The sequence below is a fragment of the Sceloporus occidentalis genome, unplaced genomic scaffold, assembly GCF_023333645.1.
Source record: "Sceloporus occidentalis isolate IW3139 unplaced genomic scaffold, rSceOcc1.0.p SCAF_179, whole genome shotgun sequence".
Lineage (NCBI taxonomy): Eukaryota > Metazoa > Chordata > Lepidosauria > Squamata > Phrynosomatidae > Sceloporus > Sceloporus occidentalis.
Window position 1 is genome coordinate 51,547 of NW_028317159.1, and position 72,089 is coordinate 123,635.

General features: G+C 39.9%; 1 protein-coding gene across 1 annotated transcript; it reads right to left on the minus strand.

Moving 5' to 3' along the window:
- Positions 1-32,168: 32,168 nt before the first annotated feature.
- LOC149278805 (alpha-1,6-mannosylglycoprotein 6-beta-N-acetylglucosaminyltransferase B-like) lies at positions 32,169-50,458 on the minus strand. Its single transcript, XM_089501690.1, has 17 exons — positions 50,391-50,458; positions 47,933-48,045; positions 46,292-46,443; positions 45,754-45,853; positions 45,159-45,232; positions 44,418-44,585; positions 43,483-43,647; positions 42,562-42,731; positions 42,277-42,408; positions 41,831-41,964; positions 41,156-41,286; positions 40,081-40,236; positions 38,557-38,703; positions 35,470-35,586; positions 34,300-34,374; positions 32,509-32,771; positions 32,169-32,367 (listed from the first exon to the last, which is right to left on the minus strand). The coding sequence occupies exons 1-17, from the start codon at positions 50,456-50,458 to the stop codon at positions 32,169-32,171; spliced, it is 2,364 nt and encodes a 787-aa protein (XP_089357816.1).
- Positions 50,459-72,089: the final 21,631 nt, after the last annotated feature.

Below are 72,089 nucleotides of genomic sequence, written 5' to 3' on the forward strand. Positions count from 1 at the left end.
AAGGAAATAATTCTACCACTGTACAAGTCACTAGTCAGACCACACATGGAATACTGTGTACAGTACTGGGCACCAGTGTACAAAAAAGATATAGTGGAGCTGGAGAGGGTTCAAAGACGGGCAACCAGAGTAATAAGGGGAATGGGAGGACTACAGTACCCAGAAAGATTATCAGAATTAGGGTTATTTAGTTTGGAAAAAAGACGGCTTAGGGGGGACTTAATAACTATGTATAATTATATAAGGGGACAGTACAGAGATCACTCCCAGGACCTATTTATACCCAGGACTGTATCTATAACAAGGGGACATCCTCTACGGCTGGAGGAAAGAAGGTTTCTACACCAGCACAGACGGGGGTTCTTTACAGTAAGAGCGGTTGGATTATGGAACTCTCTGCCAGAGGAAGTGGTAATGGTAAACTCAATAAAAGAGTTCAAAAGGAGCCTGGACGTGTTTCTTGAAAGCAATAATATTACAAGTTATGGATATTAGATTAATAGGGACAGAACGTTGATCCAGGGATTTATTCTGATTGCCATATTTGGAGTCGGGAAGGAATTTTCCCCCTGGTTGGGGCATTTGGCATCTGCTTCATAAGGGTTTTTTGCCTTACTCTGGATCAACACAGTAGGGACTCAATATGTATATAGGTTGAACTTGATGGACATTGGTCTTTTTTCAACCTTATGAACTATGTTACTATGTTACTGAAACCACTAGATGTCACTCATACTCTAGAAATGTTGTCGGACAATTAAGTTGGACAGATATACTTGAGATCTTAAGAAACAAACATAATCAATAAAATACTGTGTATTTAAACACATTGGGGTTTAATTACCAAATGGATAGTTGTGGTTTCAACTCATTGACTTCACTATACATTATGAAGATCTAACCTCAGTGAGCTTTGCTGTGCTTACACTGTATATACTGCAAAGTGAAATTAAAAGAACAAATCATGAATGACTCACATCAATAACTGTACATCACTAGGTGCCATGTGTATGTAGCCTCAGATTCTGAGACTCTATGATGATATGGACTGATACTTTATCTTTAAATAGAACATCTGTTGCCGCCACACTGGATGGTTGCACTGGATAGACATTATGGACTATATACATTGTGTGTGTTTTTGTGTTTATATACATGTCCCCCCTTCAGTGAACCCCAGATTCTGCGAGTAATGCGGATGCTCCTGCTGTGTACATGAATTTTTTTTAGAAATTTTAGAAAAAAAAAGGGACAGAGAGACAACACTGGAGTTTTCAAAACACATTTGTTATGGAGTCAGAATATATCAGCAAGAAACGCTTATTGCTCAGATGAATATATGCTGGCTTCGACCAATATAAAGGGTCATACCTCATGCAGAGATGCGGGAGACACAAGTAGCATTGCTTTCAGTTTGACATATATCAACTTCCTCAATTATACGGTGGACCTAAATGATGCTTCTATGCACCTGGCTGCCTAACGACGCTATATAATTTGCATATAACGGTTGCTTGCTCTCAGCCCCCACCTTGTATAAACTTACACAACTTTCTGCCTCTTTCCCCATAGTTTCAGAATTAACCAATTAATGAGATTTACGTAATCTTTCCGCACTATATAACCTATAACCTAAACATAATAAAACAGAGTGATTTTGGACCTGACCCAGTGTGTGTCGTGTGTCTTATTTCTGTCTCCGTGCACGTACATTTATATTCAAATAATTCGGAGCAGTTCAACAATTGAAGAAAAGCTTTATTGAGAAAGCATCCAAAACACATTGTCCAGAAACCATTTCTGTATTATACGTGAGTTGCATAAATCTAGTGGTACATCAGAACCCTAGCATTCTCTCTTGTCTTAATGTGCTTAATAGCCTATCTGGGGCAGATAATAGTATATTGTCTGTGTATGAAATAAATCTTGTCTGTTATCCACACAGCAAGGCTCTCTTTATATAGCATTGTAGTCATAATTTGCCTATCTTAGCTGTGAATTTTTTATAATGTGGATCCATCAAATGTGCAATCTTCAACAAAACATTACATCTTATTTTATTTGACATTCCATTACAGATGTTCAAAGACTGTAGTGGGTTACTTTCAATAGAGGTGGACGAAAGTTGAAAAAAATGCATCTGCAGGAGTTGCCATGGAAACCTCATGTTCTCACCCACTTCCACAGTAATTCCCAGGGGAGTGAAAACATGAAAAAGTGGGTGGAAACTAACAGATTCTGCCCACTGACGTCCTGATCGGTCATGTGACTTAAATGTCTGGAAGGACAGCCACGACCAAGCATGACTTTGAATATAGACAAATACAAACACATCGGCTATTTTTTCTAAGGCGCATATACATGCTGCTGGTCTGCGCATATGAAGTGCTGCCCCTGTCCTATGTGGATTGTATGAACTCACAGAAAGAATGCTAAAGGGGCATACAAAGACATTTTGGACAATGCAATGCTTCCAACTTTATGGGAACAGATTTGATAAAGGCCCTTTTCTATTCCAGCATGACTTTGCCAAAGTGCACAAAGCAAGGTACATAAAGACATGGTTGGATGAGTTTGGTGTGGAAGAACTTGAGTGGTCGGCACAGAGCCCTGACCTTAACCCCATTACTGGGATGAACTAGAATGGAGATTGTGAGCGAGACCTTCTCGTCTAACATCAGTGCCTGATACACACCTTGCTAGTACCAGGTTGGACCCCCTTTTGCCTTCAGAACTGCCTTCGTTCTTTGTGGCATACTTTCTACAAGATGCTGGAAACATTCCTCTGAGATTTTAGTCCATATGGACAGGATGACATCACCCAGTTCCTGCAGATTTGTCAGCTTCACATCCATGATGCGAATCTCCAGTTCCACCACATTCCAAAGGTGCTCTATTGGATTGAGATCTGGTGGCTGTGGAGGCCATTGGAGTTCAGTGAACTCATTGTCATGTTCAAGAGACCAGTTTGAGATGATGTGAGCTTTGTGACATGGTGTATTAGCTATCAGAAGATGGGTACACTGGGGTCATAAAGGGATGGACATGGTCAGCAACAATACTCAGGTAGGCTGTCACGTTTCAACGATGCTTAATTGGTACTAAGGGGCCCAACGTGTGCCAACAAAATGTCCCCCACAAAATTTTACCACCACCACCAGCCTTGACCGATGGATCCATGCTTTCATGTTGTTTGCGCCAAATTCTGACCCTGCCATCTAAATGACGTAGCTGGAATCAAGACTCATCAGACCAGGCAAAGTCTTCCTTTGTCCAATTTTGGTGATCCTGTGTGAATTGTAGCCTCATTATTTTGTTCTTAGCTGCCAGGAGTGGCACCTAGTGTGGTCTATTGATCCTGTAGCCCATCTGCTTCGTTTAGAGATAGTATTCTGCATACCTTGGTTGTAACGAGTTGTTATTTGAGTCAATGTTGCCTTTATGTCATCTCAAACCAGTCTGCCCATTCTCTTCTGACCTCTGACATCAACAAGGCCTTCACGTTCACACAACTGCCGCTCACTGAATATTTTCTCTTTTTCGGACCATTCTCATTAGAGATGGTTGTGCGTGGAAATCCCAGTAGATCAGTAGTTTCTGAAATACTCAGAACAGCACGTCTGGCACGAACAACCATGCCAAGTCCAAAGTCACGTAAATCCCCTTTCTTCCCCATTCTGATGCTCGGTTTGAACTTCAACAGTTATTACTGTGACTTTCTTCTCCTCTATGCGCAATATTACTGTGACTTTCTTCTCCTCTATGCGCAATATTACTGTGACTTTCTTCTCCTCTATGTGCAACCACTATCTCCTGTGACCTCCAAGTTATTTACCAAGCCAAGAAGAGGAAACCTTGGCGAGTGGGCTGCTGCTATTTATAGGACTATTTATTTTATTGCTGTTTTTATTGCTCTTAGCGCTTTTACCTTCCTATTTTTTGCTACGTCTACATGCCTAAATGCATTGAGTTGATGCCATGTGATTGGGTAATTAGCTATTTGTGTAAACAAGCAATGGAACAGGTGTACCTAATAAAGTGGCCATTGAATGTGTGCATTTATATATATATATATATATATATTATATACGCTATATGATTGAAAGTATGTGGACTCCCCTCCTAATTATTGAGTTTAGGTGTTTCAGCCATACCTATTCCGTCTTCTCCACAGAACAACCAAAAGTAGAATGGGTCATACTGAAGAGCTCAGTGAGTGCTGAAGGGCATAGCGCATAAAAATTGCCTGTTCTCTGTAACATCTCTCACTATGATAAATTGAATGTACAAATAAATAAAATTAAGGTACTTGATTCAATTCCCCAACACTGTCTTCTCTTCACTAGGCTATGTTGGAGCATCAAGATTAGAGGTTAGGCCATTCTGCGGGACATCTTTTTTTACTGATTTGTTAGAAATTATTCCCTTTTTGGATTTTGTGGATCATGGGTGAAGAGGAATAATCAATTGTGAATTTATTGAAATGCCTTCTATTTTTCTGCTCTTGTAGTCTAATTAACCATTTTTAATCAATAGTACAGCCCTTGTGAAGGGATTAGAATGGCAGTCTGGAACTGATGCGGTTGTGCTATTAAAGGTTTCATTTTCTTTCCATCTCATCCACATACATATCTCTCCCTGACAGCTTCTTTCAATTAAGGGAATGAAGTTCTCTGTCTCCCTCCCGCTGAGCGCGTTGAGGGATTCTCAGTTGTGTTTAGCAGTTATTTGTGCAGGATTCAGACTGTGCTTTTTCAGCATGTTCTGCCCGGGGCTGCAAACAGTTTAAAGGAAGCAGACCTTTCTCAGAGATGGATGACTGTGAATGCAATAAAGTGCGCATTGCAGGTAGCCACCCAGAAGTGGTTGGATTTGGGCTGAACAACTCACCATCCTAAACCATAAATAAGCAAACCGACCACAGCAATGTAATGTTTGTAACAGTTCCTGAAAAATATCTTACTGTATTGTCCTAAATATAGCTTGTATACATTTGTAGACTAAGCCAGCAACTGTGGATGGATAGAGAAATAATAACCTGAGTTAACAAAAACTTTACCAGGGAGAAAGTTCTTGACCAACAACTATAGGGAAAAAGTAGTCCGGTAGCCTTCAGACAGGAAGCAGGACCATAGGCTAATATTCAAGTGATCTAGCCAAACAATATAGTCTAAGGTAAACTTGGTTGAAACACAAATACAAGAACAACAAGAGCATAAAGCCAATGAAAACACAAGAAAACTAAGATAATGCAATACGATTCAAGCTCACTCAGAGTAACAGCAAAATTGGATACCTCTTATTTATGTTTCAACCAAGTTTACCTTAGACTAGATTTTTGGCTAGATCACTTGCTGCAGGACTACATCTCCCATAATGCTCTTTCAGCTAAGGGGCTGGCTGAGGAGGATGGGAGATGCAGTCCTGCAGCAGCTGGAGGGCCGCAGGTTGGACGCCCCTCCTATATACACTGAGCCAGATATTGATGGTGGTACAGCATAACTCCATTTTCCAGTCCACTCACCAACAAAACAATCTCAGCTTGGATTTGCAAATATACTCTATTTCTCACTCTAGATCTCACTGTACTAGTTAATTGCATTATGTTTTAAAACAATTTAAAAAGAAAAGGACTAACTAATGAGTGAGTTTTTTAATAGATGAAAATAATGTCTTGACTCCAATAAGCGAATATCCTACAATTACAGGATTAAAACATATTTTCACGGTTTAAATTGTAGTTCTCATAAACTGTTATATGCAATAAAAAAAAATATATTTTTCCCAAAAAGAGATGCATTTATTTTAAATGTTGAAGTAGACAAAATTAACCTTTATTCATCTTTTTATTAAAATAAAATATAAATATATGTACCACCTCTTGTTCTAGTCTCTGTTAATAAGGAATTATAAATCCAGTTTCAGTGGAGACAGATAAGTGGAATTTTTTAAATTAGCCTGCCATTAATTAACTGTTAAATTAGCCAGGAGAATATTGTAGAATTCTTTAATGAAAAATATTAAAGATTGGAGAGTTGAGTGAAAAATGGATAATCACATTGATCATTGATAATTGATAATCATAGGAGAGTGCTCGGTCTATGTCTTTACATAAACTTTTAAAGACAAACTTATTCTCTACAATTTACCTCCATGGGTTAAACTTTCCAGGATTAACCTTCATGGGTTAAATGTTAAGGATATTAGGTGTTACTTATAAGTTATAGTGTTGTCCAAAAATGTCAATTCAGTATACCAAGACATTGTAAAAATCAGTCAGCAAATGTTTGGCTCACTGCTGATGTGAGCTGTCCAGAGACTAGGTGCTGAAATCTTACCCTACGGTAATACATAGAAACCGTGAAAAAGATAGGCAACCGATGATAAAAAAAAAAAGCTCTACTCAGTAATGGGCTGATTTATTCAATTGTCTATTTCAGTTTTCTAGATCTTTTCACATTTAAGTATATATTAGATGACTTCTATAAATGAATTGCTTTCTTAAATTAACTCATTTGGCCATAGAGACAACTCAAACATTAGTAGAAGTAGATGGATACAACTCAGAAGCTGCTGAGCAAGTTAATTAACAAGTCAATAGTCTAGACTCGAGGGGATTAACTAATAAAAAAAAACAAACAAATAAGCTAATTCTTTTAGAATCCTTATTTCAAAGTCATTCAAAAATGCAGAGGAATCAACAGTGGGGAAAAAACGAGTTTGGTTTTTCGCTGGCTTTCCTAGTGGACATTATGGAGTACAGCTGCATGCAAAGCAGAGCAGAAGGGCCCCGCTTCTAATGTATAATTCATGGATTTTTGTTTTAGCATATTCCTGATCAGGCTTCATGTGTAGTAAACAGATACAAGGGAGAAATCCCACCTGGCTACAGCTCTTCCAAAGTATAACCTCTGATGTGCCAGAGGGTTCTGTACTGTTGGCTGGTGGCTGGGAAACAGTTTATGAACTAGAAAGGTTACTTGGTGATACTTATTTAGGTGAGTTTAGGGTGATTGTAAGTTCTGTATACCATTAATCTTACTGTCATCTTATATTTCAAGCCAAATATAATGACGATAGAACATATATCTCTATTATTCTGGTTATAAGGAAGTAGATAGGGATGCCTGATTAGGAATGATCATTTAAAAGGTGGTAACAAACCAGAGAAAATTGCTAGTCCACATGAGAGTTGAAACTTAAACGCCTCACAAAAAGGAGGCTGCTGCAAGACACCAGTGATAGTCGAAATACTGCTGAGTACGGATAAGTTGAGTCTTCGTTTGACAGCAAGTGTGACTTGTAAGAGCATGCATGGTACAACCTGGTAGCAACAATTTTCTGAAAAGTTCACTTAAGTACCGTATTTTCCGGCGTATAAGACGACTGGGCGTGTAAGACGACTGGGCGTATAAGATGACCCCCAACTTTTCCAGTTAAAATAGAGAGTTTGGGTTATACTAGCCGTATAAGACTACCCCTCTACCCAGTATACAACATCCAGCCAATCACGGCAAGCGATGTACCTTACTGGTGATTGGCTGGTTGTTGTATACAAAGCCTGCTTGGATTGGGTGGGTCAGCTCTCCCTAACATATGCCTGTCCACACACACATGTATAGACATACACTGCCCTCACACACCCCTTCCTTTACACACATATACACATACACACCAGCTTACAAACACACATATACACATACACTGCCCTTACACACACCTGTCCATACACATACACTGCCCTTACACAGACATATACATACATACATACATACATACACTGCCCTTACACACACACACACACACACACACACACATATATATATATATATCTACACATACTAACATACGCCTATCTATACATACACATTTATACACTGCCCTCACCACACACCCCTGCCTTTACACACACACACATATATATATGTATATATATTTACGGTATATATATACACACACACCAGCTTACAAACACACAAATATCTACACTGCTCTTACACACACCTGACCATACACATACACCGACCATCTCACACCAACATATAGACACATACACTGCACTCACACCCCTTTCTCCCCATCTCTTACCTTTCTCATCTTCTGTCTTCCATCCAGTTGTGGGAGTGTGAGGTCTGTCATTTCAGACCTCTGCTTTACTGCTCCCTCACCTCTACATGACGTCATACCCCCGCTCGGCATCAATAGCAGGCACAAACTGATTAGCTCCCTAATGCTGGGCTAGTTAGAGGGAGGTCGTGATCTCCCCAACCAGCCCTGCTCATCGGGCACCCGCTGATCAGGGCTAGTTGGGGAGATCACGATCTTGCAGCTACCTCGGCGCGGCCCTGAAGACCGGCCCAGGGGAGGCGGCTTCTCCGCTAGCCCCTCCCCTAGAGATTCCGGTCCGGCTCTGTAAGTAGTAAGTACACCCGGCGTATAAGACGACCCCCGACTTTTGATTACCTTTTCACGGGTTAAAAAGTCGTCTTATGCGCCGGAAAATACGGTAATACCAAAGCACATTAAATGAACTGTAACTCCTCGCAATTGATTTACTTAGTTGCCCAAACTATGAAATGTCAAGTTACAGGACAGGAGGGAACTCAGCAGACGACGAGTGAATAGGTCCCAGAGTCTCTAGAGGTGAATTGCTGAACCATCTGGCAGCTCTTTTTCATTTTTATGTGTGTTTCCCCAAGTGCACAGCTCTGCACCTGCATTCATCACGTGCATTTCAAATTGGAATGTATTTAATCAGCGGGAGATGCTAGTTTAAAATCTTTTAATGTGTTTTTTTTGCATTCAGGGGCAGACCTTGGATAGTAGATTCATTAATGCAATGCAGCCCTTTAAAGACATTTACAAATGTTGCGCCAAATGGGTGTGTGTGTGTAATATATATATATATATATATATATATATATATATATATATATATAATTTATGTGTTTTTTTATTTAATGTAATTACTACTAGCACATATACTAATGTATGTACTTTAAACATGCCTCTTGTCTAATGGTATTAATCAAACAATTAAATTAATTGTTGATGTCACTAGATAAACAAATAGTGGGCCCCACAATTTTTATTGATTCTTTTTTCAAGACCCATGTACATATTTTTTCAGCTCATTTCTATTTTCAGTCATTGTTTTAAAGGAATTTTTATTTTCCGTAAAACATAACAAACCAAAAAAACCCTGGGTGCCCGGGTTCGGCGTGTTGCAGATAGGGTGGATAGATGAATGGGAGGGGCTGGTGAGGATCCAGCTGTCTTGGTGCACATTGGCACCAATGACATAGGAAGAGAGAGTAAGGAGAGTCTTTAGGGAGTAAGATTGAAAAAAAGACCTCCAAGGTAGTGTTCTCTGAGATACTACCTGTGCCATGCCCTACACCAGAAAGACAGCGGGAGATTAGGCAGCTAAATGAAGGGCTTTGGGTTTTTAGAGCACTGGGCTGATTTTGCTTTGGTGTACGATCTCTATAGTCGCAATGGATTGCACCTGAATGCAAGTCCAATGTGCTTGGGGAGAGAATGGCTAGAGGGTTGGAGGAGATTTTAAACTAGGAATGGGGAGCGAATAAATACCGGGCTAGACCGTATAGAAAGGGAAGGTGTTTTAGTTAGTAACCAGGTGGATGGATCTGGGGCTTGGCTTGTACAGATAATTGGGAGAAGCATATATTTCCCCCCCCAAAACAAGGACAGAAAGCGCTTGCAGCATGTGTGTTAAATGACAAGCTGAAGGTCATGTCTACAAATGCTCGCAGTTTAGGGAATAAGATCTATGAACTTGTAACAGTAGTGGCAACTGAGAATGTTGATGTAGTGTTACTGAGACATGGCATAATGAGAAAAATGACTGGGACATATATAGAAAAGACAGAAAGGGCAATAAAGGGGAGGGGTGGCCCTATATCTGAAAAATAACATAAAATCTAACCTAACACAAGTTGGTGAGGAGAACATAGAGTCGGTTTGGGTTACATTACAATTTGGTAAAAGTAAAGTAACTCATGTAGATGTCATTATAGACCCCCTGGGTAAATAGAAGAGTAGAATTGAGGAAGTAGCTAAAAGGACAGTGAAGGGGGAAGTTTTAATCATGGGTGACTTTAATCTTCCTGATGTGAACTGGAAAACCAAAGTAGCTGGTTGTGCCCGTAGTGCAGATCTTCTAAACTCCCTACTAGGATTATCTTTAAAACAAGTAATTGAGGAGCCAACTTGTAAGGAGGCCATATTAGATTTAGTGTTCACAAATGGAGATTTAACAGATATTTCTGTAGGTGGAATTTTGGGATCTAGTGATCATCAGTCTATGGTTTATTATATGAACAGTGAGTCACAGCACACACACAAACAAAAGTTTTAGATTTTAGAAAAGATGACTTAATAATAAAAATCATATACATTTTATTTATTGTATTATATTTATTGGAAATGTAATTGTAACCTTATAACATATCCTTGGAGTAAACACCTGGTGTACCAATTGCTGTATTATTATCTTGTGGGCATCTTGGAACAGATGGTACTCATCAGCCTTTCCCCCTCTTTTTCTTTTCTTTTTAACTGCTATACCCACTCCTGGCAAAGGTCTTCACACATTTCCTTATTACCTTATTGCCCACGCCAAATGGAAATGGTCCTATATAATATCATGTCTAAGAAAGCACAAAAATTCAGACCTAGATCGATTATCTGGTTATTAGCCATGTCGTTGTGTATGTTTTAATGTCTCAAACATATTAATCAGTTCTACTTGCAAACTTTAGTCTACAAATAACAACCACATTGCATTTATTTTAATTAGATTATACATTAACATCTGCCACATCTGCTGGGAGGCAGAACTGCTGTCAAACTTTAACAGTAATTTCTGACTTTCTGACCTAACTCCGTATAAGATTCTGCTTCTCTGCACTAGATTAATTTCCAAATAAAGTTGGCAGTTTCTAACATACTCATTTCACAACCAACCCATGCCTGAGAACAGCTGGTATGCCAGAGGTTTTCTGATTTTGCAATGGCCTCTAAGTCCATAGAACTGATGGAACCAGACTTCAAATACCCATCGGTTCCCTTCCTTATCCTAAACATCCACTGTTGTTCCCTTGGTAGACAATAAGTTAAGAATTTTAAAGTTCCCATCATATACCTTGGAACTTCTTGACTCCGGCTTGCGGGATGCGGCCAGGACTGCCCTCTGACCTCAGTGGGTCTAACTGATGTTGGTGGGCGGTCCCGCTGATGTCAGTGGGCGGTCCTGCTGATGTCGTGGGTGGTCCTGCTGACGTCGGTGGGAGTTCCCGGAGGATTCGGATCTTGACCTGGAGAACCGGAGAAGTGGTGCTTCACCTGGAGATCTCCGGGTCAAGCCCAGAAAGTTCCCAGGTATGCCCATCGTATTCTTGCGTGCAGACAGCATGCTACAGTAATACAGTTTCAACAGTATATTGTTCATGGCTCTCTATGGAGCAAGTGAAACACATTGATTGAATAGAAAAATGGATTTTAACAGCAAATAATAAAGCAACCTTTATCGGTCCTTGGTCTTGTGCTAGATTCAGGATAGCTTTTCGCCTCTCCCAGGCATATTTAAACTCTACCACTTTTGAAGGGAAGCTGTTCCACTTATCTACAATCCTCTCACTCAAGTTAAAAATATGGTTTTATTTTAGTTAGGATTTAATACATTTAAAATCTTTTTCACCATTATACGCACCATCTATTGCTCACGCTGACAATGTACTTTTTTTCAAATATGTTTTGCACCTTTTGCGAGTATCAGGTTGTGATTTCAATTAATAATGAAAAGGATGAGGTATAAAATATTTATTGTGCACAATTTAGAAAAGGTCTAATACCCATTAAAACATATTAAATGGTCTGGCTTTGCAGGGCTAATTTTCCATTAAAAAAGATACCAAAGAGTGTTCCATCACTCATTGTGTAGGCTTACATTTCCTGCTTAAAACAAAGAAAGAATTCAGCACATGCCCAGCAAATACCATTCGGAAAACACCTGAGGCATAAATATTGGGGACACTATATGGCTCTATATTGCTTTGCCGGGCCACTTAAAGTACACAAATTTTGACAAGTCCTATCTAATTTTTCATGGCTTTATTGTGTGCCAAAGAGTTGAATCAGTGGGACAGTGGGCAATTTAAAGCCTTCTCTGGACACCATTAATGAGGCGCCTGTGTGGCAGGAGGGGCTGCTCAACCCTAACGTTTGTTCAGAACCTACAAATATGCACAACACAAAAAATATACAAACTGGGTGAGCGCACAACCTAAAAAGCATAAAAGGCATACACATTCAGATGCTTGGGTTGCTGCTAGATTAATAATGACCAATAAATACACAAAACACAGCAAGAATTCAGCACATACTCGGTGAATACCAACAAACACCTATCTAGGGCATAAATATTGAAAACTTATATAGGCATGTCTTTTATGCTTTTTAGGTTGTGTGCTTTGTATATATTTTAAGTTTCCTGTCTGGTTGCTGATGTCCATATGCACAGTCAAATGTTTTTTCTGTCCCTTCATTTGCTCTTTTCATTCAAAATAGAATGTGTATTGGGCAAAACTAGTTATGAATGGCATGTAATGTGTGTCTTTGAAGTATTATATTAATAGGCCATTTGGTGAGTTTGCTCCCAGGCCTGAAGGTCCTTTAAAGCAGTTTATCCATTACCTATAAGATGTAACTATATCAAATTTGTATTAAAATTAAAATTCACATTAAAATATGACAGAAAAGGAACATGTTTCTTATATTTTAATGGAACTGGGCTACCGGTGTTGCTTCCAGTTTAGAAATATCACTATAATCCTAGGCTACCTCAGAAGACACTGCTTGGTAGCACAAGAAGCATAGTTCAGGGTCATATCCAGGGGTAGGCAGCAACAGGCTTTGTGCCAGACACTTCTTTAATTACCCCATACTTTCTAATGACTTCCACAAGTCATATGACATAGATATCTATCTTTAAATGAACACCTTGGCTACGTTTGGTAAAAATGTCACACTTTGGTGTACTCCCAGGTGTTACTCTTGTATATAAATGATATATAAAATTATAACGTGCCAGCACAACCTAAGTACATTTTGATGAGCTAAGAATGTAAGTAGGAACTTATGCCCGAAAAAATAATAATATTCCAACGAAATTATTCCGCTGCTAAGGTGATAAGATCACTTTTTACACATTAGGATAAATAACTTTCAAAAATGTCAATATCAACTGCCTTCTATACAGTACCATCCCCAGCGGATCTTAAAAACAACATCCCATTTACATCTATTACGAAGCTTGTCCTTGTCTGGTAACCCAGTTAAAGTTTATGTCCATTGATGTCTGATTATATTTGGAAGCTTGCTCCTGTTTGTCAGCGCCATCCTTAATGCATTGTAAATAAATTGGGATCAAAAGCTTTTTAGGTCTGTTTATTTCCATTGTGTTTTCTTTCTCTCACTGGCTTGGATATCCTCCAGGCATGTATTTCATCTTGTGCTAAGGTAGGATTAGGAGCTTATGAAGTATATTTATTTGTTTTCATATTTTGCTTGGACACCCTCCAGGCGGGGCATACAATGCCTAAGATCTGTATGGAAAGACCCGTTCGGAGCCACCATCAAAACAAGTATTTTCAAAAACCACTTTCATAGCATCATATAGTCACAGACACACGGTTACATCTCATGCTCACAAACAGTAACACCTTACAGTAACACATGCTAACACCATACACTAATACACACACACTTTAACACTATATGGGTATGCTGACATACACACTCAATCTAATTCAATACTGAAACATAACTCCATACACACTAGCACCACACTCTTCTACACACACTATATAAAATTACACATTCTAACACTATAGACACATACACACTGAATCTACAATCCAGTAGATATACTGACTCTGGCGCTATACATTTACACACACACACTGACTCTAGCACTGTGCATATACACACTGATACTACAGTATACACAAACAAACTCACAGACGTACTCCAACACTATACATTTACACACATACACACTGAGTCTGACACTAAAGAAAACACACACACACTGACTCCAGCACTATACATATACACACAAACACACTGATTCTGACACTATAGTATACACGCACATACACGACACCCTTCTCACCTCTTCTGCCATCCGGCACTCTATGCTTTCCTTTGGGAGTGCAGTGAGGCGAGTGCCCTGTGCATTATGTGACCCCGCTTGGAACTTCACGGCACCTGTTACAGCACCCCCCCAAAGGAAAGCATAGGGTGTTGGATTCATGATGGCAGCCCTGTAAGCTCCTTTGTTGAGCCCTGTTGTATGATATCACCATTAGTGCATGTTAGTATTTAGTGTTAGCATGTGTGTGTGTGTATGGCAGTTAGTGTATTGTCAAAAGATGAGTATGCGTGTGGAAGTGTATAGTGTAAAGGGTAAACCTAGGGTTAGTGACCCGGTGAGAGAGGAAGAAGAGTGTGTGTGTATGTACGTGTAAGGGTATAATGTTAGAGGGAGTGGGTGTTAGAGCAGGTTTCCTTGCTAGTGTGTGTTAGTTGGGGGGGGCAGATGCTCTGGGGCAAAGAAATAATGGATTCAGGCACCATTAACCCTTGGCTCACCCCTGTGAAAATAAATAGAGAAAAGGAGCATGACAGATTGATGGATCTAGACACACAATAAAATAGATGGATACTCAACAAAGAAAAGGCAGCTAGAGAATTATATGAGCCCATGCTTCAGGGATGATGCCTAGCAAATGACAGAGAAAGAGGTGGTGGGGGAGAAGGCAGGAGAGAGCCAGGACAATCATGAATTCAGACACAAGCAATGCCCAGAGAAAATGTGATTTATGGGTGGCGAGATGGGTAGATTGTGATAGATGTGGATGAGGGGAGGCATGCTGGCACGTATCATTACAAGCGAATAGAGCAGAACAAAGATGTCTACTGGGGATGTGTAGGGAGGAGGAGAAGAGGGATGAGTTCTCATTGGGTCCTGATAGGATAAAAAAATGTTTAACTGTGATTTATGACACAAGAAGATGAGAGAGAACATACATTGTGGAAGAGAATATGCACTGCAAGCTGAAAAACTGTAACTGTACAGAACACTGTAAGAGATGCTGTCAAATTCAAATTATTATATCTATTACAGAATGTAAATGTAAAAGTCCCAGTACCCAGTAGGGCATAAAAGCAGAATTGTTTCTTTTTTTCCAGCCTCACCAGCATTGATAGAGCAACATTATGTAGCCCCTATCACCCCAGATTTCCCCACATTCATTACTTATCACTAGAGAACAAATCTACCACCCTGACAGGAACACTACTGCTAATGTGTCTAATCCCACATTGATTGGACAAATTCTTTTTTACATTAAAATAAATAAAACTTTCACAACCTTACAGCTCCCCCCATGCTTGACAATTTCATGCTTGTGCCCCAAAACAGCTCCCTCTATTACACTGACAGAGTTATGCATTTAACCCTCTGAGAGCAGCAACCCCCCCTAGGGGGACTATAGTAGATGCAGTCTGCGAGGTGACACCAAACACCCGCATTTCTGTGATAAATGTCCAAAGTCATCTTTAGAGCCATCAAAAACTGCGTCAACATTTCTGATGGTCTTTGGGGATTTCTGAAACAACTCGCAAACGCAGTCAGTGGTAGTCATTTTTAAATACAATGGTTAAATGTGCCACACGGCAGAGAAGAGACTCATGTGAATATGTCAGAGCCATACTAAGATTTCCTTGAGAAGGTAGGCTGCAGAGCAGGGTACAGGTGTGGGCAATTTCCCAATACACTTAATTGATGAAGATTTAGAGTAATTGCCAGAAGCTATTTTCCCCTATGCTGTGTGTTTTAAATTAATATTCTGTGTGTAATCACTGGGATGTCTAGAGTAACAATGACTAGAGAGTACTTTGACCTTGAATGGTCCCTTTCTGTGGTCCTTAAGTGGGTTATCACATTTGTTGAATGTGTCAGATCAGACAGTGCACATTGATTGTTGAATGTTACATCGCTGTCACTTTTCACTTGGTTTATGTCCAGTAAAATACGGTCAGCTTATCTCTTCTGTTATGGCTTGACATGCTGCCTCATTTGACCCAGCTTGGTGGAATTGTAAGGAGCAACAGCAATGTTCAGTCACCCTGTTTGGCAGTGGCCCTTGGACAGTGTTTCCAGATTCAGAGATGAAGTTACCTTAACTTATGACCTGGGCTGGGAGTGTTTTAGCTCATGTTGTTTATCCATCAGTCCAACCTCTGCCTACTCCAAGAAACATGACTTTTACACCAATGATAGGAGAAATAATTGGACAAAAACACAATAACGCATGAGCTGGATTTTAAAGGCCGGATCATATTAACAAATTCCATTTTTTTCCAATGATTTTATAATTATCAAAGATAATTTCTTATTAATACTTAGTAACAAACTTGTAACATCATGTTACAATAAACCTCTTACATAATAAAACCCCTGTCTTGTTCTTCGATGGTGTACTGCCAAATACCACTGGCCGTATCCAAACACTTAACACGGTGGTGTCGGGAACACTTCTGACTACTTCATACCATGGGTGATTTTCCATAGTACTACATACCAAACTCCACCTTCCTAGATCAAGGTTGCCCCCACACCAGGCGGCCTAACCTGATCCCTAAAATTACCTTTTTCAAGACAAGAACCCAAATAATTAACCAAAGACACAGAGTGTCAGGAAACGTGGACAGGAATATTGAATTTCTTGGAACTCAAAAGAGATGAATTCTTTGCAGGATGCTCCAATATATACCCTTATAGGCCAGTGCCTTATAGCAGACTTAATACATTCCTCAAAGCCTACTTGACTTGAAAGCTGAACACCAGGGGCTCTTTTTTCACTTAAAATGTTCTTCTAAAATGCAAAACCATGTAGGGGCCCCCAATGCATACTTAATTTGCTAATTTCAAGGACAGAAAGACAGAACCACTCACTTGATATATTTCTAGGGTTATGCTCTTACTTTTTACCAGTTTAATAGTCAATCATGATAGGACCAGGATTCACTCTAGTTGGGACCTGTGTTGTGTACACAGATGATGCAGAGACTAACTTGGTCACTGAGAGAAAAAGTGCTGAATGCATTATGTGACTCTAGAGACCCTTTGCCATTTGTCTACCTACAAAAAAGTCTAGGAAAGTCTTCCCAAGAAAGTACAGCATATACTGAAATACCAAACCTGGTCACTCTTGAGACTCCTGTTAAACTCCCAAGACATTTATCATTGGCTTTTTTGGGTTACTTCACAACTCTCTCTGGGCAACAATGTGATTTTGATTAGCTAATTTCTTTTAATGAAAAGTTGGACAACATTTAAGACAGTTATAGATTACATACAGCTAGACTACTTGAAATTTGAGGTGCAGTATATGCTTAGCACTTGGCCCTAGGGACACCTGAACCTCAATTGCCTTTTCTACTGAACCTCCCTTTATATCCCAACTTCCTTGTTACTGCCTTGGCTATCTTTCCATAATCCATCTATTCTATCCAGAATCTTCACAGGTGCTGTTTCACTTTTTTTCAGTAATTTAACTCACAATGGCTATTGTGTTAAAAGGTCAGAAGGACCAGCATCTCCCTATAATATCCGTTTCCCTCACCCCACTTTTTTTGGCTCCTGCAGAAACACAAGTGCTATCACTCCACAGAAAGTGTGGATCCTACACTGCTCATGTATATTTTATTGTATCTGTACTTTCTGCACCATGTCTTTTTCCACCTGGTTTAGTCACTGAAAACTTTCATTCTGATTCGTCGTATTTCTTTGCTTAGATTTTGAATCAGTTTAATTCTCCCAGGGGTGGAAACTACAAAGATATTTAAAGATTAAATAACTCATCCAAAATGGGATTGTCCAACAGCTTTGATTTAAATGACACTCAGACTTAAGCGGGTTGTATCTTTGGGTTTCCCACTGTATTTTGCACATGCTGAAGAACATGCAGATCAGAAAGGAACTCACATATTTAGCAATGAAAGTATTTAGAGAATACATATGGGATTTTACAACATAGCTTGATCTATCAGGGATGGATCTTTGGCTTTGTTGGCTGTCAGAGTAAAAGCAATAAAGTCCCATAACACCAAATGGAAGTGCCATAGACAAAGAATATGTGTTGACTGCCCTTCTGAAGTGTACGAGGGGTGCTCTGTACCTCTTCAAGTTCTCTATAGGAAACACAGCTTTGGTCAGGGTTGCAAATAGAAAACATGCAATACCACCACCTCAACCCCACAAAGTCCAATTTTGCCCTATAAAAGAAATGAGAATGGGAGAGGTGGGCGAGCCTTACAAGATGGCCACTCAAGGGAGGAAGTGTATTGGCTAAAAAAGTTAAAGTTTCTAGATAGCAGACCCCAAATTTAGATGTGGAAATCCCGTCTTATTATGTCTGGCTATCGTCAAAAGAACGCATTGGGTAAAAGGTCAGCTTACTTTGAACCTAAGGGGAAAAAAGGTACTCACTGGTGAATAATGCGAGCACAAAACACACATAGAAACTAACTCAGCTGAATTTGTTACTGCACATAACACAGTGTCTGATCAGCAAATAACGGTACCAGCTGAACTGGACAGATTAAGAGATACGTTTTACATGCTTAGAAGATTGCACACAGGGAAATAATATAGGAATTAGTAATAAGTAATACCAAAGGAGGTGCCCAATGCGTTCCTGACAAGGTATGCGCAGGAATTATTTTGGACCCTGTTGGCAAAAAATCTTCTAGAAGAAACATGTCTGGACAGAACTCATAGAGCCTTAAAGCTTAAAGGCCTTGGGCTTAATCTTCCAAGAGATATTGTTACGCGAGTGAATTTTTATACTGTGAAGGAACAAATAATGCAAGCAGCCTTCAAAAGGCAGGATCTGCCAGATAAATACAATAAGATAATTCCTAAATCCGGCATTGGCCATGATGCAGAAGCAGAAAACATTTGCTAAAATAACTCAAACAGTGAGGTTTAGTAATGTCAGATACCGCTGAGGATACCCGGTTAAGCTACTAATAATAAGAAGAAATGGTCAAACGCATACCTGGGAATGAACTGTGGGGCCAAGTTGAATGGGGTATTGTGGGTTGAGTGTGACCCATGAAGCTCGGAAGAAGGAAAGACATAGTTTGGTTGTATGAAGCGTCACTCTGGATCAGGATACTTTTTTACCAAACACCAGGAAATGTCTCTCACAGATGCGTGGGATCTACTGATGCACAAGAGTAATATGACTTATATACTGGCTGTTCCTCTGATGAAGAGACTTCGGTTTGTTCATCCACAATACGATAAGTGTTTTTTTTTCTTGTGTTTTAATATTGATTGCACTGATTGTGGGGCTTTTATAGAGGAGGGATACACAGGATTAGTTGCATAGTAGTTGAATATTTAATGGCGCTGCAAATGCTCAGTGTAGCTGCTGTGTAACATAGCAATAGGACTATGACCCCCTGCTGCCTCAATACCTGTGTAGGCAGACAGATGTATTGCCCGAGAAGGGTTTATTTGGCTTTTTAGTTTGGACTGCATATAAACATGTACCTGACTCCAATCTGGTCAAATGTACATACCAGATAAAAGTCTTTTATATAAATGCGTAAATATAGACATATATTAATTAAGGGTAAGAAATTGTGTAACTAAAACTCCTCTCTTTAAATGTGAAGGGCATAAATACACCACTTTGCGTAAGGAAACGTATAAGCTGAGGAGGAAGTGCATTTGGTAAAGAATAAGTCCCCTAAATTCGATAACCAAAAATATCCTATCACTTTTATCCCTTATGTATATCTTTCGAGAGTGTCAATTCTTCTGTCCCAACAATTAGCTTTCACGCACATGGAGAATAAAACAGATGCCAGAGGCAGATATTTGCTTTTAAATTTATATGCTCCACACAGTGGGCAAGTACATTTTTTCTCCAATCTTATGTCCCAAGTCATGCAATTTAGAGTCAGCCATTTAATATTACATAAAGACTTAAATGCTACACTTAACCCAACTAAAGGCAGCTCTTACATAAAGGATTCTAACTACTGGCAATACCACAGTAAGCAAGGGGTTATGCTTTCTAAAATTTTACATTAACATTATCTATATGATATTTGGTGTTTTGGACATACAAAGCTTATTCCAAACTAGTCTTTACTGGCTAGAGTGAACGAGACCACTATTGAGACAATTAATTGGTTTGATCATGCACCAGTTACACTATCAATTTCAAAGACTCATGCATTTGCTCGATGAAGGAAATGGCATGTTGTCAAAAGATACCCATGCAGAATGTATTGCATCATACATAAGAGACTACTTCGAGTTAAATGACTCCCGAGGAATTCCAGAGAAGGGCTACAGCATGGGTGGAATCCGAGATGCAGGAGTGGGAAGGGGTAATGATGGTAGAAGAAAGATGAAGGTCATGAGAGGAACAAAGATGGTGGTTGGGGTGTACATGGATAGGAGGGTAGAGACATATGGTGGTGCAGAGTTGTTAAGGGCTCTGTAGGTCAGGAGTTTGAATTTGACTCTGAAGGGTATGGAGAACCAGTGGAAGGATTGGCACAGAGGAGCTGCAGATAAACCCAGTCTTGGAGATGTTGAGCTTCAGGTAATGCAATGGCATCCATAATGCAATTCCGAAAAGACAGTGAGTGAGGGGAGTTAAAAGAGATGGTGAAAGGTTGGGAGAGGGGATAGAGATTTAGGGTGTCATCTGCGTATAGGTGGTATTGGAAAGAAAATGAAGATATGAGTTGTCCAAGTGAAGAGGTTTAGATGGAGAAGAGTAGAGGCCCAAAAACTGAGCCCTGAGGAACATTAACAGATAGTGGTAGGGGACTGAAACAAGTTCCAATGAAGGAGACACTAAAAGTTATAATATATAAAATATATATAAGTTAAGGTAAGTCCATAAACAAATTGAGAGGAACATTATCTTGAGCTTCAGGCTCAGTTACAGTGGTTAGAAACTTTAAATAAGCATAGCCTTTCTGTCAAAAATGATCAGCAAATTAAAAAAAATACAACTGAGCTAGCAGCAAGTTTGCTTAGAAAAACAGAATCCATGCTAAGATGCCTTAAGCAATATTACTACAGAAAAGGAAATAAAGCCGATTCCCTTCTGGCTGAGAAGCTTAGAGTGAAATCTTCTCAAATTAGACCGCAGTATATATTCTCGATTCCAATTAACAGATCTGGCTAAAATGGTGGATCAGTTTGCAGAGTATTACGATATATGCAGTAATACAACTTGAAAGAGTATCCAGGGAAAATTTACCCTAAAGTTGAAGCAATTGATACATTTCTAGGTTCCTTTTCCTTACCCCTATCGATGAGAGAAATATTGAAAGCCCCACTGGAACCTAATGGAATCATTAAGGTTATTAAGCAATTGAAAATGCATTCTGGCCTCACACATTTATATGCTAAAACATTTTCAGAGCAACTGAATTGTTGAAGTTTTTCCCTGGTGTATTTCAACAGGGTACAGTACCAAAGAACAATTCAGGAGCTAATATAATACAGTGCTGTGGAAAAGTATTTTCCCCTTCCCAACTTCTATTTTTGCTTATTTGCCACATTAAAATGTTTCAGATTATCCAACTAATTTTAATCTAAGACAGCATGAGTAAACACACAATGCAGCTTTTAAACGATCATTTAAAGGTAAACAGTTAATCAAAACCTATATCATCCGTACGAAACAGCAATTGCCCCTAAACATAATAACTGGTTATGCCACCCTTGGTGGCAACAATTGTAATTACGATAAATGGCAACAAGTCTTTTACATTGCTGTGGAGGAATTTTGTCCCATTCTTCTTGGCAGAATATACTGGACTAGAATATCAGGACTTTGCCTGGGCCACTCCAAAAGCTTCATTTTGTTTCTTTTGAGCCAATCAATGAGTGTACTTGAGTAGTTCGAAACATTGGCATAACCCAACTGCGCGTGAGTTTTAGGTCTCAACCTGATGGCCGGACATTCCCCTTCAGGATTGACAGAGAGTAGAATTCATGGTTCCATCAATTATAGCAAGTCATCTGGGTCCTAAAGCAGCCCCAGAGCATCACACGACCACCACCATGCCTGTTGCTATGATGTTCTTATCGTGGAATGCTCTGTTAGCTTTAGACCAGATATAACGGCACCCATGTCTTCCAAAAAAGTTCCAGTTTTGACTCATCAATCCACAAAATATTATCCCAAAAGTCTCCAAGATGTGTTATGACACATGTGTGATGAGCCTTTGTGTTAGTTTTGGTCAGCAGTGAGTTTCCCTTTGCAACTTTCCCATGGATGCCATTTTTGCACAGTCTCTTATTGTGGAATTGTGAACACTGACAATGTACTTTCTAGAGGAGGTGTTAAAAATGTATAGCGATTATAACCCTATACAGTTGCCCTGATCCTAAGGTGAACCATGGTGGATTTTTCTAAAAACAATAGAAGAGGCAGGGATGTCCCCTCTTCCCCTTGCTAAACATTTTGGCTCTGGAGCCCTTGGAAATAGTAATTAGATCTGATCCTAGAATATCAGGATATAGCATGCCATGGGAAAACAAAATTACCCTAGGGTAATGCAGATTAATATGCAGATGACATTCTGGCAGTTATCACAAACCTGCAATCATCTTTACCGATACTGATGCAGTGGTTTCAGCAATATGGAAAGTTTTCATATCACAAACGCAACATCACAAACACTCTGATGCTCTATATATGTTATCTTATGCAGATAATAATAAAACCCACTGGTTGGAAATGAGGAAAGATCATATCACATATCTGGGGATTAAGCTTGCACATTCAACACAGTTGTTCTATACGTGGAATATACGTGGAATTACCCCAAGGTATTAAATCAGAAATCTACCCCTGCAGGAAGTATGGCTCTCCTAAAACTTTTATGATTGTAAAGGGCTGATAAGTACCTGATGCACTCTTTATCATAAGATATTTTTTATTTTGTTTTCCTATTATCTCTGAAATGAATAAAACATTTTCAAGTGAAAAAGCAGTGAGACCAGAGGCTTAATTTAATAGACAATCTAAACCTCAATTGTTGTTAACATTGGTTGAATTATCCTCAAGTATGACTTGTGTAGATTCCAGACTTCGGCTGCTATAATGAAAGCTACGTTGAATTCAATAGGAAACAACTATGCGATTTATTGGGGTGTGTATTAGGGCAACTTAAATGGAAACGTTTTTAAACATACATTCCAGGTTATTAAGTACATATAGAATCTACAAGACATGTCTAATCAAATTTAATGCACCATGAAAAAGAAGTATACCACAAAGTAACTAATTTAATGGCAACATATACATGTATTATTTAAAAAAATCCACCATGCTGCTACTGCTACACTAAGTTATTTGCAACTGAATTTGGAGTTGTCCACATTCATTGTCACTTCCATAGGAATACCTTCTCATCCGACAAATATTTTTTCACTTTCATCTCATTATTAGATACATAAATCAAAATAAACATCAGCAGACATAAGTATTCCCACAACTGGCTTTGCTACTGTGCCTGTAATGAGCTTCTGCTGTGGCAACAGCTTGCATCAATGTCAATTAGAAGCTTTTTTGTTTTTGAGAGATGCAGTGCTTAGGATGTAAACGACAGGGCATGCTTTACTTTGTGATTTTAGTTTGTGATCTTCATCTTCTGCAGATGAAAAAGTCAAGACAGTTCTTAGATGGGTCATTGTGAAATGACATGTTTTATGTTATATGCTATACTAGGGTGACCCAAATTTACTCTTTAATCAAGGACAGATATGAAAAATATAAAATAGAGAGCTACATTAATACAACAGCCTTGCATGGTGCATTTTGCGTATGTGAAATACTCAATTATCCTGAATATTCATCAGGTTAAAAACCACCTTGGTTTTATGGTTTTTTTTTTGTTTGGTTTGCCAAGAAAACCACAATTCATGATTGTACAAAACATAATTTGACAACTAGAACTTTTGAACATAGAAATGACATTAAATTGTTGCTTAAACTATTTAGTAAAACAATAAAATAATTCTAAGCACTTGCTCTTAGAACAGATTGCTATTTCTTTCACCCGAGGGTAGAGGCTTACTCCAATATGTCAGCAGGAATCATATTGAATTTTCTGTGTAGAACATATTACAAACGAAAGCATTTTATTTTTCTGCATTTAACATCACCATTATTTTAGGACATGACAGTAAATGCTGAAAGCATAGTTGCCAGCAGTCCTGAACTGCACACTGCTTATGCACAGAAAAATGTGAGGCCACTTTTCCTGTAATGAGCTTCTGCTGTGGCACTACTATCAAGTGATGTCACACCACCAACCTATACTTCCCAATATTTCAAAAGCCAGAGACCCTTTTGTCCTAGACAGTGTGGTTAGAGGCACGGTTAAAGAGCAGGTTTTACAGAACATTTTAAGTGCATTTGTGACCTATCAGGGTTGGAGAACACCCAAACTTCTAGAAAAGAGTGACAATGGAGGAAGGAGAGACAAGGAATTGGGTCCTAAAGAAGGACTGATCCTCCTATAGAAGGACACTTGGGAGGTATGCCACCAACACAATGTAGCTGTGTCACAAGAGGTTTTACTAGATTCATTTCTAACTATGGCTGAAAGCTGTCACTTTGATTGTTTACACTCACAGTGTTTACCGAACTACCGTCCTCTGTCTGTTGAGAGTGGAGAACCGAGAAACGTTGTCTAGAGAACAGAGTCACACAAACATAGTCAGAGCAACTAAGGATGTGACAAAGACAATGACACACAGGAAAAGAAGTCCAGAGAGAAAAACAGGAATACACAAAAGAACAACATGTAGAGTAACACAAAATATAGAGAAATATAGAGGGATGATTATTCACCTAAAATGAAAGTGCAAGGTTTCAGCTTATTGACCTCACTATGCATTACATTAGTGACTAAATGAAAAAAACATACAGTCCCTGCATGCCGGCAGCTGATCCATTGTTAACTAATCTTGTCAGAATGATGTGGTATCATTGTCTTTGGTTTATTAGACATCACAGAGGCTCCATAACTGTATTCTTGCATACCCATTTAAACACCCAGTAAGGTACAGAAAAGCCGACTGGGCCCCACAGCCCCCCCATGGAAACATCTGTTTTTGAGATTGTTCTAAGTAAGATATGAGTGAAGACCGCCAGCATGTATTGGCACGTGATTGGCTTCCGGCTTGCCAACTATGAACCCCATATGTGGTCGCCACTCAAAGGGTTCAAGGGACAGCAGTGCTTTATGCCAAATACTAATAATGTGGACTCACACAAACTCCTGAAACTGTACTGTTGGAGTGAAGCAAAGCTGCTTTTCTTGGAACTTGTAAAGTACAAAATTATTTAGATTCTGCATTATCTGTATTACAATTTGTCTGTCTCAATCGTGACAACTCAGACTCGTAGTATCAAACATAGGAACATTCTATCGGTCACACCACTTTAACCCAAAATCTAACTTCATATATTGACCCAAACTACTTAAAACAATTCCAACATTGATCTGGGAGGTTCTTCAGGTGAAGGGTACCTTCAGACTTCTTTCAAGCAACCAACATTAAAAGCTACCTTTCCAAAACTGTAGCTGCAACTTTTGAGACTTTGTGGGGTTGGACTTTTTTATTTGTTTTGAACACTGGCAGATGAAAGGTCCTTTTAAAAAAATGTCACAAGTAAGCCTTCTATTATTCTGTGAATGCTCTTGAGAATTGAATATACATTTTGAGGTTCTGTTATATTGTTAAATTGGTTTTTTTGGTATTCACTTAAAAAGGAGGAGCACATACATTGATTTTTGCTGTTTCTCTATAAATTAATCTTTTTTTTCAATTTCAAACATTAACAAGCAGTGTGTTTTTTAATGTGGAAAAACCTTTAATTTACTTCTCCTCTTGCAGAATCCCTTTTAACTTGTAATAAGACAAGAATAGACTTTGGCTGAAATAACGCGGAAGCTCATTTTCAGAAATATTGCTCACTTTAGCTCACCGAAAAAACCACATCCCTACAGTTATTATACTTTGGAGCAGACATAAGGCTGTATTCAATATTTAACAAGGCCAATTAAAAATAGATTGTAAGGTTTTAATACACAGATATATTACCATTTCATTATTAATGTCTCAATTCAAAAACAGCATATTTTTCATATTTAACTTCTAGTATTCACTTCTTGCTATAAAAAGGACTCTCTTTGGGGGAAACTGCAATCAGATTTCCTGACACTTTAATTCTAATTTCATTTAAATTGCAAATTTCATTTTCAGTGTAGCCTGACCATTAACATCTGCTCGTCCAGAAAATACAAGGAACAAAATGTCCTGCGCTGCAACATTGACTGCTTTGGCTGAGAAAGAGTTAACCCCTTTAGCCAAGTACCATTTTATAATTATAATTGCCTATTCATTATTCAGAAATAAGTGACAACGGGTTTTTTGCCAGTGATGGCATGAAATTACACTGATCTCTACACCGGGAAGGGCTGGTGTGGATGGGTTGGGTACCAGGGTCAGGCTGGCGATGACAAGGTAACTCTGGCATTTTAAGGTCAGTTGCTGCCCGATGACGTAAGTGCGACTGATGGCTGGGTATACATGGCCACACACTATGTTTTTATGCTCAAGTTATGTATAACAAGGAATATCCAGCTGCTGGCCCACTGGGCATTTCCTGGGTGAGCCAGATGGCCAGTATGAGCCTGTTGGGAAGTAATAAGGGAAACTGGGTTTATCTCATGTGAAGAGTGCAGACATTTCCTGCTCAGAAACTATTTTCTTATGGACAACCATAACATTTTCTTCTATTCATTCTCTCATCTTCCCCTTTTCTTCTATTGCCCCCACTTAGCCTTTCTCATTTCTCTCCTTTCCTTGTTTTCTTTCTCTTCTGACCTATCCTTTCTCTTGTATATCCCCATTTTTATCCCCCTCTATTTACCTCTTGTCTCTTCTCTTCCAATTAATACTTAGGAACTGTAACCCTAAACGGGGACAGGCAGGAATTCTAGTCAGGGACCAGCCAAAGTTAAATAAATACAACCTAGTCTCAGAAATGGAGTTTGCAGGGACACTAGACTCTGAGAGAGCCAGGTGTTTATAGGAATAATATAACATAACACATAATATATTTCATTAGTCTTAATGAGATATGGAGATATTGACAACAAGTGTAGCAAATGTGCTGGAGGTTGATGCAGATAATACAATGTCCACAAACCACTGGGTCCTGGGTTTAAAAGGTGGCAACCATATTGGAATGGACGGTACTCTGCTGGGTTCATTGATGATCCCATCTGCAAAGAGGGGACACTTTGGAGACATCTGAAGGGGGGGGCAGCACTTTCTGTCTGGGGGGTACTAACATAATAGCATACACACCTGCACAAACACTTATACATACAATAATACTCATACACACTGTAACACACACACATATGCTCTCACTCTTACAATTATACACTCGTTCTCACACTTACTAAAACATACTTAAACCATCACACGTCACTCTTTAAAACCTGACTCTCGTACCTTGTCTGGAGCTCTTTCTTAAGGCTGCTTGGACACAGTACAGTACTTCTAAATATGTATGAGCTTTAAAGGGCCATCTTTTGATCCACTGGATCTCTGTGTATCTTATTTGTAAGGGAATTACATAATGGCTCCTAGAAACAAGCATTACAAATCTGTTATCCCACCTGTAAAGCAATTTGTAGCATTACTTCAGAAAAATAAGTCTAAAAGGGTTAATTGGGACTCAAAGGGCAACTGTAGGCTGAACACTGTAATCAAAAAAGCCTCTAACCCAATTATCAGTCCCTGCTTTATATCACCAATTATTAAGGTGTAATTGCTAACTTTGGGTCTCATCTCTCGCTGCAGTGAAAGGCTCCAATTAGTAATTTTGTTAAGTGCTAGTTTATCTGTTATACAATGAATAGAAAATGTTCTGTCTTCAAGCCTTTATCCCTTTCTCCTTTTCAATGATAAAGACATTTATTTTTCACAATCTCTTTTCCTATGTAATAATCTCCCGATTGAAATTTTCCTTTGTATGTGAGTTTTTTTGTTTTGTTCACAGTTGTTAATATTTTCTCTGCTAAGCAAAATACAGCAGAGGCATTTCAATTACCTTTATAGTCGCTACAATCGCCTATTAAATGAAATATCACTGTACTCCGTAATATAATTAATAGCTATTTTTAAGTAGCAACTCATTTGAGCACACCAAAACTACAGTTATGGCTGAGCTCACTAATGTTTACAGTCTAACCAAAATAAAAGATTGATTGGTACCAAGAATTTACATGACTTTATGCGATTCTGTGAATTTTATCTGCTTTTTTGATTGCATTCTTTAGTTGCGGTCGATGCGGTTAGGGGAGCTCCCACCATCCTTTACCATATTGTTCTTAATAAATCATTAATTATGTAAGTCATTCATATTTAAATGGGGGCTCCTATGGGTTCTCTTTTTGGTATAGCTATGTAATCAATAGATTATCTGCTGCTGTGTGTTTTTCTCGCTAGTGCTAGTTGAAGCAGTGTGTTTCTTGCACTTGCACAAGAACTCTCCTACACAGATCAACCAGGGCAGTGACATCCTCCGATGATGTCAGATGCACCTTTTTGGCAATGTGTGGCTTCCATATGGGACAAGGCCACATATTGCCAACAATAAGGCGGCAATTTGCAATCTCTTCTGCAACACACATTTTCCACATGGGACGTAGATGCCCCAACTTGGAAAGGATCACCTGCTCACCCATCCCCCCCTATGCTGAATTCACATACATCTTACTCTAGGGAACACCAAGATTTTCAAGCCTTGCACCGGAATGTTTATAGAGTGTTATTTAGCATATTCATGGATACAGAAACCAGCGTCTGGTCTGGGAAAATGGTCCAAAATTCTTTAAACACGGCTGGTTCACATTGGACTGGCTCACTTGCGGAAGCACGATGTGGTCATGTAATGCAATGTTACATGGCCCCACGGTAATAGAGCTGCGGCTTGTTCTCCGGATAAGATAAGGCTGTGGAGTTGTGACAAAGTGGAGGTGTGATAGAGTGTGTGTATGTAAGTATGTATGAGTTACACTGTGTATGAGTGTGTGTTTTAAAGTAAGTGTGTAAATATGTGTTACTAGTATGTATGTTACCCGGGGGGAACAAGGGGCCACTTGGCTTTACCTGCCACACAGGCATGAGGTGCCAGCCCTCCCCTGCCATCTATCGACAATATTACTTTTCTTACATATCTATATTTCTTGTTCTTTTTCTTAAACCCACTACGATAAATGTAGTATTTCAGTTACTTGAAACTTTTTTTATTCCAAAACTTTAAGAAAAACGAATAATTTATAAATGAAAAACTCTGGTCTTGCAGGGAAGCCATCGTTGATAGCAAATTCTGCCAAATGTCTTCATTCCCTACTGATATTTTGTCTATTGTGCTATAGTGCTTTTAGTTTGCCCCAGCGCTTATCTGTAATACAGACACAGATTACTCCTTCAACACACAACATAAGGAGAAACGGGCAAGCTTTGTGCATTTGCCATATTCTAGAATAAGAAGGTTCATTTCCATATATACTGAGAAATGTATCTCCTTTGCTGTGTTTAATAGCCTGTCTAGACATTTTATTGCTTTTTATTGCAGAACATTTCTCTCCTCCCAAATCCGAGACTCCATTGCAGGTTTAATCACGTTTCCAGCTATTTCCATGCTAGTTAACTAGTCTGTACTCAATACAGGGGAGATATCATCATTTTTTTTTGTTAAGGTGTAAGAGAGAGAGAAGGTAGATGTCGGGATGTGGAAAGGGACAGTAAGAATCATACTACATACACGCCGCCTGCTAAAAGCAGCTTTGTCAAAATGGTTTAAAAAAAAAAAAAAAAGGTTCAATACACTGGTTCTCCCTTAAAAATGGGTCTTCACCGCACAGCCAACAAATACTATGTAAAAGCACTATTTAAAGTATAAACTTCACTACTGTAGTGTGGTGGTAAAGTTAGTTGTGTGAGTCATCCTCAATCGGCTGAATAGACATTTGGATCAACTTTGTTTCCCCCTGAAGAGCTAGGTTGGTTTTGTCAAGATGAAGCCCCTTTCAACTAGTTCTCTATTTCTAGCACCACTTCTCTGGGTTCAGTTCTGTGTCCTTTATTTGCCTTTTTGCCCAGTTATCACAATACTTACATTTTCTATCCTGCTTTTCACCTTTCTGTCTTGAATTGTTTTTACTGGATATCTGGCAGCAGCTTGAATGTAGTTCCTACTGACAACTCCCTGTTCGTTACCTCCCTCACTGGCAATGGTACCACCAAATACTATACTGTAAATACTATACCTGTGTGCTGTGCATCCTCCTTTATGCTTCATGCACACTCCTTTATACTTCTCCCCACTGCATCTCAAAGGCACGGACTGCATTCACTGTGCCGAGGCACCGCCAGATCTCTAGATCATACGCTTATTGTCTCATGTGTACACTTTCTGAAATGGTCCCCTATTTACCCACCTCTCACCCTTAAAATCTGTGCTGTATACACCTGCCAGATTTCCTTCATCCTGATCAATTTCTAACCACCCTGGCATTGGCTGCATAAATCCACAATTGCATTTTGCCTACCCAAACGATCTACCTGAGTCTCTGCACTTTTAAGAGTCCCATACAGCGATTCTACATCTAGCCGATATATCTACAGCAGTCTAACCTCTATGGGTACTTGGCTTATGCTAGGCTAGTGTTTGCATGCCCAGCTTCAGTGTGTTTAGAGAAACACACTGGCTGAAAACCACAGCCAGAAACATATCATGGATGTCATTTGGCCCAAAGTGATTTGGCACCTCAGGACCTTGAGAAAGTGTCGCTACTATTCATTCAACTATTCTTCCTTTCAGTGCCACTCATTGGAAATAATACTTTTAATGGATAATCTGGCCATGTAAAATAGAATACTCAGTGGTGTACCTATAGGAGTCCAAAAGTCATGTTGGAACTCTACGGCTACTGCAACCGCTGTTCTTGGTGGTCTAGTGGCGTGTGCCCCTGCTGGCATTTTTCACTCCTACTGGTCTCCAGAAGTCCACCCATTGAGACACAGGTTTAAGGTATAAAATGCAACACTCCTAGATATGCCAATTAGTGATGAGGGGTAAGACAAAATGTTATAGGGCACTGCTCCCCTGCCTGCTCCATATTTTTTGCAATAAATAAATGTGAGCTTCAGTTTCCACTTCCCATAAAATCTTTATTACTGCATGATTTCTTATATTGCTTGTCTATACAAAGTCTATTCTATTTTTCAGACAAGAAGGTGAGGAAGTATCCACCCCTTGATCACTTCTCCTACATGTGAGGAGGTTACATGAGTGGCCCGATTTTATAGAGCTTGGTCCAGTTTTTAACAATCTTATTTAATATCGGTATCAAACTTTCATCTTTTCTGCAATAGGGTTATTTTTCCAAGTCTGTTAATTTTCAGTATGAAGGATTCTTTTTATCTCTTCTAACATAAGTGTTTTATCCACAGACAGTCTGATAAACATTTCTTAATTACCATTGTGTCCCGTGACAATGTCTCCTGTCGCAAGTGCCTCCGTTGCGAACACATTGCAGTCTTAAAAAATACATAAATATATTACTTCCGCCACATTAAAAAAAATTAACAGGCATGTCTAGCAGCAATCAGCATGACATTGTCCCACAATATCTGCCCTTGTGCTTTTTGAAAATGAGCTGCTGTAGACCCCTCTTATCACTGGAAGAGTCAAAGTCATTAGAAGATGTGGAGGTCTTGGCAGCTCAGAAAAATAGTTTAGGTTGTTTTGTGGGTGTGTAATTTATGCGTAATATTGCTTTATGCTGCAGCATAAAACCCATGGCTCAGAGCCAGGAACTTTTGGTGGGAAGTAAAAATCTAGGTGCATAATCTCTCCATGCTGCAGTCGTTCTGATTGGTTGCTGGAAATCCGACAATGAAAAATGGCACCGATTGTTGGTGGCCTCCTTTTGTTTCACAAGCACTCCTTGCATAAGGCCATCTGTCCACGGATATAGTCTCTGCAGGGGCATAAGCGACGGAACTTGGTACTTTGACCTGAGCAGCTGAATAGTAGTTGTTCTCTCTGCAGATAGCACTCACGGACTGATGGTGACACAGCTGGATAAAGGTGGCTCATCACTGACTCTGTGCTGTCACACTTTGCTCCCAGTCTGCAGGTAAGAGGAAGACACATCAATACGTGACAATATAATCACTCCAGTTCTACCTGTGTTTCTGCTCATCAGCTGTATAACCCTACACTACTATTGTGTTATACCTGGACTTCACCCTGTCTGCATTTATATACTTACTGTTCAAGTACTTGCTGTCGGTTGATGAGGCTGAAGAAGCTAGGCTCACATATCAAGTCATGTTCCCAGCATACACTGTTGCAAGACTCTCCTTCTGCAGAAAGCCAAACCTGCATGGAAGTGACTGGTGGCCAGGCTGGGGGCAGCGGTTCACTGGGAGGCCACACTAAGTGTGTATGATTGATGAGGAGCAAGGAAGAAGGGAGAGTGACTTGGGATGTATTATTTGGGAAAGATGTGGGCAAAGGTGGTGAGCAAAACTCCTAAGGTGAGAGAAATAATGACAGTGCATGATATGGAGATTTGAGGAAAGTGACAAAAAGAGACATAGATCAAGTAACAGAAAGGAAATATTAACAAAACACACAAATTACAGAGACAGATGGAGAAGATTAGAAGGAAGTCACTTAATGGTACGTCTTGAAATGTGTCAGGTACTGAACTTAATTAAGTCACCTGGGGACAGGAGGCTGACAATTATGAAGACTAGCAGCTAGACCTGGGGAAGTCTTCCCACCTTAACCCAAGTTGTGCTCTGGCTTTAGTCACCAAATTTGTCAAACAAATCCCAATAGAAAACTTCCTGAGGGGTGTTGTAGAAGATAAGTGCGTACTTGTTGCTATAAATCTTGGAGGTTCAGTAAACAAAGTTCATTGGGAAAAATGAAGGTACCAAATTAAGAGGCAAGAGGAAGAGAAAAATCACAGAGTAATTACAAAGACATTCAAAGATGGCAGGTGCAGCATATCCACAGGAATCACACGTTGTAACAGACAAGGGAAAGACAAAAACAGCTCTAGCAGTTACAGATAGTTCTAATACTGATTAGAGTATATTGCAATCACACTGGAATGCTGATGTCATGGGACACATTTGTAACAGGACACATCCCACTAGTTTGATCTGGAGCCCAATGGCAAGGAGCAGCAAACGAAAATGCAAAAAGTCCAATAAGGGAAGAGACAAACCATGGTCAGACGATCCAAGGTCAGGGCAGGCAACACAATACCAGTGGTCCAGAGAGTAAGCCAAAGGCTAATAAGTCAGGAATAAACAAGGGGTGCAGGATCACAGGAACCAGAAGAAATGCTGGACTACTTAAAGCTGGGCTTCAGAATAGTCTGGCACTGAGCTGCCAGCATTCTCGGAATTTATAGCCCCAGCTGCTTGTGACTGCCCCTGTTTCTGGGGAAACGAAGGCAGGGCTTACCTATTCATTAATGAAGATCATGGGGCTGTTGGAGTGTCTCCCTAGCCTCCAGTTAATTAATGCTTTAGGGGGCGTGGTGTGTGGACCTGGTTTCCTGGATCATGTACTGTTAATAGTGCTGATCATGGCAAGCGTGTGGACGTCCGCAAGAGGTACCCGGATGGATCCTGACCCTGGCGAGGCGGAGAGACAGCCAGGGACTGTCTCGTAAGAGTGGAGGTAAGGGCTGGTCCTGGCCCGGGGCCACGTGACAGCTGAAGACACGCCAAGACATTTTGAATAGTGCTTTGCTTTCACCTTAGTGGGAACAGTTCCTTTTCAATTCCAGCATGACTGTTCCCCACTGTACAAAGCAAGGTCCATAAAGACATAGTTGGATGAGTTTGATGTGGAAGAACTCGACTGGCCCCACAGAGCCCTGACCTCAACCCCATTGAACACCTTTGGGATGAACTGGAACGGAGATTGCGAGACAGTCCTTATCGTCCAACATCAGTGCCTAATCTCACAAATGATCTCTAGTCACTAATGGATAATTGGGCTAAAATTGTCACATTAAAAGTGAATATTTTTTTTTTACCTGGTGCTGAATGTAGGTATGAAGTCTCTGCAGCATCCCCTCACTGGTATATTCATAGGGCAAAAACGGCTCCACCTGGAAAGCAATAGCAGTTGTCCAGTGGAATAATTAGGGGTCACATTAACCTTACACATTGTAGAGTTGTATTAGTGGTTTAATTCACTTTCTAACTAGCAATAGGTCCTTTTAAACATGGCCAATTTCCTTCACTGGCCATTTCAATACATTTGGTGGGGTGTTTTGGGGCATTCGTATAATGATCAGAGTTGCCAACTGTTAGCCTATCTCCTTTGTAGGCTAGTAGGATATGCGACCTGCTCTAACAAATGTCTCAAGGTCGCTGGCCATAGGTTGAATTAACTATACATTTTGTTCCACGAGAAGAATTTGATTTAACATTTTTAAATTCTGTGCCATTTCAGAAATGACACGCTATGTATTCCACTGTATTAACATTTTGAGATAGTAGACACTTCTTGGTGGAGAAAACACAAAGGCAGTGAATACACTCTGTACAACAGAAAAGGAACAAAAGGCAGGCACCAAGTTAGATTGCCCAACTTTTTAGTACTGATCTGCTATCTTTATCAAGCGTTGGACACTTTGTAAGCCTCCGACCACTCATTGCCATGGAACTTATATTGGATTTGATTATATTGATATGGTGATTTAAAAATCAGCTCAATATTGATTTTCTGTATAGCTGTAGCACAAACCATCACACACTTGCAGACTGGTTGTAGATAACAGATACAACAATAAGGGTAGGCTACAAGGGGGCAAGCAGATCAAAATTGGTGGCTATGTCATGACAATAACCTTAACCAGGAATAATGTCCACTAGAGATAATAAACAATGAGTGTTAGGGTTGCGCTTCTGTAACCATAGTTATTCTCTCACTCTGTCTAATGAGCTCCCCTGGGCCTCATCCCTGAGCTCTCAGATTATCCATTATTCTTCTGTGCAGAACATTATGGATAATGAGACCTTTTTCCCAGATGCTCAGGAACATTGCCTGCTAAACCACCCATATCTGACACTTCATCGGCTTGATGGGCTAACTCTGAGGTGTACCCTCATATCTCTGATTATTCCACCTTTATCTTCACCTTTATTCACTCCCTTAATGTTTTAGGGTGTTTTAAAACTTATGATTGGTCTGTTAATACCTTGCTCCTCATAATAGCGTTGATAGCTGCCTCAAACTCCAGTGTATTGTTGTAGTCCACAGTTATAACATATGGTCTCCCGATGGCCATCTCCATGTAAGGATGCTGAGAGGAAACCTGGCGTGGGATAGCGAGATATTTCATTCTATTCATATAGTTATAGAACACACTTAATAAATAACTATTGAATGGTATTGACCTGTCCTACATATCTTTCTGCATGATCACTGATTAATTCAGAAGACCAAATAATTCAAAAATGTTGTTACTGTTGCGTAGGTTTATGAAGTATACAGAACTAAAATGTTGATTTTGAAACAAAATACAAATCCACTTTATTTTAAATCATTCACAAATAAGTTTTAAAAGTTATTTATTCCTGCACTTCGTCCAACCCATTCTCCCGTGGTGTCTCCCGTGACCAACGAGTTGGACCCTAGATGCAAGAGATGGCGTATCACTGTGGCACATTTATGTAGAATTTAAGACAGGCGGCTTTCTGGAATAGCAGAGGCCGAGACAGGCGGTGTTCTGGGATAGCTGAGGTCAGACACAGATGTTCCAAAGTAGAAAATTACAAAACAGGGGCGAAAGACATAGGAAGCCACAGTCACCTAAGTGGTGTCTAAGGTCTGAGAGTTTAAATACTCTACAGCACAATACATAACCAAAGAAGGAGGATGAGGGAGCTGCCACAAAAAAATAGAACGGCCCTTCAAATTAAGAAACGGTATTTGGCCCCATTTCTATTAGAACGCATTTGAGTCTGAATAGAGGCTAGAGCGCTACACCAAGATGGCCACCGCAAGCTTCCAGGATATGCTATAGCCTAATTTTACGTGTACCAGACTCCACCAGGAATGGGGTCATGTAATGTGACATTATGTGACGCCACAGTAAAAGCAAGGCTTGCTGCAGTGTGCAAGCAGTGATAAGGGGACGCTTGGGGCAAGGTAAGGTGTCATATGTGATGTGTGAGGGGATAGAGTAAGGTATGATGGAGGAATTTCATTTTAGTGTACGTGTCTGTGTGAGAGAGACTGTTTATGTCTAAGTGTGTGAGAGGAAGTGTGAATGCGTAAGCATGTGTGTTACAGTTAGTATGTATGCGTGTGTGCTAGTGTGTGTTAAAGTGTGCATGTGTTTTAGTGTGTGTGTATGTGTAAGTATGTGTTAGAGTGAGTGAGTAAATGTGTGTGTGCTAGTGCAGAATTTAGCTATGGGCAGCAAGGGGCCAGGTGGCCACTCGGTTGTTACGGCCCCTCCAGGCTAGAAGGTACTAGCCCTCATGTAGTAAAAATAAAAAAATACATGACTACACTGTCACATCTGTGGAAAATATATATTCAGGGCTATTCAGTCTGGCCGGAGGCACAGATCTTTCTGCTCCAGAGTTGGGGGGAAGGGGTAGGCGCCCCAGAAATGATTCCATCATAGAGCCTTATACTACATACTAAAATTCTGCTACTCATGTCCTTCTATCGTTTATGATTTCATTCTCTTTCATCCTTTACTCGCAGTATAATTTAATTTGCTTTTATCCCAGGTGGCATAAACATAAAATATACATAAGATTGCTTTCTCTGCTGCATTGTAGAATATTTTGCAGGCACATTACATTTAACGGTACATTTTGCAGCTCAATCTGCTGCTTCGGTTGGTGAGGGAAAATGCTCGGTGGCGTATTTGGCATCTGCTCAAATAGTAAATTTTTTCCTTGTTACATATTATACTAATGGCTGTTTAATATGTTTTCTATAGCTTGCTTTTGTGTCATCCTATATTTCCCCCCTCACATTCTGTCATTTCAGACCCTTCCTTCAATAACCCCACAAGGCAAACTGTACTGAATTAAAGGGAATGTATTGTCACATTAATGTTTTAATATTTAATGTCACATATACATCATCTAAACAGTGTTTAATAGACACTGGAATAGATTCCTATATAGTATGTGTGTGTATAGACTCACGCTATTTCCCAATATCAGTCTCTGAATCCTTTATATGTATGTATATATATATATATATATTTTTTTTTTTTTTTATTATTATTATTTTTTTTTTTGTATGGTAAAGCAGCTCTCTTCCTGAATAGGCAACAATATGTTTTTTTCATGATGAATGCATTTCTTCAGAAGGTATAGGCAAGATTAACTAACCATCAGGACAGGTTAGGCGCAAATCACACCCAGTATAATACTAAATGCATTGCTCTGCGTCACAGTTGATAACCGGAGAATCCTAAAACTCTTGAGGACCACACACATCAATATACCATCTGAGTGACATGTTTTCTCGCTAAACAATGTGGTTTCCTCTTTCAAATAAATTGAAATGCGCATAAAATTCACTTTCTGGCTGCGTTCTTGAACATGGGCTCTCTGTGAGTGACATTATGCCCTCGGCTCTCCTCGGTACTTCACTGTTCTATGTTGTTAAATGATAAATGGCAGCGATGACACTAATTAGCTTTACGCTTTTAAGCAGAGCGTTCAGATCAATAAAACTCCCGCAAAGAATAAGCGTAGAATTTTTATTAACATTGTACCAAACGACCCTGTTATACATTTAACAGAAATATAATTTGTATAGTATATATAGTATATATCACCTTAATGGGTTGTGTTTCGTTCATAAAATATATCCCTACATCTCTCCATGCTAGTAGAATTTCAGTCAATGCATAGATCAATAGAAAAATTAATTTAGTAGCGCTTTGTGACATCACTTCATGGTTTGGTAAAAGAAATGAACGTCTCTGAAATAATATCATGGATTTGCATACAAGGCACAGGGTGATGTGACTATGGCAGAAAAGTTATTATTAATAAAACATTTTACTTTCTTTTGATCTATACATAATAGGCTGGATTCCATGGGATACATCACAAGTAATTAAATATTAAATTGTAATCCTAGCACATTTTATTTATTGAATCTGGGCTGATATACGTATATATATATATATATATATATATAGTTTTTTAATGTATGTTTTCTCATTACGATTTATGTTGCAGATCAGTGTTCCTCAAATCATGAATTGATCTCTCTAATGTGTTAAGCAGATAGAACCTGTTCATACCTCTCTGGAGGTTGGCTTTCCCCTGAAGAATTCGTGGTTGAGAGAGCTGTGTGGAGGGTTGAATCGTGGCTGCAGGAACACACAGCCATTGGCAACTGCTTCCAAAGGAGCAGGACCTTCATACGGGAACCCAAAGCCGATGAAAAGCTGCAAGTAAACCAGGCACATGTTGTTGTTAAGGGTAAGTGATACCCTAAATTGATAGATTAAAATAATAGAAGGACTGATTAAAGAATCAAATTAAGAATTTCCTCAAAGGGTGCTTTATTTCCCGTTTATAATTCTTAAACCCTTCATGTCTGCATTAATTAATTAACAGTTCTTCCTGCAATAGACAAGCATTGGATTGCCAGTGAAGGATTTAGAACCTATGCAACCCTATGTACTTTTTCTACTGCTCCTATGTGGGGTGGCTAATACCCCCAATAAAATGCAATGTACGTGGCACAACGGTTTGAGCCGGGCAAGGAAAGCTTCAAAATTGTGTATACTGCATAAGTACAGTAACTGGCGTGAGCTGTCAGAAAGTGTTTGTCTCAGTGAGTCTAGCAATGTTAGAAAGAGCAAGCGTGAACATTCTCTGTGTTTTCACCCCAGGCACAGAATTCAAGTGAACAGGTCATCAGTGATTTCAGTGGATTATACCCCGGAAGAGAGAGACAATCATTGTTTCCGACATTGTTTTTAACACCAAAAAAAAAACAGCTCATTGGGAAATGATGCATTAACATGGACTTTGTCAAGCGTATTTGACAACAGCAGCAGAGTGACATTTTTAATCATCTCCCACCCGGTCTGGTCCAAAATCTGCAACCATTCATACACCGTATAACACATTATTAGTATTACCCCTTTTGGGATAGTTAGAAAGGAAATGCATATTATACACAAGTACAAAATAACATGACCTTGATATATATATCACGGCTAGCTTGACTAGACACTATCACTGCTGAACCATGGAGATTTGAACTGAACAGTAGAAACATGGTTATTGTGTTAACTGCTAAAAAGGGGGTAGGTAATCAGGACCAGTTTACAAAACCCAACTATACTGCTCAAGTGGACCATCTGGACCAATAAAGCTAAGAGGGGTCTTGAGAACTTTGCATCAAAGATGAATCCAGATCTCAGCAAAGTGCAGTGATTCATTAAAGTGGATTATAAGCCAGGAGAGAGAGAGAATCATTGTTCCTGGCTCTTTATAACCAAAATAAATTCATTAAGACAACAGGTTATACCAACCACAATGCTTGAGATATACATGTGTTTCTGCTATGAAGGAGCCCCTGACAGTCTAATTTAAGTCTGAAATCCAGGTTGGTCTTTGGTCTAAGGAATCAGTGGAATGCCCCCTACTTATAGAAATATACTTTCCTTCTGTACTTTTTTTTACACTTTAAAAAGCAGCTTTAGTATTCACTAAATCTGTTTCCTAAACAACTATACCGTCTAATGTCCCTTGAGGAGTTACAAATTGACCACAGATTTTCATAGATCAGACCAAACATCACCCCTGAGCACCTTGGCTTTTTTCAGAAGTTGCTGTAAGTCTTGTTGAGGTAGCAAACCATGGTTCTTCACGAAAGCTGGCACTTCAGGGGGTCTCTGAGTCTCAAAGTAGACGGTTCCATGGATTTCCATATGCTTATGTAACACAGCAAGGAACTTCTCCTTACCCTGGAGTAAAAGGCAACAACAATTAATGAGTAGTAGTCATCCATGAGTTTCATATGTTTTGCAGGTCTTGCAAACCTCATTCATTTACGCTGAGATGCTGCACAAATACGCTCATACCTGTAGCTGTAGATGGACATCCAGGGGAATCCAGGAACAAGAGAAAGGAAAGAGGTGTTACTAGCTTATAGTTGCTGATATCTCCATCAAAAAGGGCAGAATTGAGTGGAGCTATGTGAGTGTTGGACATCATAAGCTTTATACAATTGAACTACAAAACAGAAACATGTAATTCGACAATGTCACAGCTACAACTAGATGATATACTCATACCCTACATCTAACAATATACAGCCACTAGTGAAGACAGATATGGCTAAAACCGAAAATAACTTGCTGAGAATGTTATGTGAAGAAACAGACATGGGGGAAGACTAAAAGATAAACAGATCCAGTAAGAAAAGAGAGAAGTGCTTGCCCATGCAATATGCAGGCTAGACTATTATATGCTACAGTAGTCTTTAATGAGAGGGGAGTAGAAAAGTAAAACAGCCTTCTAACAGAATTGGTTGTGGTTAATAGGGAATTTAAACATGAATAGGATTGGCATAAGACTACCTTGACTGAAAATCAAGTCCAAGGACTGAATAAAGTTCACATTTTAACAGCAGAAAATACAAGGAGAGACTAGATGGGCAGGATGGTTCTTATTTGCCACCACGTTGTATGTTTCCGGTCTGTATATCAAATGTGAACTATACAGGGACATAAACTGATATGGTTAAGATTGTATACTTGTGATGCAGAGAATAGTATAGAAGATTCGGAAAGCAATGTCGATGATCCACACATTGATGATCCTAACCAGGTGTAATATTTGAATAGAGTATAGAAGAACTGGATTATGAGACTTGTGTATTACCTTCCACATGGAAGCCTCCTTTCCATATACTACGGCCATATTCCTGACTTTGTTCAGAGCTACCTGCTTCCGCTCTGTTTCATTGAGTTCATCTGTCACAAAGCCCATGAAGGAATTATCTGGTGTGTGAGCTGTAGAGGAAGGACAAATAACATGGCAAACACAGACCAAAGAACAGTAACCATGACATATGTGTGACTAGCTCAGCCTCCATAAACATTGTATGTATATGATGTGCACTAAGATTATATTGTAAATGGTGGATATCCGACAGTAACTTAATGGCAGTAACATGGCACTTGTATGATAAAGCCATATACTAATAACTAATCAGGCTGGTGCCCAGGATTGCGGTATCAAAATAAGTTTTTTTGTATGATTTTATGTGGATACTTTTAAATGATGAAAAACAGATCAGTCAAAAAATGCAATGTCACAAACTCATGGTGAACACTTCAAGTAGCAAGTGCAGGAATAGGGGTTACAAGCAAAAATGGAGATGCAGTTCTGTAAGTACATGTGAGGCCACTGCATAACTCTTTCAAAGGCAATTAGGCACATGGAGATGCAATGGCAGGGTGACGGGTGATGTGTACTTGTTTTAGCATACATGCCATAGCAGTCCACTATACACAACCATTTAGACCCTACAATAACAAAACCGCTCAAACTCACGGAACATGGTCATGAACTGTTTGGGGTGCAGGTTCCAATAGCCCCAGTTGGTACGGTAGCCATGGAGGGTGGCATATTCTTCATGGTTATACGGCGGTTCTGTCCCAAATGTGTCCACCACGCGTAGACGGCACCTGCAGGAGGGGGGTGTTCATGGAGGGAACCCTCTGTAAGGGGCCAAGGGTCTGTGTGGACTGGAAGGCATGGACCTGTCCCTATTAAAGGGTGGTGGGATTAATTAAAGACCAGTATGATGCTGGGGGCTTCTATATTATTAACAGGAGGGCTCAAAGATTATTATTTTTTTTTTAGAAAATAAAGACTGGTCTCAGTTGCAAAATGCGGGGTTTCAGTTAGTAATCAACTTAGGGGTTTCAAAGGCCATGAGTCTTAGATAAGGGTTGGTGGTCTGAGTGAGCAGCTTATGAACGAAGTTAACATCTCACCTGTATTTCCTGAAAGAGAGTCCCATGTGCTGCTTCATTTGCTGCATGCCATGATAGTCCGTATAAATGAGGTCGAAAGGCAGAGGCTCTGTCAGTGGACAATTTCCTCTTCCAGGGGGGACTCCCAGATAACTAACATACATCAGAGGAACGGTTTTAGGAACTCATAATTGAAATGTCATGCTCTCGTTGGATCTTTGCACGGTGCTGCAAGTTGCCATGGTGTAAATGCTAATTATTTCTCAACACGGCTATTCAGAAGAACTTCACACTTTCTCTTCTCACCTTTGAAGATCCTTGACAGACACTGTTACTTTTAGGCTGTGGCCTAGTACGTAAAGAGCCGCAAGGATATCTGCCCACTGCACCATCTCTCCCAGGGGCCCACCCTTCAGCACCCGCGGGCTAAACACATCACCAGATTCCTCTGTCAGAAAGCCAATGTGAACTAGGATCTGGCGAGGAATGGAACAGGCGATGAGAACAACAGCAAAAAAGCATACCTCCAAAAAACATCTGAAGTGGCCAAAGGGCCAGGCCATGGCCGTACCAGACTTCGCAATGTATTGATAGCTTTTTATTTAAGTAATTTGGAAGATTTATTTCGTTTACGCAATTTAATTAGTTAATACACTTTTACCTATTTGTACAGATATCGTTGTAACTTTTAGGGCTGTAGAACACTGTGATACCCAGCAAACATTCTGAGCTCCTAGAAACCAGGGTCTCCAGGAAAGGAAAGAAGAAATAGGGTCCCAAAGAAGGACTCTCGTTCATAACCAGGGACATTTATGATTTATGACTCAGGTACTGAATGGTAAGCTCAGATGTAAAAAGGTGTTACATGTTATTAATATTTCCAAGTTAAGCTGGGCATCCACTTAGCATGGAGAAATCAGTTGCATGAGGAAAACATTGTCTACTCAACAAAAACAAAAATAATTTGGACATATTACTATAAAATACAGTAAATATTTCAACTTCTGCTGTATGGTATTAACACAGCATAGACATCTTTATGATCTACAGATTAATGTTGAATATATTTATGATGACAGGACCACTTAAACACAAAATATACAGTTTTTGTTAAGTTAATTTAAATGTATTTTGGACAGACTTACAGTTCCACAATGAATTAATGAATTCAAAGAGTGATCGAGTGAGATAATAACATATGAAGTTAGGTGACAGAGGTTGCACTACCTGCTTCTGCTCCATTGGACTGTTACCCAGTTTGATCTCTAATCTCCGGGCACCAAGCAGCCACTGAGCCTCCAGCCTGCGCAGCCTCTTCTTCATGAAGATCAGAGACTCCTTACCAGTTCCCATCAGGTCTAACAGAGAGGAGAGTTCTGTACGAAAGGCAGCCTGGGTGTAATCAAATGGTACGTAATGTTATAAATATTGCCTGGACTTACATCTGAGGAACCCATAGGCACAGAAGTTACAAGCACATACACATATACTTGATTTGTAGTCAGGAATTGGGTGAAGTGCAAGAAAATTAGAAAAACATTTGTAAGATGTGCAAAATATAGATGGAAAAGGGCAAAGCTATGGCTAAACTGTGCTCTTTGGGTTCCTGCAGGGTCCCTAGAAAGGGAGCTCTCAGCAAACTGTTGGTCTACTTCAGAGTATCCAAAGTGGATCTAAAACACAAACATACACCTTAAAGTTGTTGCTCCACCTAGACAGAACTTTAATTCCACTCTGTAGTGCAAATAAGACTTAGCAAATTGTCATTTCAGTCTTTCCTTTGAATATTTAATCACATAACAACACAGAAACTTTAAACATTGTTTTTCAGCTTCTATGACAACAACCTTTTACCGCCTACATGTGACGAGTGTTTCTAGTGAAAATATGAATGAAGCAAGATTTTCATTTTAAATAATTATTACTGGGAAAGGTTTGAGCATTCACTAAAATAGTACTACAGAAAAAGCATTTATGTATCAAAGTGTTCAATTCAGCAAAAGAGGTGGAACAGCATCTTTAATACTGTGGCCAAAAGAAATCACATTTCCTTAAAAGCAGTTATCATTGTAACAGCTCAAACTTTTGTGCCTGGTCCAAAAAGACATTCCAAATACCTTGAGAGTAAAGATGGTGATGGCATGATTAATATCATCAGGTACCTGTTTTTTGGGGATAGGTTTGGACAGTAGATTAAAAGATTGATTCCTCCACGGCAATACTGGGCAGAACCATTCTACTTCACTCAGATACACCAAAAAGGAGCACTCTGTGCCATCAACTCCATAGAAAGCGTAACATGGATCTGATGTCCAGCGAGATCTCATCCACTGAAACAGGACAGAACAGGCAAGTTAAATGAACAGAGGATATGAACTTTGATATATGAATCAATTAAATTATTCATGACAAGCAGCAGAAAATGTATGGGTCAAATTCTGTTTCCATGCATTACTGGGAGACAGCTAAATCAAATAGCTGATTTTCAGGGTATTTGTGTTTTAGTTCTATACGGTAAGTATTATACTCTGCCTTTATATTAGTAATCTTTACAGCAGCCAGTCAATCAACTATTGGTAACAATGGCAGTGAGACCTTACAGTCCCTTAGAGTATACATCAAGAACATTAATTTTTACATAGCTTTCTCCGCCAACACATTTTTAAACATAAGAGCAGTATGCTATCGTTCCTGTTAACACTTATGAGGAGTGTTATTCTCGGGCAGCAGCAGGACCTGTAGGGTATTTATAATAATTTTTATAATCTTTAGTATTCACCATTTTGTGGAGGTGTCTCTTTCTTGTTTTCTATTGACAGTATGCAATGAGTCAAGAAAAGAGACGATGGTGTGCAAGATCCTCATTCTCTTTCCTCCGGGCAATATTAGTAGTACATACATACCTCAACTTTGGCAGAGCAGTCTGGAAACCTTGGATCCCGTGGAACCTCACACATGTCTCTTTGGCCTTCCAATACTACAGAGATGGAAATATATGACATAAGGAACAAAAGAAGTGTGTTTTTTTATCATTCTTCATTATATATATACGGTATATATATATATATATATATATGTATATGTATATATATATATATATATATATATATATATATATACTGCACATATATACTGTACTACAGAGGTACTGCTTCAGCAGATTTACAATCCTCATCTTGGACTTGGATTTCTATTAGAATATATATTTTTAGGATTATGTCACAGAGCATCACTTTATCCAAGCTTCATTATTCGCACCAATAAAGAATGATGAAAGGCCAATGAGGGTTAAGCAGGGCTGGATTCCCCATAGGCAGTTGCGTAGGGTGCCATGATTTTATGGGCTCGGCACACACTATAAAAGAGGGACCTTCACAGTAACCAAACCCACTAATTCAAGTCATTTCTGCCTATTTAATGTCAATGTTGCTTGTGCCTTATCCACAGATTGAAATGACTTTGACCAATAGCTGTATAAGACCTGGTTGTGCTGCTTACCCTTCCCTCTCAGGCTGTTCCTAAAAATCTGATCCACCTTCACCGCAATGTCAGACACATTCTGCGCGATTGCCTGGATCTTCTCCATCAGTACCACTGACTGCAAACTACACAAATCCAGTTAAATTATTATTGAGCATTTTGTAATCAAGTCTTATGTTCAATTCTCCATTTTTCAAATGTCTATTCTTTTATTGGCACAGGAGGATTACCTGACTAAAGGACAGCTTTACATCAAAAATAATGTTGGGGTTACCCTACCAATGCCATAGCTGGTCTCACCGTTTCCATACTTGTCCTTAAGGTAGGGTTTTGCCTTTGTATGCGGGAAGCAATACTTTGTATACAATAGTGTAAGAAGGGTGCTCGTATTAAATGTCACATCCCCATGTTGTAAGTCACTTGAGTTTAAGAAGGGTACCATGGAGTGCAGAGTTGCTGAGTGTTTTGTCCTTGTTGCTGGGGGGTTGCTGGGGCCCCTTTGTCCTAGTTCTGCCACTTTCCAGTACATGTGTCAGGTGGTTTGTATCCAAGGCACTGACCTATCCAAGGCGAAGTGTCCTCCTTCCTCTGCTCTGCGAGACTCACTGACATTCTCCAGACGTGCCAAGATGTCCATCCTTCGCACTAGCGTCTCCAGAATGTCATTCATCCTGCGTAAAGCACTCCGGGACTCTCCTGTGCCTAGCACTAATATCAGAGAAATGCAACATGGTGACACAAAAATGTCCTGTTATGATATTGTTTTAGTTTAGTTTTTCCAGCTTTTTTTCAGCCTCATTGGCACATTATGCCAATGGAGAATGTCAATTCCATTGCCTTCCTGATGACACAAGCACACCCAAGCTACCTTTTTGTCCCTGCCTGGCTATATAGCTATAAACAGAATGGCGATACAATCTTTAGAACCCTTCCTTCTCAAGATAAATGGTGATTCAGTGACTCGAAGACTTTACCGCTAATGTTGAGTCTGTAGCAAAACACTTTTTATGGCATCTCAATGATCTACAATAAATGACTCCGGAGCAGCTAATGGGCATAGCCATGGCTGCACAGCTGCAGAGTGACGGAGCGGTGGAAACAGGAGGAAGGTTGGGGACATTGAGCCTGATCTTCCTCCCCAGGGTGACACAGTGACACAGCCAGCAGTCATACATTAAACATGCATCTGCGTATACAAATATGTCTCTTGGCAAGAACTGCACGGCAGGTTTTGCTGCACTATCCTCCTCTCCAAGCAAGGAGGGAGAAATTACTGGAGGGGTTTATGAAGTTATCTATGGTTCTGTTACTCAACAGCTCCCAGAAGACCTTAAGCTGCTGTGACAATATCCCCCACCCCTTCCTGCAATGCCGAAGATTTCATTATCTCAGTGGAGCAATCGCGGTATGTGAGGAGGGTTGCAGTATATCTGTACTTGTTTTCTCTTTGTGTGCTCTTCCACATGTATGTGACATTTTTTTCCATATTAAGTGCTTAACCTATGATACCCATGTGAACTATATATATACTGTATATAAATATATGTATATAACTTCCATACTCATTATATACATATAGATGAACGGTTCCTTGCTTGATGTATGTTGAGACATCTTACATTCCTTACAGGGCTGTGTCTTAGGCAGTTGCTAGAGGAGCCAACATGGAAAGAGGCTTTGATGGATTTAGTATTTACAAATGGAGACTTGATTTTTCACTGTAGGAGAGTGTTTGGGCTCCAGTGACCATCAATCAGTGTGGCTTAATATAATGAGAGAGGTTGCATTGAACAATGCTAAAACTAAGGTTTTTAGATTTTAATCCATATGGACATGATGGCATCACGCAGTTGCTGCAGATTTGTTGGCTGCACATCCATGATGCGAATCTCCTGTTCCACCACATCCCAAAGGTGCTCTATTGGATTGAGATCTGGTGACTGTGGAGGCCATTGGAGTTCAGTGAACTCATTGTCATGGGACCAGACCAAGATAGGGGTTTGTATCCCTTACATCAGATAAATGGACAGACTAGATGGGCAGAATTGTTCTTATCTGCCATCATATTCTACATTATTATGTTTCATATGTTTAATACCTCTAGTGAGTACACTTTTTCCATTGAAGTCCCAAACCAATATTCTTGATGTTCATTTATATAATTCCTCAACTATATTGTTTGACGTGCAACACCTACCCTCTGTACGTATGGTGAAGGGAGAATCTGCCAAGCGTCTTGCTGAAAATTGTCCACCCAGCGAGGTCATTAGAAAGCAAAGGGTAAAAAATCCAATCCCCAGGACAAATATTCTAGAAATAGGATAGAAAGCAGAAGTTATTTCATCTAGTATGACACATTTTGTATATTAACAAAAAATATATGTTACAAGCACCATATAAAATGTACCGTATTTGCTTGACAAGGTTTTTTTCAGGTCTGACTACAAGACTAAGATCCAGATCCCCACAGCGCTGCAGGAGACCTGGATACTCCTGTCTGGCAGCCGGTGAATGTACGGTGAATGTGACATGACCTTCCGATGCTCAGTCATAGAAGCCCCAGCGGAATTAAGTGGAGGTTATCTATGCACATCACGCAGACGTCCACCGGCTGCCCTCACGGAGGACAAGTCTAGGGATGCATCGGTAAGTCAAGGAGGGCAGAGTGGCATACGAGAAGTATAAGGCATATCTGGGCAGAGTGGCATTTAGGGAGGTATAAGGCATTTCTGGGGGGCAGAGTGAAATATCAGGGAGGCAGAGTGGCATATAGGGGGTATAAGGCATATCTGGGGCAGAGGGCATATAGGGGGTATAAGGCATATCTGAGGCAGAGGGCATATAGGGGGTATAAGGCATTTCTGGGGGGCAGTGTGGCATATAGGGGGTATAAGGCATATCAGGGAGACAGAGTGGCATATAGTGGAGGCAGAGTGGCATATAGTGGCATATAAGGCCTTTCTGGAGGGCAGACTGGCATATCAAGGAGGCAGAGTGGCATATAAGGCATTTCTGGGGGGGGCAGAGCGGCATATAAGGGGGAATAAGGCATATCTGGGGGCAGAGTGGCAAGCCTGGGGGCAGATGTGCATAACTTGGGGGCAGGATGGCAAATAAAAGAAAATAAAAACAAAAAAAATCATTTTTCTCATAGTTTTTAATTAAATATGGAAATATAATTTACATTAATTAATATTTACTAGTAAAACCTTTTCCTATAGGGTAGTTTTATATTCAGGAATTTTCTTTTTTTTTTTTTTCTAAATTAATATTCAAATTTGGGGGGTCGTCTTCAGACTATATACTTCTGCATAAATATCCCATTTGCCACAAACATTCTGTGCATTTGGCCATATTGGGCAATTTTCAAAAGGTTGAATCATCACAAGGAAACATTGCTTCTGATGATCGATTGCCATTGCTCTTTTTAAATATCTCCTATCTGCAATATTACATCTCCCCCACTCTTTTTCACTGGAATTAAGGACCAGAAATTCTGTTCCTTTACATATGGAACCCTGATCTGGTTCCTTCTTGCACGTACATTTAGCTTGGGTGGTTGGCCTGATCAAGATGTGTACCTTGGCTACCAACGGCAAAAGTATGAAGAGTCCCTAATATGATTCCTATTAATCTGAACCTTATGAGAGAGGACTGATCAAAGCATGCTACTGGGGGTGATGGAAAGCCATTAGAAAATTATTAGGAAATATATTTTTTTAGGAATGAAGCCATCATGTTTTGATTTCATGCTAAATGACAACGATCCAATATACCCATCAAATATTCCAATTGAAAGCACTATGACCACTAAAACTCAGGAATTAAATTACAAACTCCTGTTGCATTGGTACAGAGGTTTTCTGGAGGCAGACGGGAGGTGTTGGAGATGCCAGGCAATATATGGATCCCTGATCCACATCTGGTGGGATTGCCCACTTTTGGATGGGAGGCTTTTGGAGAGGCGTCTATCGAGTCATCTCGACAGACCCCAACCCTGGCAGTATATATGCTCCTACATCACACCACACACTCTTTATCCTACAAAGGGTCTCTACTCAGACACCTGTTTAACGCACCCATAGGTCTCATCCCACTGCACTACAAAGGATTGGGTCCCCAGAGTGGAGGAAATCCGGCAGCTGAAGGATTTATCTGCTTATTCCACAGAGGATAGGGAGAGATACTCGGCCACTTGCTTCTGTTGGCTGGACTTCTTGCCCCAATGCGCTTTTGTCACCTTACTTAAGCCTTCAGTTTTCAAACCCCTCTATAATCAAATTCTTTCCATCAGATTTCTGTAGAATTGTAGGAAGATCTGGTAATTGTATCTATAATTACTGCTTGAAATTGCATTGATTTATAACAAGTACATTGTATTGTTGCAAGATGGTGATTATATGGGCGGCTGTTACGCAATCTTCTGAAAAGATGTAACGGAATGGGGACGAATTGCTACATGCGCAGTTTGTCCCCCTCGTCCTTCTGTACCCGGCTTCTCTTTTTTCTGCACCCTCTCCCCTATATATTTTTATTTGCCTTTTTCCAGAGAAAAAAAAATACTTGATTTTCAAATATTCCAATTGTAGTTATAAGCATTAAAATGGGTAAACGCGAACTTTAATATTACTCTCTTTTTAAAAAAAAAGCCTTACCGGAAGGGCCTGAGGGTAAGGAAACATCTTCTGACCAGGACCTTCCCGTCCGAGTTCACAGACAGCATCTTCTCCCGTGGATGTCAGGCTATTGTGAAGGTGTGAGATGAATACGATAAGGTCCACTATAAACAGATCTGCAAAGGAACAGTAATCGTTTTATCTGAAGGTGGAACTTTATCATACGAGCGTCCCAGCCAGGGGTTGTTCCTCTCACATCTGGCCCTCTTACTGACATACACCCAACACAAGTGTCCCAATTTGGACACCTAAACTGTTGGGAGTGTGTATTTCCGGAACACATAACATCCAAGCGAAGTCACAAATCTCTTTTAGGTCACTTTATTTTTCAGGAAATATCTGTACTGTGATTAAAAGCCACATTGTGAGAAGAAAAAAGTCTCAATTTGAAATATTTTCTGTTCTTGTGCATTAAACATATTCTGAAAGCTCTCTATACAAAGACAGAAGCAAAAATAAAACTGATGAGGCTTTGGAACCTGGGCTGCTTTTGACACATAATCTATGTTATGACTATCCATTAACATTTATAGCATGTATAAATTAGTGACGAGTAAATGTACCAAAGGTCCATGGCTCCCTTTATATAATGTGTATATACAGTGATTTTGATCTGTTACCATAGCAATAACAAATCTGGTATCATTAAGACGACTTCGCTATACCCGAGCGTAATCAAAATTAAATTTACAGAGGTGAATTTCTAAATTGCTTTGCAGCTATTTTCAAGGCAAATATATAATTAATGATGAAAACATAGACTCGCTAAAGTGTTTTTGGCGGGAGTGGATTGATCAATAAATATGCAGTAAGGTTTCGTAGGCCCTCGGCCACCTTTTCCCAAGTTCCACGAACACACTGGATCTACCACATCCATTTGCTGTAGTACTCTCAAGATATAATAAGTCCAACTTGTATGATTCGTAAAGGGCACTTTTGGTGCAAAGTTTTATAAATAATGTTATTACCATAGCAGCCAATTATACGTTCCTGCTGGCCTGACAATTCTATTGGTTGCTATGGTAGTAAGAGCACTTCTAAAAGTCACATTAATAGAAATACACACACAGTAGAGGGATACAAATGGTGTTATGGGCTCAATGCCCCCTTACTGTATTCCATTGCTGCTTTAATTCACCTATGATTTTTAGATGTGAACCCTACAACCAATTAATGCTGTGACTTAAAACTGCATTTTTACTCTCATTTAAGGTCTTGAGCATGCGATTTGTTATAGTCAACCTTTTTCAATACATAATATCAAATCATTACAGAAAATGTTCTCACTGAAGCTGTCTTTTGAACCTTAATGATTTGATATTACGAATACCTTTTAGAATGACCGCATGCAAGCTGTGAATCATTTTCACACACATGCTGTGTGTTATTACCTTTTATTTATGAAGTGCAAACAAATTTCACAATGCTGTACAATTTAAGAGGGGCAGTTAACACGCACATAACAAATATACATTGATACATACAAACACATCAGGTGTAATACAGTAATACCCTGTCTGTGAGTATTAGGTAGATATGTAATAGTAATAGAAAATGTCTCAGTTATGCTGCCCCATAAGCCTCCCCCTTCCTCTTGTTGTTCACCCATTTTTTAAAGGACATGATATTATGTTATGTTATATAAATCATGGAGAAGACTTAAGCATGCTTATATGTACACATAGCAGTGTATTAGGTACACCACTGTTCAATGGGCCGATTGAGGAGATTATCTTATTTTATTACTGTATTTGCTCGATTATAAGACAAGGTCGTCTTATAATCAGACCTCAAATAGGGGTCTGACTATAAGACTAAGATCCAGATTCCCCTGCAGCGCTGCAGGGGACCTGGATCCTCCTCTCTGGCATCTGGTGGACATCTGCACGATGCGCGCAGACAAGCTCCGCTGCTGCCGGCACCTCTGCCGGGGCTTCTATAACGGAGCACCGGCATGACCTTCTGGTGCTCCACCATAGAAGATCCAGCGGAAGTACCGTCCAGCAGCAGTGGAGGCATATAGTGGGTATAAGGCATATCAGGGGGGCAGAGTGGCATATCTGGGAGGCAGAGTGGCATATATATTGGAGCTCACTTGTGTGCGGTTATACTGTGATGCAAATAAATACAAAGTATCCATCTAAGTGAATAAAACATAATGCACAGACTTGGGAAGTGTGCAGTGGTCCTACTCGTGGCCCAAGAACCCTGTGGCCTGCCAGGGCCTAGGTTATAATTTATAAGAAGGTGCATTTAGTATAGATTTCCCTTTTTCAGAATGCAAAGAAAATTAGCTAAATGTTATTAAATGTGCATTGATTAGCCTGGAGGCTGTAATCGTGTAGCTCCCTGGAAGGTTTGCAGTGTTTTCTACATCAGCGAATCCTGAGACTAAAACATTACCCAGGAGACAAGTAGTGTCGATAATACTATGTAAAATTCTCTATATTATAATCTGCCAAATAGCCCATATGGGGGTGATTCTAAAAACAGCCTTTGGTACTGGCATTAGACATGATGTGCATTAATTTTGAAGAGATTTGCTTAATGATTGTGGAGTTGTACTACATTTATCTTTGGAAGAAGATACACCAGTATAATTGCCAAGAGTCCCGGATTTGCCAGGACACTCCTAACTGGGCTGACACATCTCAACTAATGCCCTGTTTAGTGAGTCTGTCTGCAGCTGATCAGACACAGGGCTTTTTGGAAAAGTGAATTAGACAGGGTATTCTCTGTGGGTGACATGCACCATGAAACAATGGTCATGCCCTTGAATCATCGGTGGAACATAACGTGACATCATGATACCACAAATGTATTGTAGGTGAAGGTACATGGGATGTTATACGTAAATAAATATCCAGTCACATCCATGTCCTCCATCTGTGTGATATGCAACAAAATGAAAGGGATCTGGAGCAGATACAAAAGATTTTATTTGTTTACTCTTAAACAAGTCTCCATGCTATATCATGGTAAAACACATAGCGGTAAAATCAAACCAGCTTTCAAGGCCCCCATTTTATCTGAAAAAGGGCATTCTGAGTAATAAGCATATAGTTTTATGGTGCTTCACTCAGCTTAAGTCTACTGTCCACACATTCATCCACCCTGCTCGCCTTCTTAATCAAATGCCCTTGTTATAGGGTGTGTTGTGTGTCCCCTGGGTACTGCGCTACCATTAGAGAAAAAATCTGGACTGCTATGGATGTGTTTTTGATCTGGGCCAGGCTTTTGATGAGGTCCACCAAGCAGCCTTGTGCAGCTGCTCCAGGGTAGAGACTGCCCTGTGTGTCAAATTCCTGTCCTAAAGAGAGAAGGAAGGAAGGCTGAAGGCAAAGTAAAGCTGAGCTGCCAATGGCAGTAATTTTCATTTTGAGGTGGTATGTGACTTAGTTGCCCACCATGTTAGCTACGTGCCAAAAGTAAGTCAGACTCTAAGAAAACATAGGCCTTTGTTTATGACAAGAATTTTTATACTTACTGAAGTCCTTACTGCCTAGCACTCATAAGGACATGTGGTGCCAGGCGGAAATAAAGCACGATGGGCTTGCTTTGAACATTACTTTTTCATAATTCAGACTTTTGAATACCTTACAAATACATTAAACAATTTAATTCTAGATATGCCAAAGACTCTTATTACTGCTTAGTATATAGGAGAAGTGTTGCCCCTCTAGTGATTCTCATCCTACATCTCATCCCAGTCAATGTCTAGTCTGTCAAGGACACCACACAGGCTACATTTATTATGTTAGTGGTAACACATTTTGGGATTGCTTGTGGGTTTTTATTTATCGTGAAAAAATAATAATCTGTTTTTTTCCATCACCAAAGATGCATAGATAAAAAATGGACAGATAGATAGATAGATAGATAGATAGATAGATCCTTAAATTCCCTTACAGACCAACTCAAACTACCTATGCTCATTGTCTACCTTGGTATCTTTATATCAATTAAAAATAAAAATGTAAAAAAAAATACTTTCCCTTCCCTTTTTCTTTATAGGCTTTTCCAGACTGGAATGGAGTGCTTTCTCCACCAGACCATTACACATATCTTGAAACACCTCTTCGGGTGAGCACGTGAGATGCAATGTAACTAATAGCATTCTCTCTATTGTTTGCGTGGCTCATGCATCTGACTCTTATGTGCCTAGTATTTTTAATCACTGAATGATGACTTCATGTATTCCACTATTCTCCAGCTTAGTTTTGTGTACCCCAGGTTCCTGGACTGGTTAAAAACTTCAGATGAGCCCAATTTCTTAACTATGCAGCTATTAAATCCAACCAGTCCAGAAATCATGTGTCTTGGATATTAAGGTTCTATTTGGTGCTGATGGTTGAGCGTTCTGATTTGGCTCTTGTTTACTATTGATTACTAATTTCATTTGACTTTGGACTAATCAAGTTGACCCCGGTGAAGACCACTTGTATACTTTAGGCTGCACACACACTAATATCATGTGCACCACACTCACCTGAAATCAAAGACTCAGCCAGAGGTGTGGGCTGAATGTCCAGCTTAATTTATATTTAAACCAAAAGCACTGACTGATTCTCTACATGAACATTTAATAGACTTGATCTGACTACAATACAGCCTCTTGACAATAGAATGAGAAATGCTTGGTGTCCTCACAAAGCACTACCCCACCATTCTAGTTTAATTCCTACAGCTCTGCTTCCAAAGCATTGTGCAATTTCTACATTATAAACCATCATAATTGATTTCCATTATATCGTGTCACAATTACATGTGTATTTAAATAAAATATACCTGTAAGCATACCTAAGTGATGAGCGTCCAAGTCGTTTTTGTTATCTGAAAGCACTGTGACAGCCTTCAACCGCCGATATCTCATGTCAAACTCAACCAAGACTATATGAAAAGCTACCTCAGCATCATGAGAGTTGTATTTCAACAAGGCTCAGAGAACCACAGGTTAACAAGCTCTAAATGATAGCCTCGCTTCTCATAGCCTGTAATCGCAATAATAGAGCCATGGTTCCTAATCTTGTAGATTATATTCTCAAAGCACAACAACCGTTTAAACAAGTGTTTAGGAAAGAATGGTGTATATTTTTAGCATACTACGTATAGTAGGTCAGGAAACCCCTCTCACGTACCGCGTATACAAATAGATATATACCATGCACAGTAAATGACCAATAACTCATTCACACATATTTATACAATTCTGTGTGTTACATGTAACATCTGTTATCTGTTCTTCAAATAGTATTATCTTCAGCATTTTAATGTATCTATTTATAATGAATGCATACGTGAAGACTATCCTTTGTGAGAGGTTGCATATTTATAATGTACCCCAAATAGGTGTAAACCTGTTTAGCTGCACATATGGCCAACACATGCAAGCTGGTACATTAGATGTATTTGTAAAGTATGTATATTATATGTATTTTATATGTAATATATTTTAGTTATGTATATGCATATATATCTATATCTATATATATATATATATTTGTCCAATACATCCACAGAAATCATACCTGTGTGTAGAGCATATGACCACTGATGAGATACACACCTTTCTACCCGTGTCTATCGGTATACACACCACAGAGCTATACCCTACATACATCACATTTTGCTTACATGTAAAAGTAATGTAATTTTACACCAGGACACATGCCTCTTACACAAAATGCAAGCTGGCCATAGCTATCCATACCTCAATGTCTCATCCAGCTCCTCAGTCTGGGATCACGGATCAGCCCATTTGGTGGGTAATAGTAAATACCCCATACTCTCCGTAAGAACCTTTCCTCTGCCTCCCTCCGGGCTGTGCACTGCGCTTCTCCAGCACCGAGTAGGGGGATGCACCGTCTCCGATGGAGTGCGAGTGTCTCACACCAACAACACATATGTCGCCATCTGCTGTCGGTGTTGGGGTACTACACAGTTGCTGCTTACTACCCGGACCCTGAACTGCTTGTAGTGCGTTGACTATTTCTCTGCCTTACTTATTCACAGTGATGGGATTTTTTTACCCAGCTTTCTCCTAATCACGAGGGCAATTACACACCAACAGATGGTGATTTCAGACACAGAACTGGGGCACGGTGTAAAATATATGTTCTTCAACTGTATTTTAATGAACAAAATGAATACGCAGATTGTATCTCTAAATGTCTTTCCTAGGGCTATTGCAGGGCCCCCCCCACATTGTCAGGGGTCAGGACCTAAGCTTATGTTCTACAGTGGGTAGTAAAAACATAAAAAAATGTAATAGACCCCCTACACAATCTAACATATTGTTGCATGGAGACACTCAGTCTCGAGGGGTTCCAAGTCTACCAGCAACCCATGTGTTACGGAGGCAGAAAAAGATGGCGCTGCCATGTCATGACCTAGAACCTAGTGCTCTCCTCTCAGTCATGTAGAAAACAGAAGAGTAATTTGTGCAGATGGGCCATAGATGAACTTAACTAGACATCCAGGCACACATCTACCCCAAGCAGATGAATAAAAAAAAAGCTGAGAACCTTTGACACATGACTCCTTGGTTGACTTGGTATTATGAGAGATGCCCCACAAAGTTCAGTGCCCATATGTTTCACTATAAATTTAGTATTTCAAACATCAGTGACATCGAACCGGAAGCCTAGTGAAGGCACAGCTTCCACCAGCACTATTTCCACTTAAAAAATATTTGCTTATAAGAAATCTGATTGAGTGAATAACTCGTCCTCTTCCTACTCCCTGCCTTCAGTGCGTGGAACGAAGTTGGGCCATTGTGCCTATTAATAGCAGAGCTTGTGGTTCACGGCTGTGAAGCAGAAGGTGTGGAGGAGAGGTGACATCCACATTTATAACTCTAGAAGTGGTATGAAATGCCAGCCCTGTGAAAGTATCATCCCTCGGGTCCCCGCTGATGTCAGCACTGTGAATATTTCAGGGTGCAATGTGGGAAGGGAGAGATAAATATAGACAACTAATGTCTAAAAAGGACTATATTTCATCACATGCGAGAGGGGGAGCATTCAATGAATAGCCTTTATTTCAACAATCCAACAGAAAGAGACAGAAAAAATAGTTCTGTAGGCTCATCCTTAATTCAGGGAATGAGATTATTGATTTGAATTCTCTTAGTCTTTGGTCCGCGGAGGCTAATATCGATGCAAACTATAGAGTTTCTGTTGTGCAGGTTTATTCACTAACGGTGAGATCAAACACTTCATCTTACCGCAGTAATTATTCATCGTGAGGGGAACAATTTAGCCCTTCTTGCAGGAGAAAGTCACAATTTTTAGCCCTTTATAATGTGTAGTTAATGAAACCTCATTACTTTTCACAGTTCAGTGAAAAGAGACCCTAAATATTTCCATTTGTTATAATTGTGCGAGCAAAATGCTCATATAGAGTGTTAGAATCCAGGGACTGTGATTGATTTACGATATATAATGCCAACATGCGGCTTATTATAAGGGAGACTGAAGTGATCTGACATATAGTGAGCATTACTTAACGTAACCAGAAATGATGCCTGTCCATGAATACAGTAGTAGAGCAGCCAGTCCCCATTCAATACACACCTGGGAACTCTCAGGGTTTTTGCCCTCTGGGTAAAGGGGCAGATTCTCCGGGACACACAGTCCGGAGCTGACTCCATCCTATTCTACAATGCTGGGATCGTATAAAAGACTCCCAGTTGGTGCTTTTGCTACCAGTATGTCATGGGTGATATCACTACTTGAATGCAGGTGACTCAATTAAGGACCAGTGTTAGAGCCATTTGGCTTGTGTGGAACCCAGTAAGCCAGTTATTACTAAAAGAATTATGAAGAACCTTGTTTCCGCATCTGAATCTCAGCCAACATATACGCTATGCGTGTTGTGATGCATCACGTGACCACTTACGACATCCTCCTTCTTACAGTAATTCCTGCAAATGCAATTTTAAAACCACTTACGTATCACAATCTCAGAGTTACTAAGTAGAATCGTAGGAAAGAAGCACAAAGGAAAAATAGAATCCTCAACAAAGGAAACAACTCCAAGTTTTTGACCGGCAGGTATGTATACATGGAACAGTCGGTTGCATGGCCGTGTGTTAGTTGTGTGTCTGTGTGTTGGTTGTGTACATGTGTTTGTATATAGCACATACTAATTAGTATGGCAAAACATAAATCAGACCCTTTCCTGCTACCATGAATATCACCAAACAAGCATCCTGCACATGTATGGATTATAACATGATTTCATATGAAAGAGTTCACCTTTGCTCTCTAATGGCAAACGTGATTATTCTTGCTGGCCCCAGGACCAGGTATGTACAGCATATACAGAGACAGCGGGGATCGGGTACTTCTATCTCCTGTGGAGGGCACCTTGTCACACACTTCATATGCATTTGGTTATGATGCGGGGAGTAAACAGCTCTATCGCCATAGTAACAAAATAAGCCCCTGAGACTATTACTGCACTGGATTTCTGCTCCCTTTGGCACTCTGAATGCACCGTACGATCCTGCGGATGCTTGTGCTATTACTGTACTGATATCTCCTTCCTCGCATAAAATTCGCCATCACATCATCTCTATAACACCATGCACCGGATCATCACTATACCTGACAGAGCCCTACAGAGACTTAGCGGCGCCATTTCTCTTTAATACTGCCTTAAACACGATAGTCTTCTACCCTCCAACCATCTCTGCTTTTCTCTACTATGTATTATCTCATGGCCCTGGGAATGGTCCCAAGTCCAGTGCCTTTGTCTTGTTTATTCTTGTGATGGCCCTGCCAAAACTCACACGCGCGCACGCACACACAACACTGTAGCTCCAGCTTACCTTCCTGTTGCCTTTTGCATTCCTGTACGGTTCTTAGCCCCGTGTTCACACCGTCAGCGTGTCTGTGTTTTAACACATCTCTCATCAGAGAGAGAATTTAACTCCATAGAGGTTTGGGCAGAACACCAAACCGGCTAATACCCATTTCCCAGCAGAGGTGGGCTGAACTGATTATGTGCAGTCGTATGAATTGCTAGGGTCCACTGCAAGGTGCTGCGTACACTGATGTCTTAGCCAGGGTCACACACTGAGTAATTCCCATTATTCCCATTATTCCCTCTTATTTTCTGTCCTGCCCATACATAGTTCTAGAAGTACATCTATAGTCACCATAATATATATAATCATCTGCTTCAGTAACTGACAGCGACAGAAATCTCCCCCAAAGGGTATTCAACCACCAAATTATCTATGCTACTTCCTAGGGACCTTGACATTGACGTGAATAATTCGCTTAATGCCAATCACGTTTTCTCTGGGGAGGTGGGGGGGTTAGTATTCTTTTGAGGGCCATGTGAAGCCCAAACCTGCTTGTAATGTTTTTAGCCCCTGTGTTCAATTTATGGAACCTTGGCCCCCTAACCCCTTTGAGGTTCCCGACTGTCATACATGTAGCATATTTTTAATCTGAATATGTAAATATATGTATTTGCTCCTGTGGGTTTTTTATGGAGTAAATAGACCAGGTCACTAGTAGCAAGGCCACCATGTGCACAAAGAAGCTTTTGGAGGCCACTGAGAGCTGAGGGCCAGAGTCTGCAGGGACCTTGTAGAGTAAACAGAGTATATAAGAGTACTTCAGTATTGTAAATGGTCAATGTTGAATACGGCTTATGGGGGTTTCTGTCACTAAACTGGGGTGATCTATTTCCTACAATCACCACCTTATCAACCCTTCATTCATAGGATCAGCAAGGCTAGGAGGGAGCAACTGCTGACGAGAATAGGTACAAGAAATATGCTGAAGATATTAGAGAGAAGCGGATTGCAGGGAGATGAAGAACAGATCGGGAGAAACACTAATGAAGGGTGTTCTTCAATGAATACGAATACATTGATTAAATATGATTTAGTTAATGACAAAAAAGATAACAAAGATCATTATGACACCATTGTGATAATTAAGAAGACATGGTTTCATGCATGCATACTAATACATTGTATTTAAATAAATTTTCATTTTGGGGGGGGTATTACAAAAGGCAAGTGTCAAAAATTACATTATGAATTATGAAAACAAATGTGAATGTTACTGTTAGGTCTTATAGAACTACAGGGGTTAACTAGGGAGTTCAGTGATATCCTTTGAAGCAGACCATTTTAATGGAAAATCGTTTCAGAGCCAACAAGACCAGAGAATAGCCATTCAGCATCAGTATGAGGTCCGATAGAGAAATAAATAAATGTTTGTTGGTAGCCGGTTTAATACTGAGCATTCTCAGCAGCCAGGGAAATCCTAGAGAACATTCCAGCTTAGAGATAAGCAAACTGTTTCCCCCATCTCTGTGTCACTTATTCCATTTTGCTTGGATTTTGTTGGCGTCTTGGACAGAGCTGTGTGGAGCTGTCCTCGATATGTGGTGCTGAATTCTCAGAGCGGCGTTTATCAGTCCGCCCAGCTTTATGTTTACTCGGAACCATTTTAAACGAGAGCAAGGGTGAAGAACAGACCGATGATTAACCCTTTCCTTATCTTTGAGGCCAGTCATTTATCAAGGTCTGAAGCTATTAGCCATTTATAAACCCAAAAAAGTTCTCTTCTTCAAAGCCGTGTGGGTTAGATCACGAACTAATGAACACCTTCTCGTCTTCTTTATTTTGGTCATATAGATAAATTCCATATCTAAAAAAGTGAGTTAGGATTTTGGGTTCAGCTTATATTGTAGATCTGTCTGGACTTTAACTTTAGATTTAAGAGGAAGTATGTGGGCCCAGGTAGAATGCAATTGGCAGCAAAAGCATAAACAATCAGAATTTGTAGGGGGTGCTTTGAAAAAATTCACATATTCACTGGGCCAAATATAAACCTTCTACAACCTCAGTGTTCCTCAACACCTACTTCTCACTAACACTCGGAAGCCTTAGTCTTCCTACAATCTGCCTCCACCATTCAATCTCTATTACTCTATTTTCTCACCCTAATATCTATCACTTACTCATCTTCACTGCTGCTCACCCATCACATTGTTTATCTCTTCCAAACAGAACGCTCTTCCATACTTATTCAACTCGCCCTCTCTCATCAACTTCTTACTGTCCCATAGTGTCTTTCAAAGTGCATCTCCCCTCCCAACACCTCTGCCATCTACCTTCACTAAGCGATTCACTTGACTCCTGGTGCCAGGCTTCGCCTCCTTACTCCTCTCTAGTAAGCACTAAATACATAAATAGACCAGCTACTAGCCGGTCATGCAGACCCTGCATGCAAATGAACAAATGAAAGGGTTAAAAGACACACGTTGCATTTAAATCAGACCATTTTCTGGTTACACTCCACAACCAACATCAGCCATTGTTGAAATGGTTGACACGATTAGCCCCTGACAGCTTTAAACATATTACAAGGTGGGTGTATATTTGCATAGATTTGCATATCTGTGCCTGCATAGTGTTCTCATTAGTTCTCCTGTGCATATGCAATGACGTATTTGGAAATGTAACTCGTTTCAGAAGCTAGCGTGAGGCGAATGACTGAAAGGAACGAGTTTTGGCTTTTACAAACAAAGGAGATTTTTGTAGAAAAGGTTTAAAAGTGGTCTTATCATCTTTGTAATCAGTGGAATGGTCTAATTAGAGAGAGCTGGCAGCTATGGTGATAAAGACCACTTTTAAAACTTTCCGCCAGAATCACTTTTTATATTTAAACACCTCTGAGAATCCCTCCGGTGGACCCTTAGTTTAGCATGTGCTGTAGCCAATGGATAGACCTCAAAGTCCTTTCCGGTTTTCCAAGTGTTATGTGATACGTGTCGGTCTGTGCATCATCATGCATCCAATCTATGGCGTAATTCTTGCACATCTAATGGGAGGTGGTGCAAAAAAAGAGAGAACATTGAACAGGAAAAAACAAGATCCCAAGTCGAGTAATAGGCTTATCCTCTAATCACTCCTGATTTGCCTATTCTGCTGTGTTGGTATCTTCATCCTGGCTTTAATTCAACTAATTTACTAAATGCCAGAGATAAAGTGTAGCCTGCTGATATGCAGGAAAGAGACTTGATGATGATACCTGACTCTGTGATTGCGATCATCCATGGGATTGGCAGGCCTGTATAAACACCTGTAGGTTTTGGCAGGCTATTGTAGTCTATTATAAATATGTGCCAATTCTGCTGATTTTGGCTACCATCATAGGACTTATTTGGCCTCATCGTCTTCTGTGTGCTGCAGTTTTCATGCAATGCGGCCAATCGTTAAAATATCCAAAATAATTCATTAACCTGGCAATAATAGGCTATGATTTCACATCAGGTGAAATGTTCAGTCAATAGACTAAGATCAGCCAATCTGGCCCTTATATGTTTCCAGCTACAAAGAACACTGAAATATATCAGTAAATAGGCACCCATTTAAAGGAAAGAATAATGGCACCCAATGCTTACAAAAATACAATAAAGTAAAACATAATCTATTGTGAAGGTAGCTGCATATAACCGCTGAAATATGATGTTGAATACAGGGGTCCTCTTTAACTATTGAGAAACACAGATCTACCCTCTATACTAGTAGACACCATCCAGGGCCGGCCGAAGACTTAACGCCGCCTGGGGCGAAGTTTAAAATGCCGCCCCCCGCCGAGGGGGGGCGGCATTATCTACCCGCCCCCCACCGGTACTTACACTTAAACAGTCCTGCGGCGAGTCTCCCTGTGCTGCCACGGTGCCGGCTTGTAATGCTGAGCGCCGGAAATTCACGTCACTTCCGGCGCTCTGCATTACAAGCCGGCACAGAGACCGAACAGGGAAACTCGCCGCAGAGGAGAGAGAGAGGGGCGCTGAGCGGGTAAGCGAAAACCACTCGGTGCCCCTCTCTCTCTCCTCCGCTTCAAAAAAAAACAAACAAAAAAAACGCTTGGGGCCCAGTCGGCTCCATTGTAGGGCCGGCCCTGACACCATCCCTTTGGATGAAGAATTATGTACCAGGGTGTAGAATGGGCATTTAAAAGGGAGAATTATTATGAAGAAAGAAAGAAAGAAAGAAAGAAAGAGAAAGAAAGAAAGAAAGAAAGAAAGAAAGAAAGAAAGAAAGAAAGAAAGAAAGAAAGAAAGAAAGAAAGAAAGAAAAAATGACGATATGGAGAAGGACAGGAGATAAGAAAAGATTTAAAGAAAGTCAAACCAAGATTAAATGAGATTGATGTTCTATCTGAGAAGCTTCTTCAGCTGGAGTGTTTTTGTTATTGAGAGATATTACAAGACACATTGAAAAAGTCTAAATGAGAGGCTATTTCGTGGAATATAGCTCCTCTTATTACATTTTGCAAAACAAAAGCCTGGCAAACTTGAGAAAAGCAATTAAAGATTTGGATACTGAATGAAGCATAAATGGGACATTTAAAGGCACGCAATAAATCAGACGGCGCAATAAGTACTGTGCATCTCAATGTGTCAGAACATGCAGATTTTGCGAGGACGTGTGGGTGTATTTAGAGGCCTGTCTGTACAGCTGAATATTTATAGCTGTGTTTGTGTCTGTCCATATGACTTCAATAAAGAATAAGATCCGATTTCCTGAGCATGATGAGTGTATTAGTAATACTTCATAAAACTAGAAGAAAATGATTAGTACATGGACGGGCAGACAATAATTAAGGATACATAGGGATAGAGAAGCCTATTAGGTGTTTTGGTCTTAATCAGAAGGGGTATGGATTGAGGGCTATCACATATAAGAACATCTGGGGAGGTTCCCGGCACCACCTGAGAAGACCCACAAAGGGATAAATATGCTAATACCTGTATCATCACTAAGCGGGGAGGGCAGGCAGGCAGGCAGGCACTAAGCGGGGGAGGCATCTTTGTTTAAAGCCACATATCACATGTATATAATGAGTTGCCTTGTGGCCGTCATGCAGCTTCACAGTGCAAAACAAAAGCATTTGATGTTTTATATATATATATATATATATATATATATATATATAGTAATGCTCTCCACAGCATGAATATTTGCTCTAAAAAAAGTGATTGCGTCATTTTAAATATACCACCATCACCTTTGATAAGAGGAAGGTTTGTATCTACTGTATATGTTATAAAGGCAGTACACATTAATTCTGTATAGAATAATGTTTCAATAATTATTACTGCTGATATATCAGAATTAGGAAATAAGAGTCAAGAAAGGGGTTCTACAAATCCTTCTCTCTACAAGTTCCTCAACTATTACTTTATATTCTAACCTCCCTTCTTATCAGTATGGGGCTACACCTTAAGCTCTCCTCCCATTCCTCTCATTCTGTATTAACGCGTTGATCATATACACATTGACCAAACCCTCAGCCCTTTCTTGACTTCTTCTAAACAACACAATATCGCAAGCTACAACCACATTGTCTTCTGAAGCCACAGTGGCTCTTATGATCTAATATCCTGTTAACCTACAAACCAGCAGAAATACTGGATTTTTATACTGAGCTATACAATGTTTCTCACTCCAAAATTCCACACTTGCTGTGACCCCACCATTTCCCATTCAGTTCCTGAGATTTCAAACGAACATATTACAACAAACACATTGCTCTTTGAAAAATCAAAGCCCCCTGCCCAGACGACGTCTCTGACCGTATTAAAGATGATGTTCCACCTTCTCTGTTGAATTTAACTAAATGTCCCTTTAGCAACATCATTCATAGCACTATCCAAACCCTTCACAGAAAAAATTCCTTATTCAAGTAAACACTCGACATGCAACATTTATATTGTTGTACTCATTTGTCAAGTGACACAAAATCAGGCATCAATAGGTTGTTGCAATAGAAAGCAGCACTGCAGGGGACCTGCATCCTCCCCTCTTGCAGCCGGTGAAGGTCTGCGCGATGCGACTTCTGCCAGGGCTTCTATGACTGAGCACCGGAAGGTCATGTCACGCTGGTGCTCCGTCGCAGAAGCCCCAGCGGAAGTCCCGGGTAGCAGTGGAGGTTTTCTGCTTGCATCGCGCAGACGTTCACCGGCTGCCCCCACTTGACACCAGGCAGTCTGGAGCACGGGGGCAAGTCTAGGGATGCATTGGTAAGTCGGGGGGCATATAGGGGGGAATAAGGCCATATCTGGGGGCAGAGTGGTAAATAGGGGGGGGGTATAAGGCTACTACTTCTTATACCAGAAGTATGGATGGAACACTATTACTTAAAGCCTATCTGATGTTCAACTCCAAACAGGGGATTCTAGAAACAGTGAGAGGATTTTCCTGTGACCTCCTTCATGCTGAGATCTGTGTTTTCTGCATTGAGTTTCTTCTTTTTTATATACCTGCTGTGGGTGGCAAAAACGATGATCCTCGTTTCCACAGTAACAGTCAAAAAAACTGCATCGCCTATTTTTCTACCATCATAAAACATCCCTGCTACTTTCTAGTGAATATTCTGTTCAAGAGGAGAAGCAAAGTCTGGTGCTTGTCTGTATACAGCTCAGAAGACGCAGAGAGACCTCATGGCTATGTAGATATGATGATCATCGCATTATCAAAATTATGTTTTCAAACGCAACTACCAAGACACCTCACGTATGTTTTGTCAGAATAATATATTTATGAAACGAACGGAAAATACCCTACAGTCCTTTGATCCTGCCCTTCCAAGACACAGACACATTCAAGCAGTGACCTGTGGTCCTTTGAGTCTCTCCTTTCCTTGTCAAGTTGACACGGCCAGACGTTAAGGGATGTTTGCTCTACCGAATTCGTCTGCCGATAAAAGAAAGGCAGGACACATGTTACCATATGTCTGTGCCTACAATAAAGAGGGGACACAAAATCAATCAAGTACATCTCTACAAATTCTTGGTGACAACCTGACAAAGGCAGAACGGACCAGTGGCCATCAAGTCTATTCCTTCAAGCGCAACATGACACAAAAAAAATAAACTCTTTCATGGCTATCATTTTCTCTTTCTACAAGAATACATCAACTGTTTAGACCAGCTAGTAAATTTATTGGCCGTGCCCAACCGAGGCTTAGATGAGCAGTGATAGGGGGACAATTTCTTTTTACGTTCTCCTCTAGAGCCTTATAACAATTAGCATAATCATCTGCAAGAAAATGAATCAAGCCAGTGCTTATTAACATTTATTGCTAACGAGCATCTTTCTTCCTGCACGGTGTCTTGAGATAAAGATATATGGCTAACATTTTCCGTCATATGCATTTGATAATTAAGAACTCCCCGGTAAAGCATTAGATAAGAATTCAGTTTGTGTCGTAGGGAGAACGCATTTTATCCGTGAAGGAAACGCTCTTGGGACTTTGCTCTTGTTTGTCTGATTATTGCCTAGATTTTAGCTCTATTATCATACATTGTAGGGCTAAGACGGTCACGGAATACAAAATCATCCATCCCATGTCTGTAAGTAAGGATTGCGACTTTGCCGTTGTTTTGTTTGCGATGCCCTTAGCAAAGGAGGGCTAACAAAGGAGCTGGTGGCAAACGTTCCATGGACTGCGCTTTACGTTTTGAGCCACTAACATGTAGAGGTTAGCAGCACTGTGTCTTTTTACAGTAATTGCCTTTTTTTCACACTCTTTTTTTATTCATTGAACGTCAGGCATGACAGAAATAGGTTTGGCTTTCTATCTGTCCCAGGGCTGAACATAGCACTTTTTCAGCTGGTGGAATATAAAAGCATAACCTTGACAAGAGTAGCAACATAGTTAAAAAAAAAAAAAAAATTTATAGGGATTTTCCTGAAAATGATTATAGGCAGAAAAAGGACCAGTTTGAACATCTGCTGAAATTATACAAAAGCCTCGGGCCTCTTTTTGTTTACGACATAGAGCTTTACACATATGACACACAGGTTCAAATTAGACTATGATGATCATGTTTTCAGTTAGAAATAGCCCTTTTATACACCTTTTTTTGTTTATCATAATCTAAAAATACATATTCTTGATCCCAGTGTTTAACAGGGAAATCTGGCATTAAACATACACCTGGTCACAGTGGTAGTTTAAGTGGACAGTACAGGTTTTTGTTTATTATAAAGATAATAATGGTACATTTTGTAATTTAAAGTAGAATGCGAATTTTAACCCTGCTCTGGAAGAATCACCAGTAGGTTAAATTAATAGGAATTGCAAACACAGTCAAATAAAAATGTGTTTTGGGCTATATTATGACCTCACAAGACATTGTTGAACTTACACCAAACAAGATTAATTTCTGTGACCTATGACAAGCTATGACCCGCTTTGCCGGGCGCTACAAAGATGCCATGTGGTGAAGACGTGAAGCTTCTTATTGCCTTTGAAGCTTTTAAGTAGCAAGCTTACTAAGCCCAATGACAGTATTGATCACAGCATAAGAGCATCTCCCTCTATACCAGTGTGTGTTAATTTTGTACACTGTCAAATTTAATGTTATTAATAAACAATTACGAATGGGAATAAAAACAAGCCCTGGAACTAATTGAATACTAGCCCCATATTTCATGGTGCCATTTTAGGGCACACTGCACACTGCAGGTTCTGGCCCCAATAGTTTTTGTTCACAATAGGGACAAACTCAGCATTTTAAAGTATGTTCAAAACATATAAGTCTTAAGACAACATATGAAAACACATACATCCTAATATCACTGTGGCCCATGGCATCATGGCTGGGACCAACTGAGGGAGCACCAGTATAGTTTATATGATGCAAAAAAAAACCCCATCTAAATGTGAAATGAATCGTTTTCAAATGTATTTAAATAAATTACTAAAAATAAAGTTATTTCAAACAGAGAAATTACTTTCACAGTAGGTAATAAACGTTCAAAATAAACTTGTAGCTCTCCTAAAATAAATTAGAGCTAAAAATGTAAGAGGGAGCCTGAAGGAGGGGGACTGCATGTATGAGCTGCATGGATGATCAGAGAGTGAATGTGTAAGTGTATATTGTTATGGTGGCTATGTGTGTATGTAAGTGTATGGTTTTAGATTTTGTGTCCATGTATGTTTATATGTGTAAGTGCATGGTCTCAGAGTGGTTATTTACATGTATTATGTTGGAGGGGCTATGTTTATGTATGCATAAGTGTTTGATGTTGGAGTGGCTGTTAGTGTGTATGTACATGTAAGTGAATGGTGTGTATGCATCTATGTGTAAAGTGTTACTGGGTATGTGTGTATGTATGTTTTTGGTGTTAGAGTAGTGTTAGTGTAGAGGTGCCCCTGACCATCATCATACCCCCAACATCCTAATTAATTCCAAAACCCAACCACAATCATCTACCAACCTTCATCATATCATATTCCTCTCCATCATTTTTATCCCCTATAATTATCACCCCCTATTGCACCACATTCATCTCCATCCGTATAACTTCTAATCATCTTCATAGCCATCCCTTTTTCCCCTTGCCCCCTTCATATTCATACAATATTCAACAATACATTTCATTAATTCATACAGTTTAACACAGTAGGTAAATGAAAAGCACAGGGCCTTGTTGTGAAAATTTACTTCAGAAGTAACATGTGCCACAGTGCCACCTTTGTCCCTCAAACAGCTGAGCCACATTTGCCCTAAAAACAGCTTCTCTGTACCATTTGTATGCCAAACAGCTTGCCTGTACTATTGTTTGCTCCCAAACAGATTGTCTGGACCATCTTTGCAACCAAACAGCTTGCCTGTGTCCTCACAGCACCAAGTATATATGTGCCATCTTTGCCCCCAAACAGCTTGTCAGGGACCCCAGTCTGCCTGTGATACATTTGCCCCCAAGCAGCTTGTCAGTGCCCCCAAATATCTTTGCCACCAAACAGCTTTCCAGTGCCCCCAAACAACCTGCCTGTTCTATCTTTGCTAAGCAGCTTGTCAGTCCACCTACATAGCCTACCTGAGCCTCCTTTGTCCCCCAAACAGTTGTTATTTCTACATTTGCCCCCAAACAGCTTGTCTGTGCCATCTTTTGCTCCCAAACAGCTTCCCCCAAACAACATTTTAAGGCCATCTTTGCCCCTAAACAGCTTGTCAGTGCCCCCAAACAGTCTTCCTGTGACATGTTTGTCCCAAACAGCTTGTCAGGGCCCCCAAACAGCTTGAATGTGCCATATTTGTACCCCAAACATCTTTGCCATCAAACAGCTTGTCAGTGCCCCCAAGGATTAACTGCACAATTGGCTTTATTCACTATAGAGCAAGTTGTTAGAAGAGTTTAACTTCTTGACTTCACTATACATTATGACCACCCATTCCCAATAACCCTCTGCTACAGGAAGAGTTTGGCATACCTCTCCACAAACTCCCGTGGCAACTCCTCCTTTAGTGAATAGACTCCAATATGTAGACCATATTCCTGTTTACTAGTACATGATAGGAAATAGGTAAACAATAGATTATTTTACCTGACTAAAATGTACCAGTTCCTCATATGAGATTTTCTCATTGCAGTCTATAGGAGAATGGGTATAAACATATCTCTAGTAATAGAATCTGGCACAGAGTGAAGCTGCAACCTTGGACAGGTTCACACTTTAGGGATTATATAAAAAACCGAGAGCAAAGTTTGAATACCAATATTCAACCTGCATCAGAACCAATTTTGATATATAATCCTCGCCATTTTTTGTTATATAACTTTGTTTAAAAAACTAGATCTAATGGCTTTGTCGTACAATTTAAGTGTCCTCACAAGTGCTCTGCATTTTTCCTGGAACGACAGATCAGCATGCCTGTGCAGCCTCATGTGAATAGCGTAAGATTATATATTTAAACTTCGTCGTAATCATTGCATTTCAGTGATTAGCATTGGGCCCCTCTCTGCAAACGACCTCCAAGTTTTTCGCTATGGTGTAATTAATGTAAAGTCCACGGTGTAATTAATGTAGAGTACCTCTCTGCAGTTTCATACTCCAGTGTAATTATTTCTATAGGAACATGGTAATTGTGTGTTATTCCGCATTATCATTTTAACCAATTCAATTGTGTGTATGTACATTGTATTTAGTTAGATTTCCGATATAGTTTGGTCTTTTGAACTAGTAAAATACATAACTATGTCTTGAAGATATCCGATGTATGTAGTATATTATTTTTCCATTTTTTAAAGCCCAGACGATATGAAACTCTTTCCCAATAGACCTCACAGAGTTGGGTCATTTGAATGGGTAGGTCAAAACTGTCTAATTTATGATACTTGTTCTAAAATATAAACACAAAATATAAAAGAGGTGACAAAGGTGCAATTTAGGAAATCTTAATGCCCTGTAGAGGACTATCCTTTAAAAACAACAAAAAAAAAAACAACAAAACATTATAAAGTCAATAAATACTAGAAGGGCTTTTCCCCCCAAAAAGGCTTATGCTAGGTGTATTACTATGAAGTAGCACACAGAAAAGGCCCCTGCCATTTATTTATACAATTTCTTGTTTAAGGGCAATTTCTTGCTTTATTTATTGCAATTAAACCAAGTGAAGCCAGTGGAAGAACTACAAGGTATTAAACTACACCCCAAATATAAGAAACGGCTTTAAGCAAGGCCTTCCTCTGGTTTCTGTGTCAGTGCGCGAGTTTATTTATTGTATACAATAATCTCCTATGGCAGTATTCAAGGCACTGTAAATGAACAAATTCCAAAAGTAGTTCTATGCTGTTTGCTTAATCCATAAGTATTATACTTAGTCGTGCATTAACTGGTGCCAAGTTTGTCTTCCACTAATGAAGAGTTCCTGCTCAGACTATTCACAAAACCATCAGTTCTGAGAGATTAAATATTTGAACTGTGAAATATTTGAACACTGACATAGCAATGCATTCACAAAGGATAACCTAAAACATTAGCGGCCTCTACACCTAGCCGCCACTTTTTCCAGGCCTCTGCAGATGTTTAAACACCATAGATCCTGACCTATGTCATTCTACTTCCCCCCCGAAGGCAAAAAATGTGCAATGGCTTTATTAGCCTTCCGCCTAACCATTTCAATCCTCTTAACTGATGTAGCCACCCTCTACACTGAATGGGGTACAATCTCAGACTAAATGATGAAGATGTCCATTAATGATGCCCATAAGTCATCCAGGGTGACCTTCATATCCCGGATAAGATGTTTTTTGGGGATGCTGCATAAGTCATTGACCCTGGAGTGAATGACGTGGTTCTGGGGCACACCATACAGCTGGACATGGCCCAGAACTTTGCTCAGAAATCGCTCTCATCTGAGGCCCCTAAAACCTAGCCAGCAAATCTGGACCTTGTCCTGAGGGAAGCCAAGCTGCTTACCATTTTAACAAACAGCCGCCCGTCTCACCGCCCCAATTCTAAAGGAGCAGAAACCAAAATCAGCTGCTGTCAGGTTCAACTGCGCAAGACAATGCTGAACGAGCAAGGACCCCAGGGTATCTGGGCAAACTGCTAAAAACTCATTGAGGGGAAGATGTGGACAAGCTGCAGAATCAGGTAGCCCTCACAAACCGATATGCACCCCTTTACCAGCTTGATCGGTTTTTGATACGCCTGATAAGCATGCCCACATGATCAGCAATATTACATCCTCCTGCAATAAACCACAGAATTTTTATTCTGGCTAACCAGTTCTCCTATGCAACGGGCCCCAAACAATGCCAATAAAAAGGCCAACTGGAAAAGTAAAGTAAAAGTAGAACACAAACTACTTTATGTAGCTGATCCAAAAGGGATAACAAAA

Excerpts from the sequence above, each read along its gene's own strand:
- LOC149278805 (XM_089501690.1), bottom strand. The coding sequence starts at position 50,458 with ATGCTGTCTGTGAACTCGGACGGGAAGGTCCTGGTCAGAAGATGTTTC. Across the intron at positions 43,648-44,417 it reads AACCTATCCCCAAAAAACAG|GCTGCCTTTCGTACAGAACT; the intron begins GTACCTGATGAT and ends GATTACACCCAG. Across the intron at positions 41,287-41,830 it reads ACAGTTCATGACCATGTTCC|CTCACACACCAGATAATTCC; the intron begins GTGAGTTTGAGC and ends CTTCCTCTACAG.